The 72,089-nt window shown below is 36.6% G+C and overlaps 4 protein-coding genes and 2 non-coding genes across 10 annotated transcripts; 5 read left to right on the plus strand and 1 right to left on the minus strand.

Annotated features, from left to right (window-relative positions):
- The first annotated feature begins 7,222 nt into the window (after positions 1-7,222).
- Positions 7,223-7,330, plus strand: LOC130964515 (small nucleolar RNA R71). The gene has a single exon (XR_009080605.1). It is a non-coding gene; the product is annotated as a small nucleolar RNA R71 (small nucleolar RNA).
- A 13,494-nt stretch (positions 7,331-20,824) lies between these two features.
- On the plus strand, positions 20,825-24,531 carry LOC130961479 (uncharacterized). Its single transcript, XM_057887410.1, has 8 exons — positions 20,825-21,410; positions 22,092-22,239; positions 22,329-22,479; positions 22,664-22,789; positions 22,890-22,970; positions 23,169-23,361; positions 23,441-23,711; positions 23,937-24,531. Exons 1-8 carry the CDS (start codon positions 21,204-21,206, stop codon positions 24,203-24,205), a joined length of 1,446 nt encoding a protein of 481 aa, XP_057743393.1. The 5' UTR covers positions 20,825-21,203; the 3' UTR covers positions 24,206-24,531.
- A 14,995-nt stretch (positions 24,532-39,526) lies between these two features.
- On the minus strand, positions 39,527-40,000 carry LOC130962649 (uncharacterized). The gene has a single exon (XM_057888837.1). The coding sequence runs from the start codon at positions 39,998-40,000 to the stop codon at positions 39,527-39,529; it is 474 nt and encodes a 157-aa protein (XP_057744820.1).
- A 2,176-nt stretch (positions 40,001-42,176) lies between these two features.
- LOC130961167 (uncharacterized) lies at positions 42,177-48,159 on the plus strand. Of its 5 annotated transcripts, none has more exons than XM_057886896.1 (9): positions 42,177-42,497; positions 43,118-43,218; positions 43,590-43,775; positions 43,871-43,982; positions 44,076-44,110; positions 44,199-44,351; positions 44,476-46,961; positions 47,363-47,422; positions 47,724-48,159. In XM_057886896.1, the coding sequence occupies exons 2-9, from the start codon at positions 43,148-43,150 to the stop codon at positions 47,780-47,782; spliced, it is 3,162 nt and encodes a 1,053-aa protein (XP_057742879.1). In that variant the 5' UTR covers positions 42,177-42,497; positions 43,118-43,147; the 3' UTR covers positions 47,783-48,159. The 5 variants fall into 5 exon arrangements, with proteins under 5 accessions (XP_057742879.1, XP_057742883.1, XP_057742881.1 ...); XM_057886900.1 differs by having other exon boundaries at positions 47,751-48,159; XM_057886898.1 differs by having other exon boundaries at positions 42,177-42,433.
- A 645-nt stretch (positions 48,160-48,804) lies between these two features.
- On the plus strand, positions 48,805-52,050 carry LOC130962313 (protein FAR-RED IMPAIRED RESPONSE 1-like). The gene is made up of 4 exons (XM_057888530.1): positions 48,805-50,069; positions 50,223-50,626; positions 50,716-51,648; positions 51,735-52,050. The coding sequence occupies exons 2-3, from the start codon at positions 50,353-50,355 to the stop codon at positions 51,438-51,440; spliced, it is 999 nt and encodes a 332-aa protein (XP_057744513.1). The 5' UTR covers positions 48,805-50,069; positions 50,223-50,352; the 3' UTR covers positions 51,441-51,648; positions 51,735-52,050.
- A 17,383-nt stretch (positions 52,051-69,433) lies between these two features.
- LOC130963967 (small nucleolar RNA R71) lies at positions 69,434-69,541 on the plus strand. Its single transcript, XR_009080082.1, has one exon. It is a non-coding gene; the product is annotated as a small nucleolar RNA R71 (small nucleolar RNA).
- The last annotated feature ends 2,548 nt before the right edge of the window (positions 69,542-72,089 follow it).

The raw sequence follows: 72,089 nt of genomic DNA on the forward strand, positions 1-72,089 counted from the left end.
ATTGAGAATTTCATGATGCTAATTGGTTCACGAAATCATGATACACAACTTCGTGCAGCTGACCAGCAAGTGCCTGGGTCGTCCAAGTAATACCTTACGTGAGTAAGGATTGATCCCACGGAGATTGTCAGCTTGAAGCAAGCCATGGTTATCTTGTAAATCTCAGTCAGGTGGATTCAAATGGTTATGGGGTTTTGATAATTAAAAGAACAAAATAGAACATAAAATATGATAGAAATACTTATGCAATTCACTGGTGGGAATTTCAGATAAGCGTATGAAGATGCTTTGTTCCCTCTGAGCCTCTGCTTTCCTATTGCCTTCATCCAATTATTCATACTCCTTTCCATGACAAGATGTATGTAGGTGGATCACCGTTGTCAATGGCTACCATCCATCCTCTTAGTGAAAATGGTCCTCTACGGTTTCCCTCATGGCTAATCAGCTGTCGTTTCTCGATTGTGACGAAATAAGATCCATTGATCCTTTTGCACACTATCACTGCACCCCACAGTCGCAAGTTTGAAGCTCGTCATAGTCATCCCATCCCAGATCCTACTCGGAATACCACAGACAAGATTTAGACTTTCCGGATTTCAAGAATGATGCCCATTTGATTCTAGCTTATACCACGAAGACTCTGATTGCACGGAATGGAAGCTCTGTTGTCAGGAGAGGCAACTATGCATCGTGAACCAGGAGGCCAAGAGATACACACTCAAGCTCTTGCAGATAGAACGGAAGTGGTTGTCAGGCACGCGTTCATAAGGGAGGATGATGATGAGTGTCACGGATCATCACATCCATCAGGTTGAAGTACGAGTGAATATCTTAGAACAAGAATAAGCTTGAATTGAATAGAAAACATTAGTAATTGCATTAATTCATGAGGAACAGCAGAGCTCCACACCTTAATCTATGATGTGTAGAAACTCCACGGTTGAAAATACATAAGAACAAGGTTTAGGCATGGCCGAATGGCCATGCCTCCCAAATAGCATGAAACAAACGAAAAAGGGTTCAAAGACCTAATCCCAAGATCAAAGATGATCAAAAGATCACAAATGATCAAAAAGATAAAAATACAATAGTAAAAGATCCTATTTATAGAGAACTAGTAACCTAGAGTTTATAGAAATAACTAAATGATGCAGAAATCTACTTTCGGGGCCCACTTGGTGTGTGCTTGGCATAGTTATCAGAACCGAACCGGTAATTGACCCGGTCATATGACTGGGTCACTGGGTTACTGGTTCAACCGGTGGGTCATTGATTTACCCGGTTGGCCCGGTCATAATTAAATAAAAATATAAAAATTATAGAAATAAAATTAAAAATTAAATACATATTTTCAAAAATATATTAATAACAATCAAATATCAATTCGTAGATATAATTTATGGTGTAAAAAGAGATAATAAATTAGCCACTAGTACAAAATATTTTCTCAATTTAAATGAATAAGAGAAAAAACAAAAGATAACACAATCAATATAAATATATCAATATGTTTGTATACTATGTGTGGTTACTTATTTGGTATCCATGGCAATCATGCTTAAAAGAATAAAAAAAATAAAAATTCATTCATAGTTTAATATTAATTTAATTTTTTTCAACTAAAATATTGAAAAGCAATCTGGCCCAGTGGCAAGAGAGGATGTGCGTATTATGATTATTCCGTGTTCGAATCCTCCCAGCGCTCATTTTTGGAGAATATTAGATGGGTTCTCTTAGCATGGAACGGCAACACGCGGGTGCACCGTGGACCCACGTGGATCTAGTGCGGTTTGGAATTCGAACCGGCCAGTTTTTAACAGGTTTGACCACCGTTGACCGGTTCAATTGCAGATCCGGTCCAAACAAATATTTGAACCGGCCAGACCACCGGTTCATTGATTTTTCGGTCGAACCGACCAGTCTGGTCCGGTTCTGATAACTATGGTGCTTGGGTTGAGCATTGAAGCTTTCACGTGCATAGGCTTTTCTTGGAGTTAAATGCCAGGCTTGGTGCCAGTTTGGGCGTTTAACTCCAATTCTGGTGCTAGTTTGGGCGTTTTAGGCCAGAATTTTGTTGCTGACTTGGAATGCCAGTTTGGGCCATCAAATCTCAGGCAAAATATGGACTATTAAACATTGCGGGAAAGCCCAAGATGTCTACTTTCTAACGCAATTAAGAGTGCGCCAATTGGGCTTCTATAGCTCCAGAAAATCCATTTCGAGTGCAGGGAGGTCAGAATCCAACAGCATCTGCAGTCCTTTTTCAGCCTCTGAATCAGATTTTTGCTCAGGTCCCTCAATTTTAGCCAGAAAATACCTGAAATCACAGAAAAACACAAAAACTCATAGTAAAGTCCAGAAATGTGATCTTTGCATAAAAAATAATAATTATATACTAAAAAATAATTAAATCATACTAAAAACTACCTAAAAACAATGCCAAAAAGCGTATAAATTATCCGCTCATCACAACACCAAACTTAAAAGCAACTGAAAACAAAAAATAATAAAAAGAAGAGAATATATAATGAATCTCACAACATCAATGAAACTTAGTCCCACTTAGATGAGCGGGGCTAGTAGCTTTTTGCTTCTGAACAAGTTTGGCATCTTACTTTATCCTTTGAAATTCAAAATGATTGGCATCTATAGAAACTCAGAATTTAGATAGTGTTATTGATTCTCCTAGTTTAGTATGTTGATTCTTGAACAAAGCTACTTTATGAGTCTTGGCCGTGACCCTAAGCATCTTATTTTCCAGTATTACCACCGGATACATAAATGCCACAGACACATAACTGGGTGAACCTTTTCAGATTGTGACTCAGCTTTGCTAAAGTCCTCAGTTAGAGGTGTCCAGAGTTCTTAAGCACACTCTTTTGCTTTGGATCACGACTTTAACCACTCAGTCTCAAGCTTTTCACTTGGACCTTCATGACACAAGCACATGGTTAGGGACAGCTTGATTTAGCCGCTTAGGCCAGGATTTTATTCCTTTGGGCCTTCCTATCCATTAATGCTCAAAGCCTTGGATCCTCTTTACCCTTGCCTTTTGATTTTAAGGGCTATTGGCTTTTTCTGCTTGCTTTTTCTTTTTCTTCCTTTTTCTTTTTCGCCTCTTTTTTTTCGCTACCTTTTTCTTTTCTTTTTCACTGCTTTTTCTTACTTCAAGAATCAATTTCATGATTTTTCAGATTATCAATAACATTTCTCTTTGTTCATCATTCTTTCAAGAGCCAACAATTTTAACATTCATAAACTTCACTATAAAAAATATGCACTGTTCAAGTATTCATTCAGAAACAAAAAGTATTGCCACCACATCAAAATAATTAAACTAATTTCAAGATAAAATTTGAAACCCAAGTACTTCTTGTTCTTTTGTAATTAGGCACATTTTTCATTTAAGAGAGGTGAAGGATTCATGGAATTATTCATAGCTTTAAGATGTAGACACTAGACACTAATGATCATGTAATAAAAACATAAACATAGATAACACATAAAGCATAAAAATTAAAAAATAGAAAGATAAAAACAAGGAAATCAAAGAATGGGTCCACCTTAGTGATGGCGGCTAGTTCTTCCTCTTGAAGATCCAATGGAATGCCTGAGCTCCTCTATGTCTCTTCCTTGCCTTTGTTGCTCTTCTCTCATGGCTATTTGATCCTCTCTAATTTCATGGAGAATAATGGAGTGCTCTTGGTGCTCCATCCTTAATTGCTCCATATTGGAACTCAAATCTCCCAAAGAGGTGTTGAGTTTCTCCCAATAGTTGTGTGGAGGAAAATGCATCCTTTGAGGTATCTCAGGGATTTCTTGATGAGGAACTTCCTCGTGCTCTTATTGAGGTCCATGAGTGGGCTCTCTTATTTACTCCATCATTTTTTAATGATGGGCTTGTCCTCTTCAATGAGGATGTCTTCCTCTATGACAATTCCAGCTAAACTACATAGATGACAAATGAGATTAGAGAAGGCTAACCTTGCCAAAGTGGAAGGTTTGTTAGCAACCTTGTATAGTTCTAGAGGTATGATCTCATGAACTTCCACTTCCTCTCCAATCATGATACTATGGATCATGATAGCCCGATCCACAGTTACTTCGGACCGGTTGCTAGTAGGAATAATAGAGCGTTGGATGAACTCTAGCCATCCTCTAGCCACAGGTTTAAGGTCATGCCTTCTCAATTGAACCGGCTTGCCTTTAGAGTCTCTTTTCCACTGAGCTCTTTCCACACATATGTCCATGAGGACTTGGTCCAATCTTTGATCAAAGTTGACCCTTCTAGTGTAGGGGCGTGCATCTCCTTGCACCATAGGCAAGTTAAATGCCAACCTTACAATTTTCAGACTGAAATCTGAGTATTTTCCCCCGAACCATTGTGAGCCAATTCTTTGGGTTCGGGTTCACACTTTGATCATGGTTATTGGTGATCCATGCGTTAGCATAAAACTCTTGAACCATTAAGATTCTGACTCGTTGAATGGGGTTGGTGAGAACTTCCCAACCTCTTCTTCGGATCTCATGTTGGATCTCCGGATACTTATTCCTTTTGAGCATGAAAGGGACCTCAGAGATCACCTTCTTCTTGGCCATAACTTTATAGAAGTGGTCTTGATGGACCTTTGAGATGAATTTCTCCATCTCCCATAACTCGGAGGTGGAAGCTTTTGCCTTTCCTTTCCTCTTTCTAGAGGTTTCTCCGGCCTTAGGTGCCATAAATGGTTAGGAAAGCACAAAAAGCAATGCTTTTCCCACACCAAACTTAAAAGGTTTGCTCGTCCTCGAGCAAAAAAAGAAAGAAGGGAGGAGAAGAAGAGAAAATGGAGGAGATGGAGAGTGATGAGTGGTTCGGCCAAGGGGGGAAAGAAGTGTTTATGATGTGTAAAAATGAAGGAGGGGTGAGGGGTTTATATAGAAGTGGAGAGAGGGGAAGGTTTCGTTTATTAGGGTTGGGTTTGGGAGGGAAAGTTTTTTGAATTGTGAATGGTGGGGTAGGTGGGGTTTTTTGGGAAGAGTGGGTGGAGGTGATTGGTGAAGGGTATTTGGGGAAGGGTGTTATTAGAATGTGTGAAGAAGAGAGAGAGTAAGTTGAGGTAGGTGGGGATCCTATGGGGTCCACAGATCCTGAGGTGTCAAGGATTTATCATCTCTGCACCATTCTGGCATGTAAACGCCCTTTAAGTGATAATCTTGGCTTTAAACGCCAGATTGCTACCCATTTCTGGTGTTTAACGCCAGCTTTTCTTCCCTTTCTAGCGTTGAACGCCAACTTGGTGCCCTTTTCTGGCGTTAAACGCCAGTCTTGTGCCCATTTCTGGCGTTAAACGCCCAGAATGGTGCCAGACTAGGCGTTTAACGCCCATTCTACCCTTACTGAACGCCAGTAAGCTCCTCCTCCAGGGTGTGCTATTTTTAATGCTATTTTTGAGTTTGCTTTGATTTTTGTAGTTGTTTTTGTGACTCCACATGATCATCAACCTAAAGAAAACATAAAATAACAATGGAAATTGGAAAATAAAAATTGGGTTGCCTCCCAATAAGTGCTTTTTTAATGTCAATAGCTTGACAGTGAGCTCTCATGGAGTCTCACAAATATTCAGAGCATGGTTGGGGCCTCCCAACACCAAACTTAGAGTTTGAATGTGGGGCCTTGGTTGACTCTGTATTAAGAGAAGCTTTTCATGCTTCTTCTACATGTGTACAGAGAGAAATCCTTGAGCCTTAAACACAAGGTAGTCCTCATTCACTTGAAGGACCAATTCTCCTCTGTCAACATCAATCACAACTTTCGCTATGGCTAGGAAGGGTCTGCCAAGGATGATGGATTCATCCTTATTCTTTCCAGTGTCCAGGATTACGAAGTCAGTAGGGATGTAAAGGCCTTCAACCTTCACTAATACATCCTCTACAAGTCCATAAGCCTGTTTCCTTGAATTGTCTGTCATCTCCAGTGAGATTCTTGCAGCTTGTACCTCAAAGATCCCTAGTTTTTCCATTATAGAGAGTGGCATGAGGTTTACACTTGACCCCAGGTCACACAGAGCCTTCACAAAAGTCATAGTACCAATGATGCAAGGTATTAAGAACCTTCCAGGGTCTGGTTTCTTTTGAGGTATCTTTAGCTGAGCCAAGGTGTTTAGTTCATTAATGAGCAATGAAGGTTCATCTTCCCAAGTCTCATTACCAAATAACTTGGCATTTAGCTTCATGATTGCTCCAAGGTACTTAGCAACTTGCTCTTCAGTAATATCTTCATCCTCTTCAGAGGAAGAATACTCATCAGAGCTCATGAATGGCAGAAGTAGGTTCAATGGAATCTCTATGGTCTCTGTATGAGCCTCAAATTCCCTTGGTTCCTCAGAGGGAAACTCCCTAGTGGTCAGTGGACGTCCCATGAGGTCTTCCTCAATGGTAATCACTGCCTTTCCCTCCTCCACAGATTCGGCCATGTTGGACGTGGTTATGGCCTTGCACTCTCTCTTGAGATTTCTTCTGTATTGCTTGGGAGAGTGCTAGAAGGAGTTTCAGTAACTCTCTTACTCAGCTGACCTACTTGTGCCTCCAAATTTCTAATGAAGGATCTTGTTTCATTCATGAAACTTAGTGTGGTCTTAGATAGATCAGAGACTATAGTTGCTAAGCCAGAACGATTCTGCTCAGAGTTCTCTGTCTGTTGCTGAGAAGATGATGGAAAAGACTTGCTATTGCTAAACCTATTTCTTCCACCATTATTGTTGTTGAAGCCTTGTTGAGGCTTCTGTTGATCCTTCCATGAGAAATTTGGGTGATTTCTCCATAAAGAATTGTAGGTGTTTCCATAGGGTTCTCCCATGTAATTTACCTCTTCCATTGCATGATTCTCAAGGTCATAAGCTTCCCCTTCAGAGGAGGCTTCTTTAGCACTGCCAGATGCAGCTTACAATCCAGTCAGATTCTGAAAAATCATATTGACTTGCTGAGTCAATATTTTGTTTTGAGCCAATATGGCATTCTGAGTATCAATGTCAAAAACTCCTTTCTTCTGAGTTGTCCCATTGCTCACAGAATTTCTTTCAGAAGTGTACATGAACTGGTTATTTGCAACCATTTCAATGAGTTTCTGAACTTCTGCAGGCGTTTTCTTCAGATGAATAGATCCATCTGCAGAATGGTCTAATGACATCTTGGATAACTCAGACAGACCATCATAGAAGATACCTATGATGCTCCATTCTGAAAGCATGTCAGAAGGACACCGTTTGATCAATTGCTTGTATCTTTCCGAAACTTCATAGAGGGATTCACCTTCCTTCTGTTTGAAGGTTTGAACTTCCACTCTAAGCTTACTCATCTTTTGAGGTGGAAAGAATTTAGCTAAGAAGGCATTGACCAGCTTTTTCTAAGAGTTCAGACTGTCTCTAGGTTGTGAGTTCAACCATATACTAGCTTAGTCTCTTACAGAAAAAGGGAAAAGCATGAGTCTGTAGACCTCGAGATCAACTCCATTGGTCTTAACAATGTCACAGATTTGCAAAAATTCAACCAAGAACTGATGAGGATCTTCCAATAAAAGTCCATGAAACTTGCAATTCTGTTGCATCAGAGAAACTAATTGAGGTTTAAGCTCAAAGTTGTTTGCTCCAATGGCAGGAATAGAGATGCTTCTCCCATAGAAGTTGGGAGTTGGTGCAGTAAAGTCACCAAGCACCTTCCTTGCATTATTGGCATTGTTGTTATTTTCAGCTGCCATGTCTTCTTCTTTTTCAAAAATTTCTGTCAGGTCCTCTCCAGAGAGTTGTGCTTTAGCTTCTCTTAGCTTCCTCTTCAGAGTCCTTTCAGGTTCAGGATCAGCTTCAACAAGAATGCCTTTATCTTTGTTCCTACTCATATGAAAGAGAAGAGAACAAGAAAGTATGAAATCCTCTATGTCACAGTATAGAGATTCCTTGAAGTGTCAGAGGAAAATAGGAATAGAAGGATGAGGTAGAGAGAAAAATTCGAACTTATAGAGAGAGAGGGGGTCTGAATTATCAAAGAAGGATAAGTGTTAGTGTTTAAATAGAAAGAGATGAGAGAGAGTTTTCGAAAATAAAAAAAAAGATATTTGAAAAAGTGGTTAGTGATTTTCGAAAATTCTAAGTGAAAAAGTGGTTAGGTGGTTTTGAGAAAGATAAGAAATAGTGATTAGTTGAAAAAATATTTGGAAATAATTTTGAAAAGATAAGAAGTTAGAAAAAAAAGAGTTTGAAATCAAATTAAAAGAGATATGATTGAAAAAATTTGATTTTAAAAAGATATGATTGAAGAAAATTTGATTTTTAAAAAGATATGATTGAAAAGATATGATTGAAAAAGATTTGATTCTTAAAATTGATGACTTGACTAACAAGAAATTAAAAGATATGATTCTAAAATTCAAATATTGAACCTTTCTTAACAAGAAAGTAACAAACTTGAAATTTTTTAATCACAACATTAATTGTTAGCAAGGATTTTCGAAAATTTTAAAAGAAAAATGAAAAAGATTTGATTTTGAAAAAGATATGATTGATAAGAGAGGATATGAGAAAGATAAGATTTTGAAAAATTGGTTTTAAATATTGAAAAATTGAAAAAGATTTGAATTGAAAACAAAACTACCTCCTTGGTGCTATCTTGGCGTTAAACGCCCAGAATGGTATCCATTCTGGCGTTTAATGCCCACTTGGCTACCTCCTTGGGCGTTAAACGCCCAGCCAGGTACCCTAACTGGCGTTTAAATGCCAGAATTCCTTCTTCACTGAGCGTTTTGAACGCCCAACTTTTTCTCTGTGATTCTTCTGCTGTATGTTCTGAATCTTCAATTTTCTGTATTATTGACTTGAAAAGACATAATTTTAAAAAAAATTTTGAATTTTTTATGATGAGAGAGAAAAACAACAAAATGAAACTAATCATGAAAAACTAAGATCAAATAAACAATGCATGCAAGAACACTTTGAATGTCAAAATGAACATCAAGAACATTTTTTTTGAAAATTTTTAAGAAAAGAAAGACATGCAAGACATCAAACTTAAAAATTTTCATACTAGAGACACTAACAAATTGAGAATGCACATGAGAAACAACAAAAGACACAAAACAAGAGAATTTAAAGATCAGACAAAGAAAATCATCAAGAACAACTTGAAGATCATAAAGAACACCATGCATATATTTTCGAAAATTTGCAAGAAAAATAAAAACATGTAATTGACACTAAACTTAAAAATTGACACTAGACTCAAGCACAAAATATTTTTGATTTTATGATTTTATAAATTTTTTGTATTTTTTTCAAAAATTATTTTGAAAAAGAAAATAAGAAACTCAATTTTTAATACGAATTCTAGGAATCATGGCTCCTGTGATGATAAAAGCATCATCTGAAACTCTAAAATTCATTCTTAAAAATTCTGAAGAACAAAATAAAAAGAAAAATACCTAATCTAAGCAACAAGATAAATTTTCAGTTGTCCAAACTCGAACAATCCCCGGCAACGGCGCCAAAAACTTGGTACACGAAATCGTGATACACAACTTCGTGCAGCTGACCAGCAAGTGCACTGGGTCGTCCAAGTAATACCTTACGTGAGTAAGGGTCGATCCCACAGAGATTGTTGGATTGAAGCAAGCTATGGTCATCTTGTAAATCTCAGCCAGGCGGATTCGAATGGTTATGAGGTTTTGATAATTAAAAGAATGAAATAGAACATAAAATATGATAGAAATACTTACGCAATTCATTGGTGGGAATTTCAGATAAGTGTATGAAGATGCTTTGTTCCCTCTGAGCCTCTGCTTTCCTATTGCCTTCATCCAATCATTCATACTCCTTTCCATGGCAAGCTGTATGTAGCTGGATCACCGTTGTCAATGGCTACCATCCATCCTCTCAGTGAAAATGGTCCTCTACGGTTTCCCGCATGGCTAATCAGCTGTCGGCTCTCAATCATGTCAGAATAAGATCCATTGATCCTTTCGCGCACTGTCATTGCGCCCCACAGTCACAAGTTTGAAGCTCGTCACAGCCATCCCATCCCAGATCCTACTCGGAATACCACAGACAAGGTTTAGACTTTTCGGATCTCAAGAATGCTGCCCATTTGATCCTAGCTTATACCACAAAGACTCTGATTGCACGGAATGGAAGCTCTGTTGTCAGGAGAGGCAACCATGCATCGTGAACCAGGAGGCCAAGGATACACACTCAAGCTCTCGCAGATAGAACAGAAGTGGTTGTCAGGCACGCGTTCATAAAGGATGATAATGATGAGTGTCACGGATCATCACATCCATCAGGTTGAAGTACGAGTGAATATTTTAGACAAGAATAAGCTTGAATTGAATAGAAAACATTAGTAATTGCATTAATTCATGAGGAACAGCAGAGCTCCATACCTTAATCTATGATGTGTAGAAACTCCACCGTTTAAAATACATAAGAACAAGGTCTCGGCCATTCCTCCCAAATAGCATGAAACAAACAAAAAAGGGTTCAAAGACCTGATCCCAAGATCAAAGTTGATCAAAAGATCACAGATGATCAAAAAGATAAAAAAAATACAATAGTAAAAGGTCCTATTTATAGAGAACTAGTAACCTAGGGTTTACAGAAATAAGTAAATGATGCTGAAATCCACTTTCGGGCCCACTTGGTGTGTGCTTGGGCTGAGCATTGAAGCTTTCACATGTATAGGCTTTTCTTGGAGTTAAACGCCAGCCTTGATGCCAGTTTGGGCGTTTAACTCCAATTCTGGTGCCAGTTTGGGCGTTTTACGCCAGAATTTTTATGCTAACTTGGAATGCAGGTTTGGGCCATCAAATCTCGGAGAAAGTATAAACTATTATAATTGCTGAAAAGCCCAAGATGTCTACTTTCCAATGCATCTGAGAGCGTGACAATTGGGCTTCTGTAGCTCCAGAAAATCCATTTCGAGTGCAGGGAGGTCAGAATCCAACAGCATCTGCGTCCTTTTTCAGCCTATGAATCAGATTTTTGCTCAGGTCCGTCAATTTCAGCCAGAAAATACTTGAAATCACAGAAAAACACACAAACTCATAGTAAAGTCCAGAAATGTGATTTTTACATAAAAACTAATAATTATATACTAAAAACTAACTAAATCATACTAAAAACTACCTAAAACAATGCCAAAAAGCGTATAAATTATTCGCTCATCATTAATATCCCAGGGTTAAGTTTCAGAAATTGTATGATTAAAATAAAAACTACTGTGGTATCGTCTTACTTCGTTTCTCATGGTGATACTAATTGGTTCTATTCCTATTTACCGTAATACTCTATTAACAGTTATGTTCTAATTTTGTTTAATATCCATTTTCCCTTAATCCCAATTTATATCAGATAAGTTGTCGTTGCTGTAAACCTTGATTGTCACTGTTGATATTGCCTGGAAATCAATGAGGTCGCTGCCGTGAGTTAAGAATAAAAAGGGGTTTGACTTTTGAGGTAGGGAATTGTTTTAAAGTTAAAATATTTTGGGGTTGAATACCTGATGAGTTTAGTGGATTAATACAAATGAATTAATTTATGTGCTTGAAATAATTTTCTCCTATGATTGAAATTGTGGTTGAATTGATTATTGATTTGTCAGTCTTTTTGAATTTCTGGCAAAAATGATTGAATATGTTGATTTTGAACTTTTTATTGAAATTGTTTCTTGTTGATTCTGAACCATGGATTTGGAAATTTTAATTTGAAATGTTGGTTTTGTTGAGTTGAGATTGAAAAGAGGGGACCCGTGATGGGTGGCAAACTCCAGTTTTTAGGAGAGGTGCTGGCAAAATTTTTCTAAAGATTTTGAAGAAGTTTTGGTTGTGAATTCGAAATTGATTTTGATTTGAGTAACTTTAATAACAGAGGTATGTTTTGAATGCTTTTAAAAATTATTAAAGAAAATCAAATTTTTATGATTTTGTTAACTTGTGGTTTTAAACTCATTTGGTTTACAATAATGAGAAGAGGTTTGATTAACTAGCCAAAGACTTTAAAATAGTAAAATTGAGAATAAATTCAAGGGTTTGGGAATAGGAAAGCGAGTAGGCTTTTAATGAAATTGAACATAAGAGTTAAGAGGAAGCAAGTTATTTTAAGGAGTATGGTGATGATTCTGATTAATTATAGTGATGTGGGGTGATGACTGTAGTTGATGATAATGGTTATGTAATCAATGACAAGATTTGTGGTGAATGAGACATGATTGAGAATGATGTGGATATTGATGAATTGATTGAAATATTCATATGTCTTATTTATTTGAATTATCTAAGGCACGAGTTTTTCTGGATAGACGCAGTGGCTTGCCACCACTTGCTCCAGGTTGAGACTCGATACTCTGTTGACCCTCCATCCCAAGATGTGACCGGACACTTTAACTCCCCGGGTTCTCCCATGGGCATGCGTAAATATATGAAATATTATATTATTGAGCTTGGAGTTTGACTCCATGGAATATTATATTTGAACTTGGAGTTTGACTCCATGGATATTATTTTTGAGCTTGGGGATGCGCGCACAAAGGAACTATCCAATGGTTAGCTACCAGGACATGTCGAGTTGGCTGTATAACCGACAGATGAGACTCATCAGCCATAGGACAGGCATACATCATATGCATTTGTATGTTTTGTTTGAGTGTACATTGTCTTGGTTTGCCAAAATGATTAACCGTGTCTATTTGTTACTTGTTCTACTTGGTGTATCTGTGCTCTATTTGTGATTTCTTTATTTGATTTGTATATGTATGTTTATCTGAGAGACTCTCTTTGGTGGAGGCGTGATGCTGGTGGTTTTTGATCTGTGGTGATGGAAGTTGAAGTAGGATGGACTAGGTGTTGTCTTATCATTCTAATTTATACATTAGTTGGATGAGAATGAGCGAAGTAAGTTGATGGGTAGAAAGTCCTTTGACACATCTTTAGTCCTTTTCTTTTCTTTAAACTTTTACCTTACTGATTTGAAAATTAAAGGAATTTCTTTACGACTTTTCAAAGTAAGTTTTTACATAAAACTTTTTCAAAAGGCTATTTTATGGATGAACTATTTTTATAAGGAAATTAATTCTATTTACAAGTACTTCTTCACTTTGATGGTATTCTCTTTCCTACTAGAACGTGTGGTTTGTTCTCACCCCAAAATCTTCCACCCTTTTAGTGACACAGATTCAAAGACTCAGTTTGAAGCTACGAGCGATTATTTGACTTTATTTATGAATTAAGTTACTTTCATAGTGTTTCCTCGCTTGTTGCTTAAGATTTTTACTTTATACAGAGGGATAAGAGCTATATCTGAGTTTTATTTTGATTTACTTGTATAAGATTTACTATTATTAGTAATTATGTGATTATCATTACTTGGTGAACTTTGACATATGATTTTGATAAATAAAAACAAAATTATATGGCATTTTCTTAAAGATTGAAACGTGATATCGAACTAAAGGCTCAATATTAAATAGTTAATAAGAAAAACAGGTTAGTAACACCTTACTTTTGGTACGAACATGACGTACTAGAAGTTGGGTCATTACACCCTGTGTGCACACATCCCCAAGAGTTATTCACATACATATTCATTCATTCATCATCTCATTGGGGGAATTATCCAGAAAGTTAAAGTATCCGGCCACATCTTGCAACGGAGGGTCAACAGAGTATCGAGTCTTGACCTGGTGCAAGTGGGGGCAAGCCACTGCATCTACCAAAGGAAACTCGTGTCTCAAATATTTAAATGCACATGCCATTTAGATTTTTAGATTATATTTTGTCAATATCATCATCGCCATCAATCATATCTCATTCAGCATTATCAATGCCTCATTAATTCAATTATTCACTTTGCAAATCTCCTTCAATATCAATCTAACTCCCTCCATATGTTTGCTCTTATTCCGAAGCCTAAAAACTAGCTATCAACCTTAAACAGGGGTTACAAAGGTGAAAAAGCAGACTGGATAGGCTAAAATAGTTGAAAACAACATTTCTTGAAAAACAGGATATTCGTGTGTATGCATGGCTCGTGCGTACACATGAACCCCTTTTTGTGCGCCTAAAAACTAGCTATCAACCTTAAACAGGGGTTACAGAGATGAAAAAGCAGACTGGATAGGCTAAAATAGTTGAAAACAACATTTCTTGAAAAACAGTATATTCGTGTGTATGCATGGCTCGTGCGTATGCATGAACCCCTTTTTGTGCGTACGTGCGAAACACGTACGGAAAAGGTTCATTTCTGAAAGGCAAGTTGTGCGTGCACGCATGACCTTTTTTTGTACATACACATGGTATGTGCACAACACGCGCACAAGGCTCTTTCACTTTTGTAACACGCATCATGTGTACACATGACCTCAATTTTCTGCAACTTTTGCGGAATTTAGTTTTTAACCCTAAACTTCAAACACGCATGAGTTTTTCATTGAAAATAATTTTTCGTCCGTTCTTCAAACGTTATAAGCTACTCGGATAACTTCCACAAAATTTGAGGGTCCGAGAGCCAAGTTTTATCTAATTACACAAACACTCATTTTTAACCAATCCTTACCATTTTTTAAGCGTTCCAAACATTCATTCGTCAATTCTTGAGTATTACAAGCCTATCCTAACCAATTCCAATTCATTTATCACATTCATTATCAAGCAAACCATGACCAAAACCATACTCCAATTCAATCCAATTTTCCAATTCAATTCTCATAAAAGATTCAATATCAATAATCCACTACTAACTCAATTCCACAATTTTATCACCAACTATATCATACATATATATACATATATATTCATTTATTAACCACATCAATCAACCAATTCATACCATTCAAACCTATCTCAAGGGCAACTAGGCAAAGTTTCACACAACATTATATATTATCTACAAGAAATCAAAATCATACCTTGGCCAATTTCTCCCAAGCTCAAAACACCACAATTCAAGCTTCCAAGATTCCCAATCAAATCCAATAAGTTTCAACCACCAAACTTTATTCCAAGTACTCCAATTTACCAATTTAACTCCAATCAACAAGAAATTCAATCTAGTTTATACAATTTATCACAAATCAATACTAGGGTTCACTAATTCAACAATTTACAAGGGTTTAATATACATGTACAGCAAGTAATTCGATTAGCAATTAGGCATATTATTCAATTAGGCATAACTCAAGTAATCAAAGCAAGAAAGCATGTAAAAGATGCATATGATAAATGGCTATCCTATTTTGGCTCGTGATATCACTTGTCGGTTCAAAGTTGCCAACTCGACACATCCTTTCGGATATCGGCTTTCTACCAAGTTCCTGGGTAAACACTTAATGGTGCCTAGGAATAGTGCCTAGCTCGTTGTGCTCACTTCTGGGAATAGTGCCTAGCTCACTTTAATGCGCAATCTTGGGATATAGTGCCTGGCTCAATCTTATGCGCTTCCAGGGATATAGCGCCCGGCTCACTCTCCACCCTTGGATATAGTGTCCAGCTCACTCTTATGGCAAGGAAAGTTATGCGAGCGGAACACTACCTCTGCCCTTACATCTGAATGCAGGCGGGATACCCCCACAGCCCCATATGCCAGCGTCGCTACCTCGACAAGTGGGATTAAACCACCATCCTTACCAGGCACATAGTGTCTTACCAATTAATGCATATTATAATATCATCATTCAGTTATCACTTCTCATACTCAATAAGTTCATCAACCTTAGACTTTCACCAGTCATCATCATCTTTCTCATCTCAATTCATTCTTAAATCTCAATATCACTGTCAAGTTCTCATCTCATCTTAATCATTCTTGATCCTTGAGTTCTTTTAAGTTCACAAACCACGCATGCAAGAAATTGCTCAATTTTCTTCATTTCTTAGTTCCTCATCAATAAAATACCCCACAAATCAACTTACACTAATCTCTTCCATAAGACTTCTAAAATCTAATCACTAGCTCTAAGCTCATCATCTAAGTACTATTTTTTTTCACCCAATACGCTCTCACTTGTCCCAAAGGCTAACTATTAGCTAAGGGATCTCATCCAATAATTAAAGTAATTTAGAAAGGTAGAAGAGTACTTAAAAACTCAAAAATCATATTTTCAACAAAACAGAAGTAATGCGTATGCATGCACAGTCCCGCGTATGCATGGGTGTCAACTTGCCAATGTCGCATACGCGTGCATCGTCTGTGTACGCTGGAGTTCTAAACAGAAAAAGGTTGTTGCATATGCATGCCCTATTCTGCGTACGCATGCCACCCAATTTTTCAGAAAAAGCTGTTTTGCTGCAGAATTTTGTTTTTAACACCAAACTTCAAATGCGCATAACTTTTTTGTTTTAAATCATTTTTCATCCGTTCTTCAAACGGCATAAACCTCTCGGATCCCAACTTTCATTCAAAATAAGTTTCATCAAAATTAAGGATCTGAAGGCCAAATTATGGCCTGTCAAAGTTGGTTAAAATCAAGATTTTACAAAACATTCAAAGTTCTCTATTCTTTCAAAACTCAAACAAATTTACTCACAACATAACAATACCGAAAAACTCAAAATCTTTGCCATGATTCCTCAACTATTTCTCAATCATTCAACAATCTAAACCATTCAATTCTCATCTCATTTAACTTATTCAACAACTCTAAATTCAACCTAAATCACATCAATGATCCTCAATTTCCATTGACCACATCAACATCAATATTACCATTCAAAATTTCTATCCATTCAACCTTTTATACTCAAAATTCATCAAGACTTATAATCATCATTACATTATCATCACCCTTAATATTCATCATCAATCATAATCAACATTCTTAATCATAATCAACATCAATACTCCAACACATGCAACTCATTCAATCTTCATCGTAATTCATATACCACACACATCCAATACTCCATATCATCATCATCATCATCATCATCATCATCATCATCATCATCATCATCATCATCATCATCATCATCATCAAACATAACAATTTACATACAATTAATTATGTACCCAATCATTCAATCCTATCTTAAAGGCCACTAGCCTAAGTTGCCCACAACATTACATATTAGCTAAAAAAAATCGAAACCATACCTTGGCTAATTCCCACAAAAGATCAAAATACCAAAAATCATCTTTTCACAAGCTTTCCAAGCCTCTAACAAGAAACTCAAATACAGCCATCACTTTAGCTCAACACCAAGTACTCCAAAACACCAATTGCAAGCTTTAAACAACATATATTTCAATATAATACATACAATATACCCAAATTAACACTAGGACTCACATATATGATAAACCACAAGGATATAGAAGTTGCTTACCTTATCCAACAGTGATTTAGGCAAAATCCAATAATAGCCCAAAGCTAAATCACTCCTAAACAACCAAAATCACAAAATCTACTCAATAACAAAACCCAAAATTTTGAAACTGTTAGGGCAGAGAAATAGAGTATGAATTTCAATAATCTTACCACTTTGTTTAGCTAGGAATGACGGACTCAACAAGAGCTTCACATGGCCGCAAACAGCACACAAATTGAAACTCTGTAGCTTAAGATATGACCAAATGAAGAGGATGGTAAATAGTGCCAAAACCCTCTTCTCTTCTCTTCTCTACTACTGTCCCTCTCTCACTTTTAGCAATAATGAAAATGAGCTGAGTTGGCTCATTAAAGTGTTTATATATGTTGGGCTTCGGCCCAAGTCGAGTCCAGTTCAACCCGTTAACGTTTTTGGTTCGTTTGTCCCAACTTTGGGCCAAAGCCTTTAAAATTAGCGTCCAGTTTCCAATTTCAAATAATTTTTCCAAGTTTTCCTACAATTTAATTTCTCACTTGTACTATCGAATAGACTTAAACTGGTACTGCCGGCTAAATTACCGAAACATATTTTTACGCAATTTTTCCACTTGGAAAAATCCACTGAATCCGAATTTCACCTTTAAATTTTCTAATTAATATTTCTAAATTTTCGAACTTATTTTAGACAATTAAATTATTTTATCTTATCTAAATGGTTAATTAAATTCCGGTTCTTACACATGATAGCATGCGTACGCATGCATATCAGAGTTTGGTTCTTTGCAAAATTCAGCTTTTTTATCCCAACTTCAAACGCGTATAACTTTTTTGTTCAAAATAATTTTTCGTCCATTTTTCAAATGTTACAAACTTTTCGGACTCAATTTTTTTATTTAAAACTAGTTTCACCAAATTTAAGGGTCCGATGGCCAAGTTACAGCGCGTCAAAATTGGTTAAAATTGGGTTTTTACCAAAATCTTAAAACTCAAGCTTTCCAAACCAAATTCAACCCAAATATAAACAAAACCATTTCAAACATTATCATAACTCATCAAGCACCAACCCATTACTCATCAATCATGTTGTTACCTAAATACCAACACTTCATTACCAACCTATTATCATATTTACCATATTTATAAATATATATAATAATTTCATCAACTCCAATGCACCGCAACAAACTCAACATATAATTCAATCAATACCTTTTTCAAATTTCAGCTACAATTCACAAACACTCAACATCCATTAACTATATCCACTAAACATGTACCACTCACATAATTCAACTTATCTTACGGTCAATTAGTCTAAGTTTTCACGTAACATTATACATTAAATATGAGAAACCAAAATGCTCCAAGCCTCCAATTTTCTCACCAAACAAAATCCTAGCTTCCAAGATTCAAATCAATCATCCAACATCTACCAATTTGATTCTAAATCATACTATTTAATCTAATACCATATAATTCACTATAATCAACATAGGGTTACTAACTTTTCAATAATTCACAAGGGTTTAACATATTCTTACTTCACCCACGGATTAATTTGACAAAACCCAACAATTTTCTCAAGCTAGTTCAATCCCAATACATCAAAATATCAAAATCTTCAATACCCATGAACTATAATTTTAAAATTGAAGAGAGAAGAGTCTAGGTGAAAATAGCTAAATTTTTACCACAATTTTTATATGGTTTCAAAGAGCTTGACGCGGTGATCGTGTGGCCGCAAACAGTGCAGCGATCAGAGCTCCAAATTCAGAGATATGGTGGTTTGAAGATTGAGAAGGGATTAGGGTTCTTGTTTGCACCCTTCTCCCCAATTTTAACGTATTCTTTGTGTTTTAGGGGAGGAGATGGCTGAACTTTGTTTTTAATATGTTGGACCTTGGGCCTGTTTGGGCTCGGTCCAACGGATTCGGTCCGTTTTTAGGTCAAATTTTTTAAAATTAGTGTCAAAATTAATATTTTTACCTCTCTAAATTATAAAGATTTAATTTTTTAATTTTTTTTAAATAATAATTAATTTATTGGTTAATTATTTATTTATTTCGCGGGTTTGCATGAGCGGAGGGTCATCCTATATAAAGTTTGAGCCGCCAACATCACCACCACTACTACCAATATCACTAACCTTCACAGAAAGTTCCGTCAGTTGTTCAACCATAATTCTACCGTGTACGTCAAACATTAGGTACACATGCTTATTGCCATCGAGTCAGAGTAGACGAAACTGAAATACACCATTCTCCATCAATGCTAGTATCCTATACCCAACTCTACCAACCTCTTTTCTCTCTCCACCGTCGACATGCGTTAATATCATACTCTTTAACTCGAACAACGAATTTTCTATTCGAGTTCGGAACAGTTCAACTCACTTCAAATATAACCCGCTGCCACTGTTTTTCATCTGACAGTTGAGATCCATCATCACAACAAAAAAAAAACCACTGCCACTAGGTATACCAATGGTTTTCTTATCCTTTTATAAGGGATTATTTTTGTCGTATTTTATCTCGTTTATTGTGTAAAACGTTTCTTAATCTCACGTATTTCATTTACAGTGTAAACGAGATAAGTATGATCATATCTCGTTTATAACGAGATATGATTAAACAGCTACTTTCCACGTATCACGTTTATATAAACGTGATACGTTGCCACATGTTCGTGCCTTATCTCATTTACAGTATAAATGAGATATGAACATACTTATCTCGTTTACAATATTGTAAACGAGATAAGTCAATTAGGGTTTGTTTGAGTGAGTTTTTAAGAAAAGATCATTTTTAAGTTACCTTTTTTCAAAAGATCTTATAGAAAAGTAAAAGTAATTTTATGATTGGATATTTTATGCAAAAAATCTTTTTATTTATCAATTATGTTTGGGTATAACCATATAAAAGTACCTTTTTTTTATTAATTATGTGAAAAAACATCTTCTTTTTTTTAAAAGATCTTTTAAAATAAGATGTAAATTGAACTTCTCAAAAAAGAATTTTTTATTTTTCTAATACTTTTACTTTTATTACTAAAAATTTACCAAACACGTTAAAAATTAAAAAAGATCTTTTTTTATGAAAAATATATTTTTTTTATCAACTTAGCTTGTTTGGATAAGTTTTCAAGAAAAAATCTTTTTTCAAGATATCTTTTTTCAAAAGATCTTATAGAAAAAATAAAAATAATTTTATGTTTGAATAATTCATGTAAAAAGATATTTTTATTTATTAATTATGTTTGAGTATAACTACTTTTTGTTTATTTATTAAATAAAAAACATCTTTTTTTTTTAAAAGATCTTTTAAAAAAGATAATAGCACTCAAAGAAACACTCTAGTGTCCAAATAAACACTTAATAAAAATTCATAAATATTTTTTATTAAAATATTTATTTTATTTATAATGTAAAATCTATAAATATTCTCGAATTAATTTTAAAAAAAATCCGAGTACGAAGGCAGTAAATAAATTGCACGTTAAAAATAATGGTTTAGGCGTTGAGCAGTATAGTGGAGTCAGATTCGAAATACGGAATTTTGAAAAAGGGGATCGAAAGAGAGAAGACGACCCATTGAATTCGTGGACTCACTTCCCGATTCTTCATCTCCTTCCTTCCCTCACTCACTCTCACACAACAACACTCACTCGCCAAAACCCTAACCCTTTTCTTTTACCCCTTTCTTCTTTCAAGGGACCTGAGATCTTAGGGTTCCTTCTTCCTGGCTGCACATGTTGTAGCGGAAACCGCGTTTTCCCCGAATCATCGCTGTGTTCCTCCAATTCACGGTGATGTGCGAATTTGGGGTTCGATTATTCTGAGAAAAAAATAAAGAAAGAGAGGGAGTGAGTGTGCTGGTGGTGGTGATATGGAAGGTGGGAGGAGGATTACGGTGAGTCCAAGACCATGCTGTGGGCGGAGAATCGTCGCAAAGAAGAGGCCGCGTCGTGGTGGGACGGTGGATGGGTTCGTAAACAGCGTTAAGAAGCTTCAGAGACGCGAAATCAGCTCCAAACGTGATCGCGCTTTCAGCATGAGCGATGCTCAGGAGAGGTTTCGGAATATCCGCTTGCAGGTTAGTCACTTCCCAAACCCTAATTTCTTTCATCTGTTGGGAATTCCATCCTTCACCCCCTCCCCCAATTTTAGACTGTGCAATGCTCAAGTAAGACCCCACGCAACTGTCAATTAGGAGTTTGGTTAGGGTTACAATGTGAAAAGAATTGTTTTGTCATTGGACTTAGAATGGTTATGTATTAGCTACTAAATTTGTATTAGGTTTGCCCTGTTGAATCAGTTCTGTTGGCGCATAAACTTTTTCTTAGTAAAGATTGCTTCGAATGTCAGTAACTTTTTTCTGTGTGCTCTTGCGGCCTTCCAATTACTCAATAGGAGTTGAGGAATGGGCAAGTAGTTTCTGTCTGCTTGCTCTGCATGCTTGTGTATTCATATTTGAGTGAGCATAACTTGAAAAGCATGCCATGGTGAGAAGTAGCCTAATGTAAAATCTTGGTTTCAGTTAGTTTGAAGTTATGATACAGTAACTCAGTAAGAGGGATACAATCACCGAGTCTAATTAAGACTTTGGTTCGTAGCAATGCCGCAAACTTGTGTGTAATGCTGGATTTCTGTGCTCTATTTTAAACTATTTATTATCCGCCAAGAATCCACTTCTTGTCTGGGTTTGCTATCGAAATGTGCTTTGGTTTTAAGTATGTTTGTTAATTTGTGTCTGATCTGATGAATTTATTTATAGGAAGAATATGATACACATGACCCAAAAGGTCCTTCGTCTGTGGTATTGCCCTTTCTAAGGAGAAGATCCAAGATTATTGAGATAGTAGCAGCACGGGATATTGTTTTTGCTCTTGCACAGTCTGGTGTTTGTGCAGCATTTAGCCGAGGTAGTACTAACTGCTATGTTCTGTTCTATAGATTTGGGACTTAAAATAGGACTTTGATTTATGTTACACCTTTCAATTGTTTGGTGCAGAGACCAATCAAAGGATATGTTTCTTGAATGTCAGCCCTGACGAAGTTATAAGAAGTCTGTTCTACAACAAAAACAATGACTCGCTTATCACAGTATCTGTCTATGCATCTGACAGTTACAGTTCTTTGAAATGCAGAAGCACAAGGATAGAGTATGTATATCTCCGTATTCTTTTATCACTTAACTCTTACTCTTGCTCTGCATTCCCAACATTGAAAAATACAATGGAAAATCACTACATATGCAGTTACTAAGAAAATAGTTAGCAATAGCATTGGCTCCATACACAGCTATGTGTTTTCTGGTTCTAAGCTAAATTTTTTCCTTTTGTGCAGATACATCAGGAGGGGTAAGCCAGATGCTGGCTTTGCTCTTTTTGAATCGGAGTCTTTGAAGTGGCCAGGTTTTGTTGAATTTGATGATGTAAATGGGAAGGTACTCACATACTCTGCACAAGATAGGTAAATATTTTATTGTTCTGAAACTTATATGTGAGGACATACTTATCTAACATTATCAAGGCTTCTGGATTCTAATTCTTGTTCTTTTCCAATCTTATAGCATATACAAGGTATTTGACCTTAAAAACTATACAATGTTGTACTCCATTTCGGATAAAAATGTCCAAGAGATTAAGATCAGGTAACTTTTCTTGATTTGTTCGTAATTTTATATACATGCTACAAAACACTTATGGATTTCATCTATGGTTATGCATGTGAATAATAACACCAGCTTTTCTGTTGCTGATACTATAAGTTCATATTGCTTTTATCTTCTTTGAATGGTCTTGGTTTTTTCGCACTATTTTGATCGTGTTTTGTGGATTCTCTTGATTAGTCCGGGGATCATGTTGTTGATTTTTGCTAAAACAAGTAGCCATGTCCCGCTGAAAATTCTCTCAATAGAAGATGGTACTGTCTTGAAATCGTTCAACCATCTCCTTTGTCGGAATAAGAAGGTGGATTTTATTGAGCAGTTCAATGAAAAGCTACTTGTCAAGCAAGAAAATGAGAACCTTCAGATTCTTGATGTAAGTAAATTTTTATTTTATTTTTTGAAATGAATTTATGCATTAGTTCTTTATGCTTATATCTTCTAATTAATTGTAGGTGAGGACTTTCGATCTAACAGAAGTTAGCAGAAGTGAATTTATGACACCATCTGCCTTTATCTTTCTCTACGAGAATCAATTATTCTTGACATTTCGAAATAGGACTGTGGCTGTGTGGAACTTCCGTGGTGAGCTTGTTACTTCTTTCGAGGATCACCTCTTGTGGCATCCTGACTGCAATACAAACAATATATATATAACGAGTGATCAGGATCTCATCATATCCTACTGCAAAGCTGATTCTGAAGATTCATTGACCGAAGGAAATGGTACCTATCTTTTCTGTTCTTTTGACCACCACCTTTAGTTTTCCATTTTGGTTGATCATCAGGCTGAAAGTTGATTTAGCTAAAATCGTTCATATTGACTCAGGATCATGATAAAACCTGACATAGGAAAGGAAGTAATTAGACAAATTTGCAGTGTGTTTATGATCAATCTGTCTTTCTGTATTCATAGACGTGTTACTAACAGGATCTGCTTTATTTATACAGCAGGCTCCATCAATGTTAGCAACATCTTAACTGGCAAGTGCCTTGCCAAAATAAGAGCAAGCAATAGCTTCCCAATTGAGAATGAATGCAGTTGCGGTGATGATTGTTTGGGTAGCCGTTGTAACTCAAAGAAGCGAAAGCATTCCTCCAAAATTAGGAGCACAGTTGCAGAGGCCTTGGAAGATATTACTGCCCTCTTCTACGACGAAGAGCGCAATGAGATCTACACGGGCAATAGGCATGGTCTAGTTCATGTCTGGTCTAACTGATGTATTGTTCAATTTATTGTTGGCTTGCTCTTTCCTATTGGTTTTTGTTCATGAGTACGTTGATTGCTTAATCTACTATTAGAACTTTCGGCAGCTGTAACCTTTAAGTGGTCTTTGTATCATTCAATTTTTTCCCCACTTATTTTTAAATGTCATCTACGCGTTAGGTAAGTTTGTTATGTGTAGTGGTAACAAATGTCTATTAAGTCATGTCCCATGCTGGTAACTCGCCGGATGTTGCGTTTGTTGTAATCTATATTTCTAATATTTACTCCAATAGAGCGGCTTCTGTGTAGTAAGTTGCATTATAATTGCTATTCCTATCCCTCTTCTATGCCCTTGTCTTACCTTTTTCATTTTGGCTTTGTAACATAGTGGACTAATCCACTTACACATCACATGGTTCTGATGCTAAATGAAGTAAGATACAAAAGCAATCAACAACGAGTAGAGTGTGAGCTTTACGATTTGCCAAACTTCCGTCTTTAAGGTTCTGGTACAGCAATCAGCTTACTTTTGTGTTCTATTTCTATCCTACTTATCCTAAGGCTTCTTTTTGCCAGCTGGCATCTATCTAGGTGCAAAAGCTGACATGCAAGCTTTGCCTTCCACGTTAGCTAAGCAGCCAGCAGGATAGGATCGAAGTAGTGGAATCCATCTTGCTAAATGCTAGTGTCAATGTGCCGATGCCCATCTTGTGCTGCCCGGAAAGAGAGAACATTTGATAGAAATGTGTATGCAACATGCCAAGTCTTACCTCTTATGTATCCGCTATTTGGTTATATGTTCACCGGGGCTATTTAACTTCAAACGGATCTAAATTAAATCATTCATTCAATTCAATTTAAATAGAAAACTGCATTAATTTGGATTTGATTGGATTTTATTTTTTGTTAACCGCATGGATCAGGTCGAATTTTGGATCTATTTCTTAAAACTGATCCAATCCAATTCAAATTACACAATTCAAATTACACAATGTGTTATAATATTATTATTTTATTATTATATTTACAATTTAACTTATAATATGTTTAATTTTGTTATATATTTTTATATTATTTATGTATTATTATTATTTAATAAATATTTTATGTTTAAAATGAAATTTATTTATTTATTTTAACTAACTTATAATTTTATTTTTATTGTTATGTTATTGTTAGTTTTTTAAGATATTATTGAGACTTGTTATGTCATTATTAATTTTTTAAAATTTGATGTTGAAACTTGTTATGTATATTTAATTTTTTTTTAATTTGCAAAATCACAAATTCAATCCAAAACAAATCACTTGAAATTGAATCAGATTGGATTGGATTATTTAAAACAATAATCCAATCCAAATTGCACCACAAGTAAAATTAATATTCAAATCGGATAAATTTGACTCAAAATCGATTCAAATAGCACCGCCAACACTCTTAATATTCAATGAGTTAATAGTTATAATGGGATTTTTTATTTTATGTCAAAATTCAGGTTACCATAATTTAGATCCGTAACATCAACCGAAAAGTTTTCAGTTTTGAAGTCGCTGACCCAAAAACCAAAAGTGCCCACCTACCTAACTTGGTTTATGTGTGTGGGTGCTTTTTGCGCTAAAGTTTAAGTTTACTTATATGATTCTACACCCAAAATAAAAAATTAATTATTTTGCAGGTCCTATAATTTTACTAAAATTTTAATTTAATTTTTATATTTTTTTAATTGGATTCCTATACTATAAATTTTTTTTCAATTAACTAGGAGTATCCATGGATCAGATCCAATCCGCATATCTGTGGTGTTTATCCGAGATTCGATCTGCAAAGTTATCGGATCGGATCCGATCTGATCCGCACACTAATAAAATCGGATTGCGGATTACATGTCGGTATCCGCATATTCATAGATACGCAACAATAAATAAATAAATAAATATTCTTTTTATATTTTGTTTTAACTAATAATTATCATATATATTATATTATTTTATTTTTTTATTTAAGAAAAGTATATTTAACAACATTTTAAAAATAAACATGTTTAAAAGAGTGAAAAAAGGAATTTTATCTTATTTTAAAATATTTATATGTCTTACGAATATATCTGAGATCCGATCCACAAATGTGCGGATCAGATTAAATCCGAGCTTAAAAATTGCAAATATTGGAATTGATCAGATTGGATGATTTTAGTGCGAGCGGATTGAGATTTTAGTCATTTCGATCCGATCCGATCTGCGTTCACTCCTAGAAATAACAAAATATTCTGTTAAAAAATGAATACTTTCACTATTAGGGTAAATTACCTAATTGTGGACACACCCATATTTGCAAATTACCAAAAGAATCCTTGGCATTTTCTCTAAAAGTCAGAGAGTCCTAGGCTCCTAGACTTAAGTTCTTCTCGGAGCTCACGTCTAGCCACGTTTCTCTTCCATCGCACTCTTGTGTCGCCGTCCATGGCGTGTTCGTCATCTGTCGCTTGGTCGTCGTCCCTTCGTGTCGTCCACAAGTCATCCACCATCACTGCTTTGCTCGTCCGTCATTAGTGGATTCATTGCCTCTATAACACCCTACCACAGGCTTAAGTCGTAAAGCAGAGGTAGCGAGGTATTACGACATTTAAAAGAAAAAGACATATATATAAAGATATTTGAGAGAAATTATAATTGGGAGTCTTGAAGAAGAAGTTAAGCAAAGTCGAAACAGAAAATCATAGCACACTCGTCCAGATAAACGCATAAAGAAAAAACAAGATCGAACAGAAATGATAAACTATATACAAAAGATCAGAGTTTCAAAAGCTATAGGTATCAAGCTCCAGACTCGACCTGTGAAGCCAAGGCCGGCCAAAGTATACATATATATAAATACATATAACACAAAAGCATAACTTAAACTACAAAATAAATACATGCTTCTCCAAGTCAACCTCTAAGAGGGACAAAATACCATATATACAGGGCGGAGAATATATATACATATATACAACTAGAAACAAAAATGCTAAGCCCCAAAAGTATAGTTTTTCACTTCCAAAAGGTCTCCAATATGCTCAGTGAGATGCCTCACGTCTTGCATCTGAAAAATAAAAGATATTTGTATGAAATGAGATCCGAGGGTTCTTAGTATGGTTAAGGTGCTCACATAGATAACACATAAGGTCCCAAGAAAGTCAAAGGCATTTCTAGAACTCTGACACTCAAATTAAGCTTAAAATTTATTCTAAACAAAAAATATCGGTAATCTATTTAAGGGATTCTGGCTCTAATCTAACTTTTTAACTTCTGTTTCCTTCAAACCTCCTAATCACGAGGTGGAATAACCCTCATCACGCCTCTACCACATGAGAAGTCTCTCAGATACATACACATACAATACAATAAAAAAAACACATACAAATACGGATAGTAACCACAGCAGATAGGACAAGTAGCAGTTAATTACAGTTAAATAATTAGGCCAGGCAAAACAAAGCATACTCAAGCAGAACATACAAGTGCATATGATGCATGTCTGCCCTATGGCCGATGATATCATTTGTCGGTTATACATCCAAACTCGACATGTCTGATAGCTAACTTTGACAGAAATACCACATCGTGGAGCAAGTGGGACTAAGCCACGACCCTTGCATACTACCCGCTTAACCCAGAGTAAGTGGAATGAACCACTACTGCTGCGTACTACCCAGGCGGGTATTTACAACCTCAACCCAGAGCAAGTGGAATAAACCGCTACTGCTGTTACTGCCCAAGTGTCTCAATCACTGACCCAGAGTAAGTGGGACAAACCACAACCCTTGTTACTGCCCAGATATCTCAATTACTAATCCGGAACAAGTGGGACGAACCACAACCCTTGCTATTACCCAGGCAGACACATCTCAATCTCATAACCATCTTCATCATATCTCAATCATAATCTTTCTCTCGATCTCTTAACCATCCTCATGATATTTCAATTGTAAACGTTCATCATCATATTTCAATCTCATAGTCATTCACATCATCCTCATAATCACAATCAATCATTCTCATTATCATAATTATTCCTATCATAACTCAACATCTCAACATCATAATCATTTTCATCATGTCCCAAATAAAAAATCAGTTATCCTCATCATACTCTCATTACACTTAATCCATTCTTCCTCAATATTAATTCAACTCCTTTAGTACGTTCACTCTTACTCCGAAGCCTAAAAACTAAATATCGGGTTTTAAACAGGTGTTATAGATTTTTGGAAAATTAGAGAAAAGGTTAAAAACTCAAAAATCACATTTTCTACAAAACAGGGTGTCATGCATATGCATGCCTTCCGTTTACGCATGAATGTTAAAATTTGCATATTCACGTACGCATGCACCGTCCGGTACGCGAGAGTGTTGGGAAGAGTCCAATCCTCGCATATGCATGGGGTTTTCCGCTTATGCATGCATTAAAATTGCAAAAAAAAACTACTAAGTTGCAAAAATCAATTTTACACACCCAACTTCGAACGCGCATAACTTTTTCGTTAAAAATTGTTTTTAATCCGTTTTTTGAATGTTACGAACTTCATAGACACAATTTTCATTTATTTTTTTTTTTTACCAAATTTGAGACTCCGAAAGTCAAGTTATGTTCCGCCGAAGTTGGTCAAAAATAAACTTTACCAAAAACACAAAACCTCTAGTTTTACCAAAGTTTTCAATTTAAACCAACTACTCACAACCAAAATTCCATACCAAAACTTCCACACGGTATCACATGCTTTTCAATTCACCTTGCCATTATCCCAATACCTAAATTCACCGATATCATTCAATCATTTTCACACATAAACCTATCAATTTCACCAATTAGCCACCAATCATTATCAACATCATATTATATGCATATACCATACCTGAAACTTTCCAAACATTCAATTATCTACTACTAGCCATTACAAACCTCATCAAACTAATTCCAAAATCATTCATCACAATCATTACTAATCAAATCAATATCAATAATCTACCATCAACAAATCCATTCAAATTACTACCAATTAGATCATACATACATATTTAGTCATTCACTAACCACATCAATTAACTAATTCTTACCATTCAAACCTATCCAAAGGCAATTAGCCTAAAATTTCACACATTATATATTAATTATAAGAAACCAAAATTATACTTTGATCGATTCTTTCCTAAACCAAAAAACACCTCAAAACTCTCTCCTCCACAAGCTCCAAATTTTCAATTTAGCTAGTCCAGCCACAAATGCTCCAAATCAAGCACTCAAGACCTTCAATTTGACTTCAATTCAAATCCATAAAACAACACTGATTTTAGTAAAGAAGGATGAAATTATTCATTATCACTTTATTCAATTGTATTCCATTCAATTTAATTCAAATTTGTTGAAGAGTGAACCGAAATATTATGATAATAAGATTATTGTGTAATAACAAATAAACTGAAGAATGTGCATTATTCAAAATCAGAAATTCCTGCATTAAATTAAAATTGTTGAACAATAAATCGAAAATATTATCATAACAAGACCATTGTGTAATAACAAATAAACCGAAAAAATGTGATTATCAAACCTCGTCCACTTAATTCGATTCAGAAGAATAATCCAAATTGCTCTTGTTCTGATTTGAACTTGAATTATTGATTGTTTTGATAAGAATAGTACATTCGATTCAGAAGAACAATACACTGTTCGATTTAGAAGAATGTAAATGCAAATCAAAAAACAGAAGAATGAAATCGAAAATTTGAAGAGAAAATCTGAAGAAGAGGAACGAAGAATGGAAGTTTTACGTTGAAGAGGAATGAAGAATGAAAGCTTTGTTGAAGAATAAAAGATTTACATTGAAGCTCTGTTATAAATAAGTGGCGTAACGCGTGAGAGTAAATTATTTGGATAGACTTGGTTAGAAAAATCACTTGAATACAGAACATTATTGTTACGTTAAATACCTATGTTCCATAAGAATAGTTTTTTCTCTTTTTTTGCTATCATTTATTTGACAGCCAATTCACACTTTTTAATTACAATTTCTCTTTCTTTCTTCTTGGTTTTTGCTGGTACTTATTGAGAGAATGAGCTCATTTTTTGTGTGTTCGATTTTCGCATGTTAAAAGAATAAATATGAATTTTTTGCTTATTTTCATAGTTATATATATCGCGTAAAAAAAGTAAATATTATTTTTGTATTTTTAACCTGCGAAAATATAATTAAATGTATATATTGGCAAATTTCTATAATTTGATTTATTTGAGTAAATAATTATTTTTTATTTAAATAAAAAATTTTAACTTCCAAATGTCCTTTTTTAAATGTATAAAACCTCCTTGACGGTTGTTCTTTTTTTTTTCTCCTTCGTTTGCATATTTTTCTTCTTTATATTTTACTTTCTTCTTGTTTCTCTCATCTTCCTTAGTGATAATTGTCATTGTCAACATTTTTACCACTGTTGAGTTTACTATTCACTTTTTTTGTGCAACAATTTTTTCTAGATAGGTTAGTAATTTACGATTGGTTAGTTTAATAAGAATTTTTTTTTTGTAGTTTTCCCATTTTGATGGAGAAAAGAAGAGTCTTTGAGTTGCCCGTTCAGATCACAGGGGGTTTAAGTTGAGTGAATTCATTTATCTTAGAGACAAAATTATTAGTTTAAAGGCATGTTTGTTAATATTTTTTAAGAAGTCCATTGTTTATGTAAAAGGATAGAAGAGGAAAAAATTAAAACCATTTATAAAAGCAAAAGGAGATAGTCAAAGAAACCAAGAAGAGATGCGAGACTTTATTGAAAGAAGAAGTCAAGACTCTAGCCAATATCCTCTTTAGATTAAGGATTGGATAAAGTACTCCAGGATCGATCGATAGAGAGGAAAAGAAAACTTATTATAAACATATCAATTTAAATAAGCTTGCATACAAAGCAAACGAAGATAATAAGCAAAGTATCAAAAATGTGGTTATAAGTACTTGACACACAGTTTTAAAACTCACTTATAAATAAATAACATTCTACTGAAAATCATTTTGGGAGCTTTAATTATTTCATACATTTTATATTCTATTAGATATATTATTTCTTCTTTAAATTATGCAAATCATCATTTTGTCTTTTTTATTTTTAGTTAATTTACTTTAATACTTATTCTTTCTTTCATTACCAAGTTTGTAATTATCAATTTTTACATCTTAAAGAAAATACCATTCACTCAGATGAATCATTTACATACATATTTTTCGTTTCTACTTCAGTGAATTTATTAAAAGAAGTATCATATTATTATAAAATTCTTTGAGTGACTCTTTAAAAAGAGTTATATTTATTTTTTGAAATGAGATTTTAATGCAAATTTGATTAATTAGTTTGAGTCGAAAAATTTAAATATAACAATATTATTGTTATTTTTTTATTATCTTTTAAAAAATAATGTAACTTAAGAACAATAAAAAAGTAGCTAGACAAAGACAATTAATCGATTATACCTCTAGTATTTTATAAAAAATGCTCTCCATTTTTTAAGGATTCAACCATTAGCTTTTTTACCTATGTACGCAGGAAAAAATCATTTATTCCCAAAATACGCATGTATGGAAAGAGTCCTCAAATTGCACAGCTCCATTTCAACTGAGGCACCCACGAAATGGTTTAACCCACCATTTTCATCCTGCTCCACGCGAAATGGGGGAGAAGTGGACCTGTGCATGTTAGAGTCTGCATATCAAGCCAACCAATCACGAAATGGAGCACCTCAGATGGAGCACCCACGAAGTGGTCCAATCCGTCTCTGAGATCTGCGAAATGCAGGCCTCCGAGGAGCCAGCCACGAAATGGCCCAACAAGTGATTGGTGCATGCGAATTATTGCATGAAGGAAGCAATATCAGCTTCTCTTGTTCACAATAGGTTTCGTTGGAGGTGTCTCTGGTTGCTTCTCTTGTTCTTTTTCTATCTTCACAACAGGTTCTGTTGGAGGTGTCTCTTCCAATTCGAGAATTATAGTCACCGACTCAGGAATCAGTTCCTTATTCGTCGAATTCACATCTTATAAAGCAGAATCATCCTTCTTCTCGTCTTCTTTTTTGCCTGATAGAACCTCGTGGTGTTTTGCATCAGCTGGAGAATCATTAGGCTTCTCTTCCTCAAGGTCGATACTCTTGTCAATTGCTTCAGCTTCAACTTCTGTCTTGGATGGAGGGCTTGCTTCTTCACCTTGTGCATCATCAGTCTTGCCAGTTTTGTCATCGCCGTCTTCGTTCGCTAAACTAGCTATCATTTCTGCAATGGCTTCGTTCTTTTCCTTCTTCACAATTTTCTATACAAGACGACAAAATTTTTTTTATCATTAAACAAGAGTGCTCAATGAGACAAGTTATGAAATATAGAAGAAGGATAAATAAGAAAGGTTAATTACTAACATAGTTCTAAATTCTAAGTTCTAACATAGGAGAAAATATTCTTAGTGAATCATTGCATAATTTTAGTGGGTGTACGATTTAGCAATACTTTTTCTTTGTATATTCTAACTGATTTGGTTTGTCCATTTCACGTCTGTCAACCCTGATTTGGTTCGTCCATTTCACTGCTGCCACGCATGAAATGGGATCTCCATTTCGTGCCTGCTGTACCTGCCATGGTGCTCCTATTTCGTGGACACCTAGCCTGAAATGGTGTTGAAATCCATTTCTTGGCCGCCATGCATGAAATGGAGCTGCGCATTTTGGGAACAGTTTCCACCTATGCGAATTTTGAGAATTGAATAAATGAATTTTTCATGCGTATATAGGTAAAAAAGTCTTCAACGATTACTCAATCATTATATCTAAATAATCTATTTTTTTCTATTTTAAACGAAAGTATTATTAAATTTAATTTAATTTAATTTAAATATAATCTTAAATTTTTTTATTTTAAATTATTTTAAATTTTAATATATTTAAATAAGTTAAAACTGACCTCTTAAAATTACTACATTTTTTTATAGGATGTTTGGAAATTCTTTCAAATCCAATTCAATTTCTTTGTTTTATCTCAAAATCAATTCCAACCCAAATAGGTACGATTTGAAATTTCATTCCATTGGAATTTCACTTAAAACTTAAAATGTCTAAAATGTCCTTATAATCTAATTACTTCTTCTTAACTTTTTTCACTCACTTTCTCTCAATGCGTCCCACCTTTCAACACACATTCTCTCTTCTTTCACCATTCTTTATTCCTTTTTTTTTTCTTTCCTTCAACTTATTTAATATAATATATATCTTTTTTTTTAAGTCTACTATGTATATCTAAAAAAATATACACACGTAATAGATTTTAAGTGTTTAATTTAGATTAATAACACCAAACGTTTGCCAATACATTCGAATATTTTAAGTGAAGTTGTGTCGATCATGACACTAGTAAAAATTGACATAATTTTGTTCCATTTTAATAACATGAATTAGTTGCTATAATTTACTATTAATAACTATTTTTTTTATTTGCTATGTCATTAGACCATTGGTTCTTGATAGTTTATGTTTGTTTTTTGTTATTAGTTTGTCATTAAAATCAATCATAAAGAGCTATTTAATTTTTTAATTAATAATAATATTTTTAAATTTAATATTTTTAGATGTATTTTAATTATTTTATATAATTTAATAAATATATATTTATTATTTAAATATGATGTTATATTAATAAAGAATAAAATTATCTATTATAAAATTTTAATTCATTTGATAAACATTCTAAACATTAAAATTCAATTCAATTCTATAATTTTATTCATTTATTTTAAACACTAAAATTCAATTTAATTTTGACTAAAATTCAATTCAATTTTATACCATTTAAAAATTTCCAAACATGCTATTATTTTTCTCCTAAATACACCATTTTTTCACCATTTTTAAGTTACCATTAAATCATTCGGTCATTTATCTTAGAATTTTCTGCTTGTGTTATCCTCTATTGCTTGTTGTCATTTTTGTTTATTGTTTATCTCCAGGTAACACACAATCCAAAATAATAATAACTTAAATAATAAATTATTAATATATACTTTCTTTGTTATTTTTTGGATACAAAAAATATGTGTTTGATTTTTATTATCTGATGTGGTCAGTAATTATTTTAAAATATAGTTATATTTTAGATGTGTTCATAATTATTTCGTGCTTAAATTATTTAATGGTCAATAACTGTTTTGAAATATGGTTTCATTTTGAATGTGTTCATAATTATTTTATGTATAATTATATAATTTTAAATGTATCATAAAAATTTGATGTAGTGTCTTAAATGTTTCTAAAGTAAATTCAAAATAACAAATAACAAATATAATATTTTTAAAACACATCTAAAAAATAAGTAAGTTTGTGTTAACCAACTACTTAAAATTACACTATACCAAATTATCAAGACACATCTAAAATAACATAATAATATATAAAATATTTTTTAAACATAACTAAAATCCACTTATATTTATCCAAAACAAGTAACATTATTTATTAAATATTTAAACTACACCCACAATAAAAAAGATTCTTCCTTTAAAAAAGTTTTTTTTTATTTTGTTTTTATTTTTTTTAATTGTTTACATTAAAAGACGATGTCATATAACTTTTGCATAAGAAAAAAGGGAAAAATTCAAATGGATTTCGATAAAAAAAAAATTTGGGTTCTAATGATTTAGTATTTTTTATTTTTAAAAAGTTATAATTTTAAAATTTTTTAATTTAATTTAAAATAGTTTACCTTTTTATTTTGAAATTGAATTTTTTTTAATGCTAGAGAAAGATAAATATCAAATTTATATGCAGTTATTTTGTAAAAAAAATGGCTGAAAAATGAAAAAATTTAACGAATATCTCGTTACACTAATAGTAAAATATGTATTAAACATTTAAGATATTATGCCCAATCAATAAACTTAAATATCACAAAACACAAAGTTTAATTTTCAAAAATTAAAAGAGTTTAATTTTGATATTGTTACGTGGGTAACCTGAGATAGGTGGTTTAGACTTGAAGGATTGGCCCAAATATCAAAGGAAAGTGGTCTCCGACTTGTTCGCGTTCGGGAGTCGCTGTCCGAGTTATGTGTTTGAAGTAATGGGGAGTGGTACCTACAAAGACACTCCGATGTTTAAGTTAGCAAGGGGGTAAGCAGGTTTATGGAGTATTGGAACTTAATTTTTACCTAAGTGTGTCAGTGTATTTATAGTGGTGATCTAATAACCACCATTGGAGTAGTTCCACTTCTGAAGATGGATAACCGTCCATTTATCTTAGGGTTGTTGATATATCTCTTCTAGAAGTGGATGAGAGATTTTAGAGAGTAGTTACTTATTTGAATAAGCATTATTTGCCAGTTCATATTGAACCCGACCTCTTTGGGAAGGGGTTTATGTCGATCCCGACCTCTTTCGATGAGGTCGGGCAAGTGGTGAAGGCCAATTATTGGGATGGGCCTTTTCGGCTTACTTGGACCTGGACCATAGGATTGGGTCAGGGTATGAATAGTGCCCCTACTCGAGTCCGACTTCTTAGCCATGAGTGGGATTCCAGTATTAATTGAGCTTGAGTTTATTCAAGTCGGAAACCGATGTGGTTTTAATTAAAAATCGACGTGATTTCGAATTTCTCAATCGTCGTGTCTAATCAAAACATTGCGTCTGTTTGGGATTTCGCATTTACACACGGGGGCAATTACATTGGTAACGGCGCATTTCTTTAATGATTACGTCCTTTTACTGTTGTACCCCTGGTTTCTTATAAATACTTTTCTCTCTTCTTTTTTATTTTCTTTCGTCTTCTCTTTGAAGTTTTTTCCTTGCACTTTTGCTTTTTCACTAAAAACTCCCTTTTGCCTTTTGTTCTCGGGTGGTTCGTTATTTTTTATCTCTGCAACTACTTCTCTTTGATTTTACAGGAAAAAAGGTTAGTTCTTTACTTTCTTCTGCCATTTGTGTAGTACTTTCTTTATTTCTGTTTGGTGCGCCTGTGTGTTCGAGGAGAGTTTCATGCCTTTACCATGAGGCTTTAGGATTTTTGCATATTTATTAGATATCGTTGTTGCTGCCTGGTGATTCTTTTTCCTATTTACTTTCGGCAAAAACTGCCTTGTCTTTGGGAGTCCTGTTTTTTATGCTTTTATTTTTTTTTTTGTAGGTCTTATTACTTTTATACGTACTTCCTTACTATCGAAAAATGTCTTCCCGTATCCCTGAGACCCTTTTGAAATGGGTAGATGATTCTGTGCTTATTGAGAATCCTTTAGTAGATACCGACTTCACTACCGAGCTTCGCACCCATCATAGGATTTGTAGTTTAGAGGCTGATGAGCTTAAGTATGAATTAGTAGCCCCGGATCTTGAGGATCGGGTTTGATGTGGGAGGATTGCCGATTCTAACTCTCACTTTTTCTTTATGTACGACTATCTTTTCACCCGTTTGGGGGTTTCTTTTCCTTTTTCTGAGTTTGAAATGGACGTTTTGTCTCATTGCCGAGTTGCTCCTACCCAACTACATCCCAACTCTTGGAGTTTCATGAGAATCTACCAACTTGTCAGCCAAGAGCTGGACTTTTTGACCTCTTTAAAGATCTTTTTCTATCTTTTTCACCTGACAAAGCCGTTTAGTGCTCAGAATAATAAGCAATAGTGGGTATCCTTTCGAGCTATCCAGGGACAGAAGGTTTTCTCAATCTTTGATGAATCTTTCCATGACTTTGAAAACTTTTTCTTTAAGGTCCAAGCCGTAGAAGGCCATCACTCTTTTTTCTTGAACGATAACAATGATACCCGATTTTTTCTCTATTGGTTGGAGGCCTCCCCTGTAGAAAAATATGGTCTAGCCAATTTGGATGAGGTGGAGGAGGCTGTTGTTGAGTTTTTTCGAGAGGCTTGGGGACGTGCTCCAAATCTAGATACCAAGAAGTTCCTTCTAGGTTCTCCGAGTTTTGTGCGGACCCAGCTAGGTAGTTTTTGTTTATTTGTAGCGATTTCTAACGAGTTCTGACTTGCAACGTGTTTTCCTTGGATTTTGTAAGCTAATTGACTCTCATTCTTTCTTTCAGAAATGGTGAAAAGCGGGTCCAGCACTACCTACCAAAAGGTCCAGGAGGCCAAGAGGAAGGCTTGTGCCTGAGCTGACGCTACTAAGGTCAGAGCTTCTGGCGCTCCTCCTCACAACTCAGAGTCCTCTTCTCACCCGATTTTGGTAAACCCTGCTTCTGCTTCTTCTTTTCCTCCTCCTGCCCTGTTCCCCCAGTTCGAAACCCTTCCGAGCCTGGAAAAAAGAAATGTAAGACCTCGGAGACTGGTTCTTCTCCTTCTGGGGAGGCCAGCTTCGATGGTCTAAAGTTCGTTTGGAAGCACATCTTTCCTCATAGCTAGATCGCTATAGATGATGCTTCCCTTCGAAATCATCTTCAAATTTTGGTTCCAGGGGGGAGTGGGAGTTCGGACTGCTGGACTTTGCACTGCCCTTCTTGATATTCTGGAAAAAAAATCCTTTGAGCTCTTTTCAAAAGACTGTGAAGGACCTTCAAGGGAGGATTGTCCTATATCAAGAAGAGGAGAAGAGGCTGCAGAGGGAGAACGCCTGGTTGAAGGAGGAGCTGGCCCAACTTCAGGAGAGGGAGAAGAAGTTAATGGGCCAGCGTGCCATGGCTGAGAGGTTGAAGGAGAAAGCGGAGCAAATTTATGTTAGGGTATTTTCTGAAAATATTGATCTTCAAAGGCAGCTGGAGTTGAATTGGGAGGCTTATCAGGACCTAGAGGATTCAATTGTTGAGAGCTCAGAGGAGGCTTTCAGGGTGTTTAAGGAACAAGTCGGAGTTATTGCTTCTGACTTGGACCTTTCACCCCTCCATCCTGATAAGGTGGTTGTTGTTGGGGCGATTGTCTCTCCTCCTCGTCCTGAGACCGATTCAGAGCTGAAGACTCGTGGACAACGAATTGTTGAGTCTCCTCCTCACGAGGAGAAATAGGAGGAATCCCTGCCGAGTTCTTTTGAGGTCCCGACCTCTGCTGCCAAAAAGGTTGCTCCGACCCCTCCTACTCCTGCAGCAGATTTGAGCTCTATTCCTTTTGATGCATCCGATCTCCCTTCCCAGTGATTTTAGCTATTATGGCCCGACTTGTGGGCCCTTTTTGAACAATTTATATGTTTGTTGTCGTGGTGGTTCCTTGACATTTTGACCTTTTTATGGTCATTAAAAAAAGTTATTTGTTTTTGTTGGTCCTTCTTTGGAATAAGGGCCTTTAACAAAATATCTTCGATTATACATGCTTGCGGATGTTTTGATGCTTTTATTTTCCTTGAGATTTTAAAGCCCTTTGATTTTTGTGAAAAAATCTTTTTGTTGTGTGGGCTGTTTTGTTTAAGTTAGACGATTTTTATCGTAGAAAAAATTCTTTTAAAAACTTGAGAGGCCTTTGCTCCTATCTTCAAGGGATTTTCGTATCTTTTGTGTTCCGTTATTTTGAACGTACATATTCAATTTTTTTATTGAATTGTTTTTGTAACTTTAGGTTATTTTTGCGATGCATTTTGATTTTCTCGGGTTTTCCGACTAGTGTGTTGTTTAGTGACATTATTCCCGAGTTATCACGATCGTCTTTTGTAACCTCTTTACACCGACTTGTACCTCGTCGTTTTATCCTGCCGACCACTTAGGTCGGTCATGGGATTTTCATGCTTTTTTTAGCTTAAATTGGTGCGTTTCGTAGAATAATGATGATAATAACGGAATTAAAGAGATAGAATAAAATCTTTATTAATTGATGGAGGTAACTTTTATAAAAGTTAACTTAGCTACTAAGGGATTTTAAGATTATTAACCCTTAATCCCCCCGCTTTGATGCCTCGTTAAAACCCCTTTTAGAAAAATCCTTTTTTTGGAAAAAAAACCATGAAGTCGGAAAAAAGAGTACATAAGGGAGCGGAGTTTGCTTCTAGCTATAATAACTCTTCATGTTGCAAGCATGCCACGATCTTGGGAGCTCGGCACCGCTCAAGTCGGATACCTTGTAATACCCCTTTCCGAGCACTTCATTTATGTTATATGGCCCTTTCCAATTAGCAGCGAGTTTTCCTTCACCCGACTTGTTTGCCCCGATGTCATTTCTGATCAGAACCAAGTTGTCTGAGGCGAAATTTCTTCGAATGACTTTCTTGTTGTATCTGTTTGTCATCCTTTGCTTTAGCGCTGCTTTCCTTATTTGGGCTTGTTCTCAAACTTCAGGGAGTAGTTTGAGTTCTTCTTTGTGTGCCTGAATATTGCCGATCTCATCATAAAACCTCACCCTTGGACTTTGCTCGTTGACTTCAACTGGTACCATGGCTTCTATGCCATAAGTAAGTCGGAAGGGTGTTTCTCTCGTGGCAGACTGGGGTGTAGTCCGATATGCCCATAACACTTGAGGGAGCTCCTCGGCCCAAGCCCCCTTTTGTATCTTGTAATCTTTTCTTTAATCCATATAGTATGATTTTATTGGCGGCTTCTGCTTGCCCATTTGCTTGTGGGTGCCCAACCGAGGTGAACTGATGCTTGATTTTCATACTGGCTACTAGATTTCTGAATGTAAAGTCGGTGAATTGAGTGCCATTATCTGTGGTAATGGAATTGGGAATGCCATACCTGGTAATGATATTCTTGTAGAGGAACTTCCGACTTCTCTGAGCTGTGATGGTGGCTAATGGTTCTGCTTCGATCCACTTTGTAATGTAGTCCACTCCCACTATAAGGTATTTTACTTGTCTAGGCACTTGGGAAAGGGTCCAAGTAGGTCTAATCCCCATTTTGCAAAAGGCCATGGATAAGTTATACTTATAAGTTCTTCAGGGGGAACAACATGAAAGTTAGCCCCATGAGATCGGTAGCGTGAAGTTGTCCTTCCTTTTTCGGTTCGTGTACCCCAGAGGAGATTTCCCTTGGGACTTTAGCACCTGAGGGACCTTCCCAGTGTTGGCTATCCGCTCCTTGTAGAGAGATTATTGCCTTGTCATTGTTAACTGCATCTTGCTGCTCTTGCTCAAACTTTGATGCTGTATGTCTGTCTTCGTTCTGGTCATCCGTCATTGTAAGTTGTTTTCCCAGGTCCCTAGTAATGGCACCAATGTTATGTGGGTAACCTGAGATAGGTGGTTTGGGCTTGAAGGATTGGCCCAAATCTCAAAGAAAGGTGGTCTCCGACTTGTTCGCGTTCGGGAGCCGCCGTCCGAGCTACGTGTTTGAAGGAATGGAGGGTGGTACCTGCAAAGACACTCCGATGCTTAAGTTAGCAAGTGGGTAAGCAGGTTTAGGGGGTATTGGAACTTAGTTTTTACCTGAGTGTGTCAGTGTATTTATAGTGATGATTCAATAACCACCGTTGGAGTAGTTCCACTTCTGAAAGTGGATAATCGTCCCTTTATCTTAGGGTTGTTAAGATATCTCTTTTAAAAATGGATAAGAGATTTTAAGGGGCAGTTACTTATTTGAATAAGCGTTATCTGCCAGTTCATGTTGAACCTGGCTTCTTCGGGGAGCAGCTTATGTCGATCCCAATCTCTTTAGATGAGATCGGATAAATGGTGAAGACCAACTTATAGGTTGGACCTTTTTGACTTACTTGAACCTGAATCATAGAATTAAGTCAGGATATAAACAAATATATTAATAATATAAAATATTTTATATAATTATATCTATTTTTTAAATAATTATTTACATAATTAATATAAAAAATAATTATATTTATTAATATAACATTATATAATTAGATACATATCTAAACTACATCAACACTAAATTCAAATTAAAATTGTAGTTATACGTCATTGCTATAGAATAAAGTCGCCGAAGCGGCGAAGCCAAATCAAGTAATAATTAAATTGACAATGGCTCTTGTTACTTGTCGGGTTCATGAAACGCGTGCTTCATAAGTGAAGAGAAAAGATATATTGGGTAGGAAGTGGTTTATGCTGTGCATTTATGTTGTTAAGGTTGAGGGGTATGGTATGGGTTTTTTTATCGGATGTCCCCGAAGGAACCGGGTATGTTATGGTTGACATGTACACACGTAAATAACCGACAATAGACAAGGCCCAAGATTAAGTTATTGTATGTGATATGAAGAGTGTAAATAATACAAAAAATTTCAAAGGAAACATGTACGTTATGTGTGGATCTGGAAACCCCAAACGCACGCGTGTTATGCCTTCGGTAGCGGTGAGAGTTGTCGTTTTACTTTACACAAGTCTCAACCCAATCTCAATCTCAAATCTTTGTCACACTTTTTTGGCCTCCCCTATTTTCTGCATGTTTAAAATTAAAATTAACGTAGACATACTTAATACTGCACTCAGGCATATCTCATCACCCAATGCAAAATGTTATCATAAAAAATCCAAACAAAGCAAAGTTCTTTTTATTTATTTATAAGATAATTTTCATATAAATAATGGAAAAGAAGAAACCGAGATAAGAAAATGGGTTGCAGAGCGTGAAAGACACGCGTAGGGAATAAAAACACGAATAGAGTTGATTATAGTGGTGCGTAACGTGCAGTGCATTTGCTCTTGGTTTCTTTTCTTCAACTACCAGAATTTTGTGTTATTAAAACTCAACTAATTCCACTTCATCTAAACAAAATTTTATAAATGCAAGTCTTTTTTTTATAATTTTTATTTCTAGATATAAAAATATTTTATACAATTATTTGATCAAATTCACGCGCAATGGGTGTGGTATCTTATTCTTTAGTTGTTGTGCATAGAAATTAAGAATTTTTTATTAAAAGCTAAGAGCCTATTAAGTTAATTAATTTTGTATTTTAGATTAGTTACTTAGTATAATAATTAAATAAAAATCTATATATAATTATTTTCATATAAAATTAACAATTAAAAATTATTCATAATAATATAATCAAACTTGTTATATTAACTTCACATTAATACCTCTTCACCTAGTAATTATAGTTCATAGCGCGGACCACAAAACACAAGTTACTTTTGTTCCACTCATCACTCATAACTCATCCATCGCATTATTTGTGTTCATTTCTCATCACACTCCATCACTCACAGTTTCACACAGAGAGATTCGGCTTGAAGCTGCAGCTTCCTCTTCTCACTCTTACTCACATTTTCATTTTCATTCACCATTTTGAAGATCCTTTCTCTCTTTCCTCTTTTTGTGACGTAAAAACATTTCAGATCTCGAACGTTAGAGGAGAGAGAAAGAAAGCGGTGAGAGAATAACCGCTGTTTCGGTATTCTTGTCTAGCGAGACTCTCTCACCTTCCTTGCTTGAGTGCGATTCTCTTGCTCACTGTCTTGGTTTTCGATACATTGGATTGTTGCTGTTTCCATGTTTTTTTTTTCTGTTTAAATCCAAATTTATTTTTAAGAATCCGAGATTTCCTTCTTTATCTCCTTGCTTCACTCGAATTTTGTAATTTACTCTTTCTGCGATTTTTCTTTCTCCGTTTAGTTTGAAACTTTTTTTCTTTTCAGATCTGACTTCAATGCACACGCATTCTTAGCAACTCATTTTTCTTTTCTTCTTTGATCTGGATGTCACTTTCTGATTGTAACTGCATATTCCATTATCGTCTCCTGTAATTTGATTTTTTTATAACTTTTTTCGAAATCAAATTTCTGTGATTTTTTGTGGATTACTTTTTTACTTCTCCAATGATGTGCTAGGAAGAGCGGTTGTTGATAACCAGCATTAATATTTTAGAATTTTTTTTAGCATTTTTACATTTAGTAGTTGCATAATGTTCTCCTAACTTAATTGCATGATTGTGATGGGAAGAATCTTCACCGTTTTCACTTTAGTCATTCTAGCGAAAAATTGTTGACTAAATTCTGACTTGAGAGTTAACTAAAGTTCTATCTCTAATTGTTAATTTTCCTTTCTGGTTCAAGTTCCTTTTTTTTCCATCTGAAATCTTGGAAATGGAGGATGCACTGCATGCTAACGCGCCTTTGGATTATGCTTCAATTCGGATTTTTCCGAATCAAAATAGGTCAGCTTTTATTAAGTGGAAAGTGGAGTTAGAACTAGGTTTTCTAATTGAAACTGAATTTATGACATGAATTCTTTCAGTACTATATTAGTATATTCTGAAGTTGTTTTGGAAATGTTATTATCCTTACTGTAATGTTAGGGCGACAAAAAAAAAAAAAGGTCAGAATTTACCTTATTTATCATTCATTAATTGTTATGTTAAATAAGGTAAGTTCGGGCTATTTTTGGCTAATTTATTTTGGTTACCAAACATTTCTGTTATCCTTATGTCTCTGGTCAGTAGATTCAGTTTTGCATTGAGTATTGATTTATTGTGATCTTTTCCATATGTGAATTTCTTTTACATTTTACGTGCCTGTATTGGGCTAGGTATGAGGCATTTGTATTTAAGGGGAAACAATCCGAGCAAGTGTTGGCCGGACATTTGGAACACCTGTTGCCGCATATACCTGCAATAAACAAATTATATGCCAAGGGATCTAACGCGAACTTTGATCTTGAGTTGCCAGAAAATATGCATGGTGCTGAATGGTTTTCAAAAGCTACTGTTACAAGGTTTCTATCAAGGATGGCAGATCCTTTAGTTTTGTTTCCCTTTGCATTTCACTTATATGAAAATCTTACTAGCTATCAATTATTTTGCATCTCAGGTTCCTGCATATTATTAGTTCACCAGATTTGATAATTGACATTAATACTATCATGGATGAGATGTCACAGTTGGAGGAGTCGAAAAAATTCCATGTTTCATTATATGGAAAGGTGATACTTGTCTTTCAGCAAATATATACTGGATATGTTTTGTTTCTAATTGATAGTTGTCTTCTGAACTAATAGTTTATTGCTTATGAACAGCCTGAAGAAAAAAGCTTGTCATCTGATGCTTCAAAGTATGTTGTTGTAACTATTACATTACATTTAGCAAATATATATTTTTGCTTGCGACCTTTATTAAGCTTTCTTAGAATATGCTCCCAGGAACGAATTATTACGAGCAATGGACCTAAGGCTTACAGCATTGAGAAGCAAGTTGGTTGAAACAATTGACAAGGCTACTGGTGATACCTGCTCCCGTGAAGCTATGACTCATTTAGCAAAATTTTCTCAACATTTTGGTGCTGTTAAAATTGAGTAAGTTTCAGACAGATTTATCAACTCTCACGATGAGTAAATACTATTATATCTTTAGCAAAACTTCTCTACTACTAGAAACATTGCTGAGCAGAGTTTACCTACATTGTGTACGTGAACACAGGAATTCTTTGTGCAAGTTTATAGAACTAAATCAAACGAGCCAGGATACTGGTCCCTTGAACAATGAAACACCCTCGACTACATGTAAGGGGACAAGCAGTGCTGCAAGCAACCCTGTTAAAGTTCGGCAGATTTCCAGGTCATCTAACTCTGATGCCCCTGTTGTCTACGGTGTTTCACCAGCTAAAGCTGCTCAAATTGAGAGGCAGAGTTCAACAGAAAGTGAGGAGTCTTCTAACTCAAGTGATGAGGATCAAATATCTGCTGAGAGAAGTCGTTCTCTTGTAAGATCTGCAACACCCAGAAGGTCGGCATCCCCAATGCGAAGGGTACAAATAGGAAGAGCAGGACCTCGCAGAGCTGCTGCATTAACTATAAAGAGTCTCAATTTTTTTCCTGGCAAAGGGGGGCCAATTTCTTATAGAGATGCTGCTGAAAATGGCTCTGAAGGGGAAGTATCTGAGCAACCCTATAAGAAATCAGAAATTGATGTTAGGAGGATAACGGTGCAAGATGCCATCAGTCTTTTTGAAGGTAAACAGCGGGATCAAACTGCAGATATTCAAAAGAGGAAGTCATTAGCAGATGTTTCTATCAGTACAAATAAATCTGTCTTGAGAAGATGGAGTGCAGGTATGGGAGAGACCTCTGTTCAAGACCAGCCAGAAGTTGCAACTGAAGATCCTCTTCCAGTGACTTCCAATGATGTGGTAGATGTCGATAACCATAAGAATTCGGAAGAAGTGGTGTCTGATTTTACTTCTGAAAGTCACGATAACGATGAGATAAATGCTGGTGACATAAAACAGGAAAGACAGGAAAATAGCTCCTATGCTATAGATAATGCAAAAGAAATTGAGTCAAAAGAGGAAACTGCCAGAAAGTTGGCAGCCTCAGAAGAATGGAATAAAAGAAAGCAAGAAGAGTTCAACCAGATTCTTAAGAAAATGGTTGAAAGCAAGCCTGTTATGTTTGGAAAGTCCCAGCCCAGCAGAAACCAGAATATTCCTTTTGAACAGAGGGGAGGGTCTTATGATAATTATAAGGAGAAAAGGGATGCAAAACTCCGAGGAGAGAATACTGGAAAGCGGGTAGAAAAAGAAGCACAGTTTCGAGAAATGCAGCAACTACTTGATAAGAGGAAAGAAATGTTATCCAAAAATCTGAGTGCAAGTAAAAAAAGTGCTACAAGGTTGCCCCAAAAATCACTAAGAAATCCAACTCAACCTGCAAATTCTCCAAAAGAGACCTCTAAACCTATAGCTACAAAGAAGACATCTAAAACGTCACCAGTGCCTGCTATTCGAAAATCATGGTCAGCAATGCCTTCACCAAGGGCTGCAGGGACATCTCCTGTTAAATCACGCAGTGGAATTTCATCTGCTAGCACCACCCCAACACGTCGGAAACCAATCTCGACATCTTCTGTGCCTCAACCAATCCCCCAAAGGGAGAAGTCCCAGCATCGAAACAGAAATGAGAAAGAACCTCAGACTGGCAGTGCCAGAAGTGTCAAAAGCAATGAGAAATGGCAGACAGCTGTTGCAAATAAGAGCAAGGCAACCAAAGCAAAAGTAACGAAAGCTTCTGAAGAAACCACTGTTCCTTCAAAGATTAGCTTGGCTAGCAAGGGAACCAAGAAAAGCAGTGTGGTGCCATTGGAATCGAAACCATTTCTACGTAAGGGTTCTCGGATGGGAAATGGTACAGGGACTGGTGCTGGTAATCTTAACAAGAGAAAAACTCCTCCTAAGCTGGACAAATCTCTCACTGAAAATGGTATTCAACATCAAGAAACGGAATTGGTTCTCAATGCTTCTGATCTGAACAGTCAACATTCAGACAGGGACACTGCAACACCCACTCATCAGAATGCTGCTACAGAACCAGAAACTCAGGTAAATAACCACTTGCAATGTGGTGAAATAGGAAATTTAGACCAAGATCCTACTGAAGTTGGTGATGTCTCAACAGATGTAATAGAGTCTCCCATAGAAATAAGGAATGAAGAGTCAACCATATCACCCTCTGCCTGGGTGGAGGAGACCGAAGAGGATCTGGAACTGTCCAGGCCATGCGAGGACAACACATTTCAACCCACATCTCTGGCTGGTATCCCTCCAGCAGGATCCGCTAGTCCCCGTGTTCGCCATTCTCTGTCGCAAATGCTTCAAGAAGAAAACAGTGAACCTGACACTTGTGAATGGGGAAATGCTGAGAATCCTCCGGCCATTATATCCCAAAAAGATGCACCCAAAGGTTTCAAAAGGCTCCTGAAATTTGCTCGGAAGAGCAAAGGTGGTGGTGATACAGGTTCTACTGGTTGGTCTAGTCCATCCGTATTCTCCGAAGGAGAGGACGATGCTGAGGATTTTAAAAACTCCAATAAAAGAAATGCCGACAATCTACTGAGAAAGGCTGCCCTTAATATGAAGAGTTATGGGCAACCAAAAAGTTCAATGCATGAAGGATATGAAAGAAATTTAGGTACTAATAAACATACATTTCTCTCTTTGCTTTTCCTCTCTACTGATGGTGCTGCACCAAATTTTGAAGTCCCTGTATTTTTTTTTTCCCTTGTCCTCTCGAACATTAGATGCTTTCCTTCTGCTCCTTTTTCCTGTCGTGTTCTTATTTGATGGCTAATTTTTGGCATCTCTCCAATATTCAGTTATTTGGGGGCATATCCGTCAAATTTTTGAAAATTCTTACAATAACATCATTGCTTATTGGGCAATTAATAGGGACTGAAATTCAACAAGATATTTCTTTTATGCTAATGTCTTTGTGTTGTTTTTCACGTTGAACTTGACTGATTGCAAATTAACCGGCTCTAATTGTTCATATGATGCCTCTATTCTTATCACGTATAGATTTCTGGTTTGCAGCAAGTAGAGATGATGGCAAGGGTTCTAACAAGGTGCATGATGGTGTCAGTTCTACAAGAGGTCAGTCTTCATGAGAAACACTAACTACAGACTTACAAATACTTTTTTTTTATCCTTTTTCTTTTTATTTAAATATAGACGAGTTGGTGTTAACTTTTTTGTTACATTGATAAATTGATAAATTGATGTATTAGGATTATAATTTATATAAATCTAGTTAAAAGGAAAGGGTCAAACAAATTAATATGGAATGAAGGGAGCATGATTTTAGTGTTCCCTATACTTTTCTACATTGATTTTCTCACTAGTGGCGTTTCTCATTAAATACTTTAATGTTTTCTTCTGCATGTTCACGTTCCAGCGACAAGGTCATTCTTTTCTCTTTCAGCTTTTAGGGGAAGCAAACCCTCCGAGTCATAGTTTGGTTGATGGCTATGGAAAGTAAGATCATTGAGTTTGCTTTGCCATAATACAAGGGAAGTTTCATGTTGTAAATTCATTGAACTGCGTCGAGGTATTTTATAACATTACCCTGCAGTTAGCACTCAAATACTCCACGTCCCCGTCCTTAGCAGATTTTCTATACTTGATTTAATTGTTGTGATGGTTGTACCAAGCGTTCATTTCATAATATGTTACTATAACTTATATGAATATTGATCATGTAGATAACTAAAATATTGGTACCAAATTTTTTGTTTAATTGTTTTTCATAGTTATTGCCTTATTGGTGAAACTTGTTATGGAGAGGTTACTTCTTTCTTTTGGTATGGAGTATATATCTACGGTTACTGTCACTCCGACGCTTATTTAAAAGAAAAACCGTTTTTGTGCAGCTGATGTTCTGATGGAGTCGAATAAAAATATTTCTTAATGAAAATACTTTTTAAGTGAACTGGTATGTATAGCCGAGTAATAAACATGTAAAATGTGCCGCGTTTTACTGTCTTGTCAAATTTAGCAACTCGTTTTTGGTGTAACAAACAAAAATTTGAGTATGATGATGTGTTGGAACTTGGTAGCTATAAAAGCGTTGATAAAATTAGTTTTTTAATATATTGTTATTTTTTTTATTTTTTAAATTAAAATTTGTTAAATAATAAAACAATATTTTAATTTTAGTAATATCTTTTACGGAAAAGCTAGGGCTTGTATGCTTTACAAGTTCATTAAACAAATACGCGCTGCTCCACGTACGTTAATTACACGCGCTATATAACATCCCGCGTATATCTAACTACCAAATTTAAAATATTTGTTTCCTTCTTCGTTTTCGATATTTTGAGATTTGGTTGTTCTTCTTCTCGCGCGTCTTCCCTCCTTCTTCTCCATCGTTCTTTTTCTGTCCTTTTCTCACTGGTATGTTCTTCGTTTACATTACTTTTTTCTCTCTCTGCAACTCGACCTTCGTTTTCTATTTTGATTTGTTGTTTAATGGATCATTCAATCTCTGATTGTCAGCTGAATCCAGGCGAAGTGGATTATGAATTTGAATTTAACGAATTTCCTGAGGTTTGATTTACATAAGATTAGTATGATTTTTCTTTCAGTAATTTGTATAGCATTGTGTAGTTGAAAAATTGCTGAACATTGACTGTGAAAGTAACACGTTAACATGAATCTGTACATTCAATGTATTAGTTGTGATTAATTAACTGGAATTTATAGTAGACGCTCGGGTGTAGATCAATTCTTCTTTGGGTGTATTTTAGCTAGAAGTGTGGGTGTATCTACACTTTACTGGTTTTTTGTTATTTTAATTGAGTTGTTGTTGTTCAGGTGTATTATATCAGACATGATTGGGTGTGTTTTTAGTTTTTGACATGGTGTATTCTGCAGCCTGAGTATTTACAGTTTATGGCTTTAAAGGTCATTCTGTAGTTGAGTTGTTGCGGTTCGGGTGTATCATATTAGACATGATTGGGTGTATTTGAATGATATCTATGGGTGTATTCACAGTTCTGACACGATGTATTTTGCAGCCTCTCTCGGTTGTTGATGACGAGCTTGTTCCGAAGGTCGGAATGACCTTTACCACCCTTGAAGATGCTGGAAAATTTTACAGGAACTACGCCAAGGCTGCAGGTTTCTCTACAAGAGTTCGGTGCACAAATAGGAAGGGAAACGAGATTAAGAATCAACTGATTACATGTAGCAGAGAGGGAAAATGGAGATCTAAAATATCTCCAACCGAGAAGACCAATCCGACAGCCGGTTTAAACTGTCCTGCAAGAATTTATATACACACATTGAAGGATGTCGGTGCTTGGATCATTTCAAAGGTTGTGCTGGATCATTCACACACCTGCTGTCCAAGCAAAGTAGAGATGCTCAAATAGCACAGGGAACTAACCATGTCCATTCGTCGTACGATAGAGAATAACGAGGAGGCCGATATCAGACCAAGCAAAACCTACCAATCATTTGTTGCCGCTGCCGGGGGTCACCGCGAGTTAAATTTTATCGAAAAGGACGTGAGGAATTACATTACCAGGGAAGTGCGGAATGTTTCCGAACAAGAAGATGCAAAGGAATTCGGGAAATATTTCTTAAGAATGAAAGAGAAGAATCCGAATTTCTTTTTTGAGCTCGAACTTGAGGAGGATCAATCGATTAAGCTGGCTTTTTGGGCCGATGCAAGAAGCAGAGCCGCCTTTGAGTATTTCGGAGACGTCATTTCATTCGACACCACCTACAATACAAACAGGTAATAAACTGTCCCTGTTTATGATGCTAAATTAATTTATTTTTACGAATCCGCAGTAGAGGTGTATATTGGTGGTCTCATTGGGTGTATTCGAAGCATTTGTTGGGGTGTACCTAATGATTTTGCATTCTGGACCATGGTAATTTGTTTCAGGTATAATTTGGTCTGTGGTTCTTTTGTCGGGGTGAATCACCAAGGTCAGTCAACACTTCTCGGATGCTCTTTGATGAAGAACGAAGAAATTGAATCATTCAAATGATTATTTCAATGCTGGCTTCATTGCATGGGAGGAAACGCTCCGAAAGGGTTTCTCACCGATCATTGTGCATCAATGAAAAGGGCTTTAGAGGCCTGTATGCCAACAACAGTTCACCGCTGGTGTATTTGGCACATCATGAAGAAGATTCCAAGCAAATTAAACGGGTACAAGGGACATGCCGATATCGAACAAGAAATGAGCCATGTTGTTTGGAACTCTCATAGCAAAGACTCATTCGATAGGAATTGGAACGATTTTCTGCTGAATTTTGGTCTTACGGACAACAAGTGGCTTTCAGGTAATGTGTTTTTAAAATCTGCATCAGAGGTGTAAATTGTATGTTCTCTCGGGTGTATTTTACAGTCTGTGTTTGGGTGTATTATGCAGATCTATACGAAGACCGTCACATATGGGTTCCTATCTATCTGGATCACCACTTCTGGGCAGGGATGAGAAGCACACAAAGGAGCGAGAGCATGCATTCATTTTTTAACAAGTACATCACCCGGAACAGCTTGCTTATTCAGTTCGTCAAGCAATACGATAATTGCCTCGGAAGCGGGGAGCAAGCTGAGAGAGAATCAGATGCTGCAGATTTTCATACGGTCATACCGTGTGCAACCAAATCCTGCATTGAAGCTCAGTTTCAAGATGCATACACTCATGCAAAGTTTAGGGAAGTCCAAGCGCAATTCAGAGGAAAGGCGAATTGCATCACCAGATTAAAGAATTTCGCTCTAGGCTATTCAATATACGAAGTCGGAGAACAAGTTTCCAGCTCAATATTCAACAAGTTCGTAGTTACCTACGACTCAGTTGCAGCCGAGGTAAAATGCCAATGCTTATTATTCGAGTCGAGAGGGATACTGTGCCGTCACGCACTAAGCGTGTTAAGCTTCGAACAAGTAAGCCAAGTGTCTCCTAGATATATACTGGAACGATGGAGCAAGAAGGTAAAGAGGCGACACACACACCAAGAGCAGCCACGACGAGCCACTAATGGAGCCAAGAAGCAAGAGGTTCGACCAATTGGTTTTTCGTTCGCAAAATATTTGCGAATTTGCCTCCGAATCGGAGGAGCTGACTGCAATTCTACACCGTGCGTACGATAACGTCATGGCCGAGATGGAAGCATTAAAAGCCAAAAGGAAGGGGAGATCTTCTTTATCCCACAAAGACGCCAACTTGGAATCCGTTAACGAGCTTCAAAGCCCGCCAAGGATTCGAACAAGAGGACATCCAAAAAACAGGCTAGGTTCAAAGCTGGAGAAACAGATTGCAAATGCCACAAAGAAGAAGAAGACGAAAGTTTTAAGCGAGGTATAAGAAAATGTTCTTTAAATTTGTGGCGATTGAGTTTATTTTTCTTGTTAATAGTTTAGCTAATGTGTGAGTGTTATATTCAGATAAACGTGTTTGATGCTGCATCAGCGGCGCATTCAAATTCCAACCAATATCAAGGGCACATTATGAATTATCAGCTCAGGGTACCAGCAGCAGGGGATAACTCGTTGGGTGTATAGTTTTATAGAATATGGGTGTAAAATCACTGTTTCTTTTGGGTGTATTTTTGTTAATTCACAATTTACATATAGACACATATATAGATACATATAGAACAAAAGCTGTAAAAATTCGCAGGTTATGGGTGTATATTTCATTTGATGTTTTTCTTCATATTTTAGTACATGTAATTCATACATTTTGAATACAGCGCAGACAGTTGGGTGTATATTTTATGCAATCTTGGGTATATTATTAGACTTGTGTTGGGTGTAACAGTTTATAATTTGCGTTTACCACCTGTAATAAGTTTTTGAATACATCACAAATAGTTTACCAGCACAGATAGTTTAACTATGGGAAAAAATATACATGGAATAGAAGTTGTTGATAATTGGCAAATATTTACATCATTTGTTTAATTTACAAACTACCCAGCAGTTGGATTACCCAGTTTCTATATCAGCAGAATTAATCTGACAAAACGGACTCAATAATACAGAGGATGGCTTCGACAGCCTTATAGCACTACTCTCTCTAATTGCCCGATCTCTCTGTTTATTCATCTCACTGAATAGTATCCGGGAAGCATACTCCACTCTATAGTGGTCCACCTCCTCCTACAATTAAAAAGTATATTCTGTTTAAACAGCAATATTAATTCAGTAAAGTAATACAGAGTTATATAGTTCTAAAGACAGTTACCTGTGGCCAATTATCCCATTCATACTTCCCTTTTTTGATGTTTTCTGGCTCAATTAACTCAAGCCACTTCATAACGTAGATAACGCAGTCATAGCTGAAAACGAAGAAAATAAATTACAAATCTCATTTAGGAAAGTTTAATGTTCAGAGTCACAAATTTATACCTTGTTTTTTGGCCTGATATTTTAACATATGATGCTTTAATTTCCTTCTCCTTCTCGCCTTTCTCCAGAGGTTTTCCGCCGGCATATGTTATCAATCTTGAAAATACATATCCCTTAAATACCAAAACAAATCAGTAATACACCCGAATGAATGCACAGGATACACCCAACTGAATATGGAATATACACCCAACATAACCTTCGAAATAGACCTATCTATTAGGGTAAAGAAGACAGAGGCAGCTTACAGTGAATTTATTAATGTCCTTTCTCTCATCGCTTGGAGCTTTTTTGTGTAGCGGGTCAAGTATTTGACATTTCCGCTTTGTTGTATTTATCAGCCATAACCACCAATGTCCCGAGTGGCAAACAGGAGCAAAAATCTGAAGGATTGCCACATTTCAACAATTTGTTATTTTATTTGGCATATAAGTAAATAAGCGTAGTAACAAATTTAGCAAACAAAAACTTACATATGGATGCGAACTTAATTTTTTTCTATCTATGAAGTGAATGAAACTCGGGTAGGCTTCCACCCTGAATTCCTTTTTCGTTTTCGGGGATATGAATTCCCCCTTTGGGTGATCCGAAAGTGCCATGCTCTGCAAGAATTGCGAAACAAGAAATGAAATACTGAAAATACACAACTTACACCCAATCGAACCTAAAAAATACACCTAAATCAATGCAGAAAATACACCCAAAGTTCGTAGAAGTAACACTTAACACAATATCGGGGGAGAGACAGTATATTTGTTCCTGAAACCTCTTTTCATTTTTCTGGTTTAGGATGAGGCAGATGGCAGATACAATCTAGAAATATATGCCGAAATCAATTTTACATTAATAAACATTGCAGTTTACTTTGGTGTAAAAACATTAATGTTAGTCTAATATTACCTGAGATTCTATATCACTTTTTGCCTGGAGGGATGCAAGGTGCATTCTGATCAAAATGTATTCTCCTTGGCCAATCAGAGTGCACATCTCCTCATACTCGTTAGTATTGCCATCTGCGTCTTCCTTCAGTCTCGTCCCCCAGATGTAGCACTTTTGTTTCATATCATCTGGAATTTGATTTATTCCCCCTGGAGTTTCAAACTTTGCAGAACTTTCTCCCCCAGTCTCCCTCTGAATTTGTGGACTTTCGTTTTTTCCCTTCGCCGCATTGCTTGCTAATTTTTGGACCAAATTGTCTAATTGTTCTAGCATACTTGCAGTTTCTGGAGATTTTTCCCTTTCTGTCTCCTGCGTTGACGCCCCCTCCTGGCTTGAATCAGTCAATCCAAGACTGAATGATGGCATCCCTGAATCTGTTTTAGGAACATAGGTTGCTGTCCGTGCCATCATCAACAGCGCAGCAGCGTCTTCTGCGGCTGGATGACTGCGTCATGATGTATAAGAATAAGAGTAAGAATAATAATATACGGATGATAAGCAAAGATTGATTTTAGTCTGATGAACTTACATCTTAGTTGGAGCTGGGGGAAGCGTGGGTGTGGTTTTTTGAAGTTGTTTGGGGGATTCAGGAGTGCTGCACAGTTACACAAAATTAATCATGGCGTAAAAAAAATTGATCAGGAACAATATACACCCAAACTGTTAGCAAATATACACCCAAACCCTAAACAAATATACACCCAATACTATTTCTTACGTTTCTCTAGTCCCTTCAATCCGTAGCATAGGGGTTGGTTCGAAATCTGTGTCAGTGGTTGTTTGGGATGTCGGCACAAAAACCTGGATCGGGACTCTAAACAAGAAGAAAAATGAAAGGTTAACAACGTATTTGAAAATAATAAGGTTATAAGGTTAAAATATTCTTGGGAAAACTCACATTGCAAGCGCTTCGGACGGTGTTTGTTCCCTCACAACCATCATATTCGAATCAGTCGGACTCAACCTAAAATACACCCAAAGTAGGGCAAAAAATACACCCAAACAATTCAAAAAAAAGCTAGGCTTTGTTTTTTGAGAACTTACATACTTGCAGTTTTTGCTTTTTTTTGCTGCCTTTTTTTTCTTGAATAAAATAATAAAGGACTTTTTTTTTCTAAAAAAAATATATACAGAATTAGAAGTAGAAGGTATTAGAAGAACAAAAGTAACGGTTATTTGAAAGAGAAATTACATGCTTTGTGACGGCTGGTTTACACTACTCTGTTCTGTGCGTCCTTGAGAGGAAGGATCATCACTTCCCAAGTTCACAGCTAGTAGTCTAAACAGATTTCATGTTATTCAGAGAAAATAAGATACAGGTTTAAAATACACCCAAATTTATGCACAAGATACAACTAACCGAATGGACAATATAGACCCAACTTAGTAAACAACATACACCCAACTTGATCCACAAAATACACCCAAATTGTTTCACAAAATACATCCAAATCATGATAACAAGATTTTATTAAATAATAAAGCTTCTTACGTTTCAGAGGACACATAGCGACCTTTTGTCGATCGCAGGTCAGCTTGGTTCTCCCTGCGAAACAAGATACAATTATTAGCAAACAAAAGACACCAAAATCTCAAATACACAGCCCAGCAAGACATACCCCTCTGCAGCAGATTTATCAACGTTTTTCCTTAGCCATTCATCGAGTTCGTCACTTGATATTTCATATCTCTCACTACATTCATAAAATAAGATGTTAACAAAAATAATTACAATGATAGACCATAGTATAGCATACGAGGTACTGTACCCGTCAAAGTATTGATCTTCTTCAGGAGGTGAATCCTCCACAACAACTTTTTTCTTTTTTTGTTGTGTTCTGGGTGGAAAAAAAAATAGTACCAATCAGAAATAAAAAATTAATTTTATCACAGAATTTTATCCAAAGAATTGCTTACTTTTTTTGAGTTGTTTTTGTTTTTTTCTTTTTCTTCTCCTTCTCCGCAGGTGATGATTCTTCACTCCTATAAGTTAATAATAGACACTTCAGTTAATACACGAAATCTTTATAATGAAGCCAAAAGAAAGAAGTAATAATTTCAGGACATTACTCATCACTTGGTTCAGATTCAGATTCTGAATCAGAATCTGACTCCTCTTGCCTCTGCTTTCTTTTTCTGGAGTCCATTCTGGAAGGCAAACAATCATAATTCAGAATATACTAATAATACACCCAAATGAATTCACGAGATACACCCAATTGAATATACAATATACACCCAACGCAGCAAACGAAACACACCCTGCTTAATAAACTACATACACCCAACGTGATCAAACAAAATACACCCAACTCAAAAAAGAAATTACACCCAAGTGTGGTACTTGCTTTTTCCCCTTTTTGCCGGGGTGTTTTCTTCCCGAATCCTCTGAGTCTTCTTGAGCCTCAGACTTAGAGTTAGAAGTGTCACTGTCAGTAGTTTCTGTCTCCGAAGACGATGTTGGACTCGCCTTCCTTTTTTGTTTTTTTGATTTCTTGTTTTTTTTTCTGTTTTTTTTTTCTTTTTTTTTTCATTTTTTCTCTTGTCTCTGCCATCTTCACAATCCCCTGAAACATGAGATATTTTAGTTAGCATCATTCAGGTAAATAAAATACACCAACTTATTATGATTACTCACCAAAATTTCCTCTCTTTCTGCAGTCATTCTTTTCACCAACTGCTCCTTAGTCCAGTTGGCAATCCAGGGCTTTGGTGGTCTTTCAGCCATGTTCTTGCCTTTATTTTTTGAAAGATGAAAGTAGATTATCATCAGGGCGAAGAGGCAGCCATTAATTGCCTTCTTCTTCTTCTCCTGGTAGTCTGTGATGCCCTTTACCATGAAGGTCAAAACATGCCCCCCCTGTTTCTCTCTGATATGCCGTCCATCTTAAAAATTGGGGGCAGGTGCACGGGCGATATTTTGTTTATCGTCGTTGGCAAAAGGAACGCCATCTGTATGTAGAGGATGAATATCCTCTTGAACATCAGGCGTTCCTCTTCGTTGCCAACGCCGATTTCCATCATTTCATCGGTAAGACTTTTGAGGGTCTTACCCTGGAATCTTCTATAAATTATTTTGTCATCATCAGAAAGTTTCTTATACTCAACTTTCTCAGGAAATAGATCTCCTACAAAAAGGAAGACAACAAAGTATCCAAGTCGGTTCAGATACACCCAAGCATCAACTTAAATTCACCCAAGCAACAACTTAATATACACCTATAATTTTAAGCTAGTTACCTGTTGCATTGATGCCAAGTGCATGACCTATTTTTTTTGGGGTTATTTGGAAAGAACCATATCCTGTCTTCAGTTTGTTCTCCCCAAGTTTGAAGTTGTTTGCCAGCTCCCTTAAGAGTTGGTGATCCACCCTTAGTGGTGGGATGTGCATCAACCCACCAAATCCGAGATCCCTCACAATCGCCTTCTTCTCCTCAGTCATGTTTCTAAACTTATCACTCAGGAGATGTGTGGCACACTTGAGGTCTTTTGTTTGGTTTTTTGCTGCCATTTTATCTGAAACGAACAATACACCCAAAGAAATCAGTAATATACACCCATATATATGAGTCAGAATACACCCATTAATAACAATAAGATACACCCATTGATAACAGTAAGATACACCCATATATATGAGTCAGATACACCCAAAGATATCAGCAAGATACACCCATTGATAACAGTGAGATACACCCATGATATTATTCAGATACACCCAAAGATATCAGCAAGATACACCCATCGATAACAGTGAGATACACCCATAGATATTATTCAGATACATGCGTATAGATATTAGTCAGATATCACTCAACCATGCTTCAATATCAAGCCACATTACAAGGTTAAGCAGTATACACCCCCAATCTACGGAATAAACCCCCAAAAATCAACAACAATAGCAGGAGAACTTAGAACAACAACGTAGAACGACGTAGAACTTAGAAGAACGATGTAGAACTTAGAACATTGTAACAAAGAAGCAAGAATAATAGTAAACCCTAGAAGAACGACGTAGAAGAAAAGTAAAATATACAAGAATCTTAATGGACTTACGTTGAGTATTGTTGCTTTGTTTTCTCTTCAGATTCTTCACGGAGAGTTTGATGGTGTTTTGATGGAGGTTTCGAACAACGATTTGTATATTTTGAACTTTGATTTTCGCTCAAAAATGGGAGGGTTTCCTTGTTTTCAAAGCGCCTTGAGAAGTGGAAGAAGTGGAAGAAGTGGAAGAGTCTGCCATACGTAACCGTTTGAGTGTTGAGCGCGTGATTTTGACGCGCCATGTTATCCTCTTCATGCGTGTGAGTTCTCTTTGGGCTGGGCCAACTTGTATGCTTGTAGACTTGTATGTGTAGCAGGCCCGTATCTTTTAAGACATCGTAGTTAGGAGTGGTAAAGTTGGTAGTTCGTTCCGCCAAGGGCCATCCCAAAATCTGGGTGGACTAGCCCGCTTTGCGAAATAAAATGGGTTTAAAATATTAGTTCGTTATGTTTTAGAGTGGGTTGGCAGATTAGTTTGTTTATTTTTTTAATTAATAAAATTAATAAAAAATAATTTAAAAATTAAATATAAAAAAGATCAAATTACAATACAATTCCTTTACTATTTTTTAAGATATTTAATTTTAATAAAATTGTTTAAAATAATATCTATCACTAAAATTATCTTTATTTTAAGAAATAAATTACATAATTTGAGAAGTATATATATAAAAGTGTAAAATAAAATAAATGAATTTAATAACTAAAAAGAAAATAAAATGTGTTTTAAAATAATATAATTATTAATTTTTGTAGCAATAATCACTCTTATTTAATAAAAAAAATAAAATAACTTTTGGCCTGATAGACTAGCCTGCTCCACCAAACTCGCGGTTTGACAGCGTGGGTTGGTTTGGTGAAATTTTTTTATTTGGCGGATTCTAAATCTTAGTCTAGCCCACTCTTTTTTACGAGTTGGCCTAGTGAGTTTGATTTATTTTGCCATCCCTAATCGTAGTTAGCCTAGTGAGTTCAATTTATTTTGCCATCCCTAATCGTAGTTATATAATCAGTATAGTATCGACATTTAAGTATGTACCATGTTTAACTTTATAAATAAAAGGGTAATTTATATAGTTAAATAAAACACAAGTTAATATTATCTAAATGTTTAATTACTTAACATATTCCTATAATTTTATCGAATTTTCAATTAGGATCCTATACTTTTTTCTTTTTAATTAGATTTCTATACCATATAAATTTTTTTTTAATTTAGTCTTTACTGGAACAAAAACATTTAAAATAACAAAATATTCTATTGAAAAAAACGAATATATATTCTCACTATTAGGATAAAAGACCTAATTAAAGACACTTCTATATTTCGAAAATTTTAAAAGAACCTTTGTCATTTTGTCCCACCCTCACAGAGTCCTTGAGCATCCTTAACTGTTTTTATTTGTTATTTCTTTAAATAAAGGTAGTGATATGTTGTTTTCATTAAGATTTTCATGCTTTGAATCAATGTTTTGTAGAGTTTCTTCCCTTGAATTAAGTTAGAGATTCTCCTAACTTTAGTTGAGATTTTTTGGTGCTTTGATCAATGCTTCTTGGAGTTGTTTTGTGCTTTTAAGTGTAGAAAATGATTAAAAGATGCTAGGCAAGAACAAGTAGATAGACAAAACAGGGATCAAGAAAAACAAAGGAGGAAGCTTAGGATACACTTTGAAATCTTAGGACACACTTTTAAAGTCACATTTATCAAAACGAGGCCTCCGTTAAGATTGGTTGTCCAATATGGAGAAAGTGGCGTCAAGTTGTCAACCGACAAAAGGAATATCACGTGTACACATCATACATGCGTACGCACAAATGGAGCAAAAAGAGAAATCATGCGTACATACATTTTGGTACGAAAAGGAGTGTTGCGTGTACGCATCCCTCATGTGTACGTGCAAATAGTGACATAAGAAAAATCATGCGTACGCATGACCCCAAGTTTGCGTCTGATAAACGAAATTTGTCATGCCGATATAGAATTCAATAATGGATATAATCGTGAGTATAGTCTAGTCGACATTCAAACTTCACATCAAACAATTCTACAATCTATAACCGAGAGTACTAGTCTCCCGAGTCGTCCTCCCTTGGAATTGCTAGAGCATGCATCTTATTGATTAGAAAGCCTTGTTATGATTCTTTGAAGGTTTGGCAAAATAGATGACAAACAATCAATCTTTAAAAGACTTGGCCTAGGGTTGGCATTAGAAATTCTATCCTTATAGTTCCTTCAATGATGACAACAATTAGGCCTTGCTTCATTTAGTTAACCCCTAGGTATAGGGGAAAGTCAAATGAGAGTAACTAACTTGAGTCACAAGTTCTAGTTTTACCTTAGGAAAATCTAGCTTTAATGAACTCCAAGTCAACTAGCAATTTCTAATTCCAAATCAACAATAGACATAAACTATTCAACTCCTTCTAATGGCCCAAACCCTATGCCAAGTAAGAAACTTTTACTCCTAACTAGTGTTGGCATTTTATCAAACAATTGATGAGCAAGAATGAAAGACATAGTAAGAATGAGAAGAAAGTAGAATTAAAAGTGCTTCAACACAAGAAATTAACAACAATTAACAAAGAACAACAATGGAAATGAAATTCTCAAGAGCTTGATAAAATTCAAAACTACGAAGTTGAATCTAGGATCTATGAAAATTGAGCAATTACAAACACTAATTGAGATTGGAGAAGAAGATCTATGACATGAACAAAGTAAATTGAGAATTGCAATGGATCTCACCAAAGAGTGATTGAAAATTCAGAAAATGGATGAAGATGAACCCTAATGAGAGCTTGCAATCTCTCTCTCCCCCTCCAAGAATGTAACTAACTATAGCCAAAAATATCTAGAACAATCTAAAATGAGCTAAAATCCCTTAACCCTTCAATCTTTGGTCTTCTTAAGCTCTTCCCGCCAAGGCACTTCCCCAAGATGAGATCCCCAACTGTCTCCATGCCCAGGTCACGTGACTCTTTAAAAAAAATCATATTCGAACATCGGCGCGCACGCGCAAAGCACGCGTGCGCGCCACTGGGGCATCTTGTAATGTGCGCGGAGGCGTAATGTACGCGTATGCGCCCATGGAGATCATGGCCTAGCCGCTACACAAGCCGGCTCGTGGCTTTGCTCTTGGCTTTGACTTCTAGCTGCTCAATCCACGTGGGCGCGCCAAGTGCGCGCACGCGCCCTTGCTGAAGTTTCCAAAGCTCAATTTCTCATGCTCCCTTCCTTTGCGCTCGTTCTCCTTCTCTCTTCCGGTTCATCCCTGCCCTATATTCTGAAACCACTTAGCACACAGGTCACGGCATCGAATGGCACCAAGAGAAGATTAGAAATGTATCTAATTTAGTGCAAAATAATCATGTTTTCATCCATGAGGCAAAGATTAGGAAAGGAACACAAAGTCTCGTATTTTCATATAAAAAGTGTGTGGAATCATTGATAAAACCCCTGAAATCGATACAAGATAAACCCTCAAAATGGGATTTATCAACCTCCCCACACTTAGATTCTAGCATGTCCTCATGCTTAGAGAAATGCAAAAGAAACGCAAAAGACCGAAGGATCATAAAGATATAAGACTCATAAAGGGCAACCTACTTACATGAATGCAACTACGACTAGTGCTACTATCTACTTGGTTGGGAACAAATCAACCTTCCTAAGATATATGCAAGCATATAGGGTACGATGGTGGTCAATATATAGGACTTACCAATTTTCAAGCATCAAGTGCAATATATGCAACCTTGCATGAAGAATGCTCATGAGAGCTGGGAATCATGAATTAGAGCCTTCGAACCCTCACCGGAAGTGTTTACACTCCATTCGCTCAAGTGTCTAGGGTTGATTCTCTCAATTTTCTCCTAATCATGCTCTCCAAGATTTGTTCTCCATCTAACAATCAACATTTATTCCATGCATGTGTACAAATATCATGAGGTCTTGTCTTTAGGTTGTAATGGGGCTAGGGTCAAGGTGGGATGCATATTTGGTTAAGTGAGTTGAAATTTGAATCTTTGATAAGCTTAAACTTCCCACCTAACCTATGACATCCTATACAATTAAATTCCACCCTAACTACCCATTTTTTTTCTCTCACATACTCATGTATTCCTTTTTAATTTCACAACACCTATGCATTGATTTTATTGGACTATACTTTGATTTAGGGCGTTTTGTCCCCTTTTTATTCCTTTCTTTTCCCTTTTTTTTCTTTTTCTTTTCCATATAATTTTCTTTTTCTTTTGTTTTTCTCATCATTTTTTTTCTATACAAGGATCTCAATGCATAAGGTTTTACATTTGACCAATACATGAGTATGCACCCAATTCCCAGTATTTTCAATAGCAATACAAAAACTACCCTTTTATTCACCCAATGTCCCAAGGTTCCCACACTTGAATGATACTCACACACACTAGCCTAAGCTAATCAAAGATCCAAATAAGGAATTTTTTATTGTTTTCCGCTTTAAGGCTTGTAATGTGCTAAATTGAGAACAAGCGGGTTAAGCGTAGGCTCAAAGTTGGCTAACAATGGAAGATAAAAGGTAAGGCTATTTGGGTAAGTGAGCTACTGGAATGATGGCCTCAATCATATAAATGCATGAATACAAGGAATAATGGACATATAGACTCAAACAAAGCAAGGATCACACTCATAGAGAGAAAACAATTGCACACAAGAAGGAGAGTAGGTGACTATAAAATGTAGCCACAAAATAAGGCTCAAAGCTCACTAGCTTGTGTTCTTAACTCAAAATCCATGTTCCAAAATACAATTCTTCAAGCAAATTTGGCATCAAAATATTCAAAATTGGCAATGCCGCGGTTGCCCCAAAGTATTGGTTTCCTAAGAAAGAGTTTCATTGTTCCAACCAAGTAAACTTATCATGCAAATGATGTCAAAGAAGACCTAATCATGCAACCTATCCTAACTATAAAGGAGTTCAAAGAACGAAAATTTATTCGGGTGTTACCTACGGAGATCAGTCAGCCGACCTCCCCATACTTAAAACCTAGCACGGTCCTCCGTGCTATAGGTTAGGCGCAATGGGTGGCCGAGTTCCGAGTGTCCCTCATCTCCAATGTCATCGCTATTCCCGCTTGAAGTTGCGGTGGATGCGGAGATATCTGGTTCCTCCAAAGGTGGGGTGACAATGCTTAGAAGTTTCTTCACGTGAGCATATCGGCGTTGGTTACGCCTCTCATAACGGTCCAACTTCTTGTGAAGGTCTTCAAGGCGTTGGGTGGCTGATTTTTGTGGTGTGGATGATGTGGTGGTGTTGCGAGTTGGTGTGGGTAGTCCAATGTCCTTGGTGAATTCCGGAGGCTTGAGGCACCTCTTGGTCGGAATAACATCGCCCTCGACCGGAATTGAGGTTCTCCTATCTTTAGCCTCTCGGTGGACGCCGGCCGTTGCTACTAATTCGGTCACCATAGCGGGGAATGGTAGATTTTCCTTGGCATGAATGCGCCCCATGGATTGGCGAATGGCATGCGAAATGTCGACCGGTTTCTCGGTTAAGATGCACCATATCAATAAGGCAAGCTCGGTGATGGGCGAAATTGTGATCACTACAACTTCGTACAACTAACCAGCAAGTGCACTGGGTCGTCCAAGTAATAAACCTTACGCGAGTAAGGGTCGATCCCACGGAGATTGTTGGTATGAAGCAAGCTATGGTCACCTTGTAAATCTTAGTCAGGCAGACTCAAATGGGTATAGATGATGAATAAAACATAAAGATAAAGATAGAGATACTTATGTATATCATTGGTGAGAACTTCAGATAAGCGAATGGAGATGCTTGGTCCCTTCCGTCTCTCTGCTTTCCTACTGTCTTCATCCAATCCTTCTTACTCCTTTCCATGGCAAGCTTATGCAAGGGTTTCACCGTTGACAGTGGCTACCTCCCATCCTCTCAGTGGAAATGTTCAACGCACCCTGTCACGGCACGGCTATCCAGCTGTCGGTTCTCGATCGGGTCGGAATAGAATCCAGTGATTCTTTTGCGTCTGTCACTAACGCCCCGCCCTCAGGAGTTTGAAGCACGTCACAGTCATTCAATCATTGAATCCTACTCAGAATACCACAGACAAGGTTAGACCTTTCGGATTCTCTTGAATGCCGCCATCAGTTCTTGCCTATACCACGAAGACTCTGATCTCACGGAATGGCTGGCTCGTTTGTCAGGCGAGCGCTCGGTTGTCAGGCGATCAACCATGCATCGTGTATCAGGAATCCAAGAGATATTCACCCAATCTAAGGTAGAACGGAGGTGGTTGTCAGTCACACGTTCATAGGTGAGAATGATGATGAGTGTCACGGATCATCACATTCATCAAGTTGAAGAGCAAGTGATATCTTGGAACAAGAACAAGCGGAATTGAATAGAAGAACAATAGTAATTGCATTAATACTCGAGGTACAGCAGAGCTCCACACCTTAATCTATGGTGTGTAGAAACTCCACCGTTGAAAATACATAAGAACAAGGTCTAGGCATGGCCGTGAGGCCAGCCTCCCAGTGATCAAAAGATTCAAAGATCTCCAGATGAAAATACAATAGTAAAAGGTCCTATATATAGAGAACTAGTAGCCTAGGGTGTACAGAGATGAGTAAATGACATAAAAATCCACTTCCGGGCCCACTTGGTGTGTGCTTGGGCTGAGCATTGAAGCATTTTCGTGTAGAGACTCTTCTTGGAGTTAAATGCCAGCTTTTATGCCAGTTTGGGCGTTTAACTCCCACTTTGGTGCCAGTTCCGGCGTTTAACGCTGGGAATTCTGAGGGTGACTTTGAACGCCGGCTTGGGCCATCAAATCTTGGGCAAAGTATGAACTATCATATATTGCTGGAAAGCCCAGAATGTCTACTTTCTAACGCCGTTGAGAGCGCGCCAATTGGGCTTCTGTAGCTCCAGAAAATCCACTTCGAGTGCAGGGAGGTCAGAATCCAACAGCATCTGCAGTCCTTTTCAGTCTCTGGATCAGATTTTTGCTCAGGTCCCTCAATTTCAGCCAGAAAATACCTGAAATCACAGAAAAACACACAAACTCATAGTAAAGTCCAGAAAAGTGAATTTTAACTAAAAACTAATAAAAATATACTAAAAACTAACTAGATCATACTGAAAACATACTAAAAACAATGCCAAAAAGCGTATAAATTATCCGCTCATCACAACACCAAACTTAAATTGTTGCTTGTCCCCAAGCAACTGAAAATCAAATAAGATAAAAAAGAAGAGAATATACTATAGAACTCCAGATTATCAATGAAACTTAGCTCCAAATTAGATGAGCGGGACTAGTAGCTTTTTGCCTCCGAACAGTTTTGGCATCTCACTTTATCCTTTGAAATTCAGAATGATTGGCTTCTTTAGGAACTCAGAATCCAGATAGTGTTATTGATTCTCCTAGTTAAGTATGATGATTCTTGAACACAGCTACTTTATGAGTCTTGGCCGTGGCCCAAAGCACTCTGTCTTCCAGTATTACCACCAGATACATACATGCGACAGACACATAATTGGTGAACCTTTTCAGATTGTGACTCAGCTTTGCTAGAGTCCCCAATTAGAGGTGTCCAGGGTTCTTAAGCACACTCTTTTTGCCTTGGATCACAACTTTATTTCTTTCTTTTTCTTTCTTTTTCTCTTTCCCTTTTTTTTTTTGCTTCTTCTCTTTTTTTTTCTTTTTTTTTTGTATTCACTGCTTTTTCTTGCTTCAAGAATCATTTTTATGATTTTTCAGATCCTCAGTAACATGTCTCCTTTTTCATCATTCTTTCAAGAGCCAACAATTTTAACATTCATGAACAACAAATTCAAAAGACATATGCACTGTTTAAGCATACATTCAGAAAGCAAAAAGTATTGTCACCACATCAAACTAATTAAGCTAGTTTTAAAGATGAATTCGAAATCCTGTACTTCTTGTTCTTTTGTGATAAAAACAGTTTTCATTTAAGAAAGGTGATGGATTCATAGGACATTCATAACTTTAAGGCATAGACACTAAGACACTAATGATCATAAGACACAAACATGGATAACATAAACATGAAAATTCGAAAAACAAGAAAATAAAGAACAAGGAGATTAAAGAACGGGTCCACCTCAGTGATGGCGGCTTGTTCTTCCTCTTGAAGATCTTATGGAGTGCTTGAGCTCCTCAATGTCTCTCCCTTGTCTTTGTTGCTCCTCTCTCATGATTCTTTGATGTTCTCTAATTTCTTGGAGGAGGATGGAATGTTCTTGGTGCTCCACCCTTAGTTGTCCCATGTTGGAACTCAATTCTCCTAGGGAGGTGTTAATTTGCTCCCAATAGTCTTGTGGAGGAAAGTGCATCCCTTGAGGTATCTCAGGGATCTCATGATGAGAGGGGTCTCTTTCTATGTCAACTCCTACTGAATAACAGAGGTGACAAATGAGATGAGGAAAGGCTAACCTTGCTAAGGTAGAGGACTTGTCCGCCACCTTATAGAGTTCTTGGGCTATAACCTCATGAACTTCTACTTCTTCTCCAATCATGATGCTATGGATCATGATGGCCCGGTCTAGAGTAACTTCAGACCGGTTGCTAGTGGGAATGATTGAGCGTTGGATAAACTCCAACCATCCTCTAGCCACGGGCTTGAGGTCATGCCTTCTTAATTGAACCGGCTTCCCTCTTGAATCTCTCTTCCATTGGGCGCCCTCTTCACAAATGTCAGTGAGGACTTGGTCCAACCTTTGATCAAAGTTGACCCTTCTAGTGTAAGGATGTTCATCTCCTTGCATCATGGGCAAATTGAATGCCAACCTTACATTTTCCGGACTAAAATCTAAGTATTTCCCCCGAACCATTGTAAGCCAATTCTTTGGATTCGGGTTCACACTTTGATCATGGCTCTTTGGTGATCCATGCATTGGCATAGAACTCTTGAACCATTAAGATTCCGACTTGTTGAATGGGGTTGGTAAGAACTTCCCAACCTCTTCTTCGAATCTCATGTCGGATCTCTGGATATTCACTCTTTTTGAGTTTGAAAGGGACCTCGGGGATCACCTTCTTCAAGGCCACAACTTCATAGAAGTGGTCTTGATGCACCCTTGAGATGAATCTCTCCATCTCCCATGACTCGGAGGTGGAAGCTTTTGCCTTCCCTTTCCTCTTTCTAGAGGTTTCTCCGGCCTTAGATGCCATAAATGGTTATGGAAAAACAAAAAGCAATGCTTTTACCACACCAAACTTAAAAGGTTTGCTCGTCCTCGAGCAAAAGAAGAAAGAATAGAGTAGAAGAAGAAGAAAATGGAGGAGATGGAGGAGGCCTCTTTTTCGGTCAAAGGGGGAAGAAGTAGTGTTTAGTATGTAGAAAAATGAAGAAGTGAAGATGGGTTTATATAGGGGTGAGGGGAGGGGTAGGGTTCGGCCATTATGGGTGGGTTTGGGAGGGAAAGTGGTTTGAATTTGAATGGTGAGGTAGGTGGGGTTTTATGAAGGATGGATGTGAGTGGTGAAGAGAAAGATGGGATTTGATAGGTGAAGGGTTTTTTTGGTGAATGGGTGAAGAAGAAAGAGGGTGGTGGGGTTGGTGGGGATCCTGTGGGGTCCACAGATCCTGAGGTGTCAAGGAAAAGTCATCCCTGCACCAAGTGGCAAGAAAATTTGCGTTTTGTGCCAAAGCTGGCGTTAAACGCCGGGCTGGTGCCCATTTCTGGCGTTTAACGCCAGGTTCTTGCCCTTTCCTGGCGTTTAACGCCAGTCTGGTGCCCCTTTCTGGCGTTAAACGCCCAGAATGGTGCCAGATTGGGCGTTAAACGCCCATCTGCTAGCCTTACTGGCGTTTAAACGCCAGTAGGTTCTTCCTCCAGGGTGTGCTGTTTTTCTTCCTGTTTTTCATTTTGTTTTTGCTTTTTCAATTGATTTTGTGACTTCTCATGATCATCAACCTACAGAAAACATAAAATAACAACGGAAAATAGATAAAATATAACATTGGGTTGCCTCCCAACAAGCGCTTCTTTAATGTCAATAGCTTGACAGAGGGCTCTCATGGAGCCTCACAGATGCTCAGAGCAATGTTGGAACCTCCCAACACCAAACTTAGAGTTTGAATGTGGGGGTTCAACACCAAACTTAGAGTTTGGTTGTGGCCTCCCAACACCAAACTTAGAGTTTGACTGTGGGGGCTCTATTTGACTCTGTTTTGAGAGAAGCTCTTCATGCTTCCTCTCCATGGTGACAGAGGGATATCCTTGAGCCTTAAACACAAAGGATTCTTCATTCACTTGAATGATCAGTTCACCTCTATCAACATCAATTACAGTCTTTGCTGTGGCTAGGAAGGGTCTGCCAAGGATGATGGATTCATCCATGCACTTCCCAGTCTCTAGGACTATGAAATTAGCAGGGATGTAATGGTCTTCAATTTTCACCAGAACATCCTCTACAAGTCCATAAGCTTGTTTTCTTGAATTGTCTGCCATCTCTAGTGAGATTCTTGCAGCTTGTACCTCAAAGATCCCTAACTTCTCCATTACAAAGAGAGGCATGAGGTTTACACTTGACCCTAAGTCACACAGAGCCTTCTTGAAGGTCATGGTGCCTATGGTACAAGGTATTGAAAACTTCCCAGGATCTTGTCTCTTTTGAGGTAATTTCTGCCTAGACAAGTCATCCAGTTCTTTGGTGAGGAAAGGAGGTTTATTCTCCCAAGTCTCATTTCCAAATAACTTGTCATTTAGCTTCATGATTGCTCCAAGGTATTTAGCAACTTGCTCTTCAGTGACATACTCATCCTCTTCAGAGGAAGAATACTCATCAAAGCTCATGAATGGCAGAAGTAGGTCCAATGGAATCTCTATGGTCTCATTTTGAGCCTCAGATTCCCATGGTTCCTCATTGGGGAACTTAGTGGAGGCCAGTGGACGTCCATTGAGGTCTTCCTCAGTGGCGTTCACTTCCTCTCCTTCCTCTCCAAATTCGGCCATGTTGATGGCCTTGCACTCTCCTTTTGGATTTTCTTCTGTATTGCTTGGAAGAGTACTAGGAGGGAGTTCAGTAATTTTCTTGCTCAGCTGTCCCACTTGTGCCTCCAAATTCCTAATGGAGGACCTTGTTTCAGTCATGAAACTTTGAGTGGTTTTGATTAGATCAGAGACCATGGTTGCTAAGTCAGAGTGGCTCTGCTTAGAATTCTCTGTCTGTTGCTGAGAAGATGATGGAAAAGGCTTGCCATTGCTAAACCTGTTTCTTCCACCATTATTGTTGTTGAAACCTTGTTGAGGTCTCTGTTGATCCTTCCATGAGAAATTTGGATGATTTCTCCATGAAGAATTATAGGTGTTTCCATAGGGTTCTCCTAGGTAATTCACCTCTTCCATTGAAGGGTTCTCAGGATCATAAGCTTCTTCTTCAGATGAAGCATCCTTAGTACTGCTTGGTGCATTTTGCATTCCAGACAGACTTTGAGAAATCAAGTTGACTTGTTGAGTCAATATTTTGTTCTGAGCCAGAATGGCATTCAGAGTATCAATCTCAAGAACTCCTTTCTTCTGATTTGTCCCATTGTTCACAGGATTCCTTTCAGAAGTGTACATGAATTGGTTATTTGCAACCATTTCAATTAGTTCTTGAGCTTCTGTAGGTGTCTTCTTCAGATGAAGAGATCCTCCAGCAGAGCTATCCAAAGACATCTTGGATAGTTCAGACAGACCATCATAGAAAATACCTATGATGCTCCATTCAGAAAGCATGTCAGAAGGACATTTTCTGATTAATTGTTTGTATCTTTCCCAAGCTTCATAGAGGGACTCACCTTCCTTCTGTCTGAAGGTTTGGACTTCCACTCTAAGCTTACTCAATTTTTGAGGTGGAAAGAACTTTGCCAAGAAGGCATTGACTAGCTTTTCCCAAGAGTTCAGGCTGTCTTTAGGTTGTAAGTCCAACCATATTCTAGCTCTGTCTCTTACAGCAAAAGGGAATAGCATAAGTCTGTAGACCTCAGGGTCAACTCCATTAGTCTTGACAGTGTCACAGATTTGCCAGAATTCAGCTAAGAACTGATGAGGATCTTCCAATGGAAGTCCATGGAACTTGCAATTCTGTTGCATTAGAGAAACTAATTGAGGCTTAAGCTCAAAGTTGTTTGCTCCAATGGCAGGGATAGAGATGTTTCTCCCATAGAAGTCGGGAGTAGGTGCAGTAAAGTCACCAAGCACCTTCCTTGCATTGTTGGCATTGTTGTTATTTTCGGCTGCCATGGGTTCTTCTTCTTTGAAGATTTCTGTTAGGTCTTCTACAGAGAGTTGTGCCTTAGCTTCTCTTAGCTTTCGCTTCAAGGTCCTTTCAGGTTCAGGGTCAGCTTCAACAAGAATGCCTTTGTCTTTGCTCCTGCTCATATGAAAGAGAAGAGAACAAGAAAATATGGAATCCTCTATGTCACAGTATAGAGATTCCTTGAGGTGTCAGAGGAAAAGAAAAATAGAAGGAAGAAGTAGAGAATTCGAACTTAGTGAGATAAAGTTCGAATTGTGCATTGAGGAGGAGTGGTACTCTATAAATAGAAGGATGTGAGAAGAGGGGAAGAGATTTTTCAAAAATTAAATTAAAAAGATTTTAAAAACATTTTGAAAAACTTTAATTGATTTTCGAAAACCAAGAGTGGGAAAGAAATCAAGTAATTTTTTGAAAGAGATTTTGAAATTAGAAATCAAAAAGATATGATTGAAAACTATTTTGAAAAAGATATGATTAAAAAGATATGATTGAAAAGTTATGCTTTTAAAAAGATGTGATTGAAAAGATATGATATGAAAATAATTTTAAAAAGATTTGATTTTAAAAATTAATGACTTGGCTAACAAGAAAAGATATGATTCAAACATTAAACCTTTCTCAACAGAAAAGGCAACATACTTGAAATGTTGAATCAAATCATTAATTGTTAGCAAGTATCTTTGAAAAAGGAAAGAAATTGATTTTGAAAAAGGTTTGATTGAAAAGTTATGATTTAAAAAAGATTTGGTTTTGAAAAATTTTGAAAACTTGAAAAAAATTGATTTGAAAACAAAATCTTCCCTCTTGTGCCATCCTGGCGTTAAACGCCCAGAATGGTGCACATTCTGGCGTTTAACGCCCAATGCACTACCTTTTTGGGCGTTAAACGCCCAACCAGGCACCCTGGCTGGCGTTTAAACGCCAGTCTGTCCTTCTTCACTGGGCGTTTTGAACGCCCAGCTTTTTCTGTGTAATTCCTCTGCTGCATGTTTTGAATCTTCAGTTCCCTGTACTATTGACTTGAAAATAGAACCGAGATCAAATAAACAATGCATGCAAGACACCAAACTTAAAATGAGACATTAGACTTGACAAGAAACATAAAATATTTTTGGTTTTTTATGATTTTTATAATTTTTTTTGGTTTTTTTTTCGAAAATTAAGTGAAAAAGAAAAAAAAAAGGTATCAAAATTCTTAATGAGAATTCCAGGAATCATGCAATGTTAGTCTAAAGCTTCAGTCTAAAGGGATTAGACATGGATAGCCAAGCTTCAGCAGGACATTGCATTCAAGAGCTAAATTGATGATAATCAATCAGCTTTGGTGATGATAAGAACATCACCTTGAAACACTAGAATTCATTCTTAAGAACTCTGAAAAATACCTAATCTAAGCAACAAGATGAACCGTCAGTTGTCCATACACGAAACAATCCCCGGCAACGGCGCCAAAAACTTGGTGGGCGAAATTGTGATCACTACAACTTCGCACAACTAACCAGCAAGTGCACTGGGTCGTCCAAGTAATAAACCTTACGCGAGTAAGGGTCGATCCCATGGAGATTGTTGGTATGAAGCAAGCTATGGTCACCTTGTAAATCTTAGTCAGGCAGACTCAAATGGGTATAGATGATGAATAAAACATAAAGATAAAGATAGAGATACTTATGTATATCATTGGTGAGAACTTCAGATAAGCGAATGGAGATGCTTGGTCCCTTCCGTCTCTCTGCTTTCCTACTGTCTTCATCCAATCCTTCTTACTCCTTTCCATGGCAAGCTTATGCAAGGGTTTCACCGTTGTCAGTGGCTACCTCCCATCCTTTCAGTGGAAATGTTCAACGCACCCTGTCACGGCACGGCTATCCAGCTCTCGGTTCTCGATCGGGCCGGAATAGAATCCAGTGATTCTTTTGCGTCTGTCACTAACGCCCCGCCCTCAGGAGTTTGAAGCACGTCACAGTCATTCAATCATTGAATCCTACTCAGAATACCACAGACAAGGTTAGACCTTTCGGATTCTCTTGAATGCCGCCATCAGTTCTTGCCTATACCACGAAGACTCTGATCTCACGGAATGGCTGGCTCGTTTGTCAGGCGAGCGCTCGGTTGTCAGGCGATCAACCA

The sequence above is a fragment of the Arachis stenosperma genome, chromosome 2 (genome assembly GCF_014773155.1).
Source record: "Arachis stenosperma cultivar V10309 chromosome 2, arast.V10309.gnm1.PFL2, whole genome shotgun sequence".
Classification (NCBI taxonomy): domain Eukaryota; kingdom Viridiplantae; phylum Streptophyta; class Magnoliopsida; order Fabales; family Fabaceae; genus Arachis; species Arachis stenosperma.

Bases quoted from the DNA above. Each gene is read 5' to 3' on its own strand.
- LOC130961479 (XM_057887410.1), top strand. From the start codon at position 21,204: ATGGAAGGTGGGAGGAGGATTACGGTGAGTCCAAGACCATGCTGTGGG. The intron at 23,362-23,440 runs GTAAGTAAATTT...AATTAATTGTAG, and splicing joins AGAACCTTCAGATTCTTGAT to GTGAGGACTTTCGATCTAAC. The intron at 23,712-23,936 runs GTACCTATCTTT...TTATTTATACAG, and splicing joins TTCATTGACCGAAGGAAATG to CAGGCTCCATCAATGTTAGC.
- LOC130962649 (XM_057888837.1), bottom strand. From the start codon at position 40,000: ATGGGGATTAGACCTACTTGGACCCTTTCCCAAGTGCCTAGACAAGTA.
- LOC130961167 (XM_057886896.1), top strand. From the start codon at position 43,148: ATGGAGGATGCACTGCATGCTAACGCGCCTTTGGATTATGCTTCAATT. The intron at 43,776-43,870 runs GTTTCTATCAAG...TTTGCATCTCAG, and splicing joins TCAAAAGCTACTGTTACAAG to GTTCCTGCATATTATTAGTT. The intron at 47,423-47,723 runs GTCAGTCTTCAT...TTCACGTTCCAG, and splicing joins TGGTGTCAGTTCTACAAGAG to CGACAAGGTCATTCTTTTCT.
- LOC130962313 (XM_057888530.1), top strand. From the start codon at position 50,353: ATGGGAGGAAACGCTCCGAAAGGGTTTCTCACCGATCATTGTGCATCA. The intron at 50,627-50,715 runs GTAATGTGTTTT...TGTATTATGCAG, and splicing joins GGACAACAAGTGGCTTTCAG to ATCTATACGAAGACCGTCAC.